This window comes from Mytilus californianus, unplaced genomic scaffold (assembly GCF_021869535.1).
Source record: "Mytilus californianus isolate M0D057914Y unplaced genomic scaffold, xbMytCali1.0.p SCAF_5, whole genome shotgun sequence".
Lineage (NCBI taxonomy): Eukaryota > Metazoa > Mollusca > Bivalvia > Mytilida > Mytilidae > Mytilus > Mytilus californianus.
In genome coordinates this window covers 58,245,511-58,317,599 of record NW_026262701.1, presented here as the reverse complement: position 1 = coordinate 58,317,599, position 72,089 = coordinate 58,245,511, and the positions used below count along the sequence as shown (strand labels likewise).

Genomic DNA, 72,089 nt, shown 5'->3' with positions numbered 1-72,089 from the left:
TATGGGTCGGTACTTAACAAGTGTTCTAAAAACTTCCGAAATTGCAAAAAATTTGTTAATCCGTTCAAAAAATTATCATTTTTATCAAAGAAATTGACTTTATTGTAATCTTTTGTGTTTTGTTTTATGAAGACTAAACCTGCACTGCACTTAGGCCGTGTTCACATTGAGATAACTCGATGTGATGTAAGTGTACTAACACTTAAACTAAACTCTATTACGTTCCTATTGATAAAAATCAATGTTTACATGCAGTTTAAATCAGATTTTGACCACATGCAGTCGATACTCAATGTAGGCCTTGTGTGGGTTAAGTGTACATAAAACTAGATATTAAGAACGTGAATTTTATTATGAATATTTAAGGAAGTTACATATATTGAATAAAATGATTATAATAATATTATGAATTAAGTGTTTTACCTATTTATATGACAAAAACTCAAAAAAATTGATCAGTTAAAAACATGATTGAATTTAAATAGCCTTAGTGGACCATTTGATTTTCAGTGGGAGGGGGAATATTTTGCTGATGGAATATTCATTTTTACACCTGTTGATAGTTCGACTTATTTATTTAGCGCGAAAAGTATTTTCGCTTTTTGTACACAACAATTTTTTTGCAAAGTCCTGCATTTTGTAGGACAAAATATTCATTTTCATCTTGTCTTGGGCAAGGTTATTTTTTACAGTAAGTACCAGTCTAGAATATTCATTTCCAAAATCACCCCAAGAATGACTGGGTAATAGAAATATGGTCAATAAGGTCTTCATCCGATCGGCAGTAAAACCGTTGTCAAAGCGGGGCCTCTGTTTGGCTGTGCGGGATGTACAAGTACGCAGCCACGTATGATCAGATTGGGGACGGTAAATCCGATCCCTCGTGTAGAGAGAGTGCCACGATCTCGTCACGTTAAGAACTCCTGCAACAACTCTTTAAGGGGTCCGTAGGTGGCATGTTGCCAGGCAAAATTGTTGACCCTATTTAACATACTCTTATTTTCCAATGACTGTCCAAATTTTCTAGATTTGTGAATTTGTTCTCGTCCTGAACATGTATGAAATATTTGCCACTGGACGTTAAGCAATCAATAATCAATCGATCAATCATTTTCAAAATCCTTTTTTTCGCTTATTGTTACGCTGCTTTAGCCTGCGTAATCGTGACATAATTTAGAACGCCCAAAGTTCCCCAAATCAATGGAACGATTTTTTAAAGGTACCGACCATTCATCTTCGAAGGACAAACCAATTTTTTCACTATACTTTAATAAAAAAAAAAAAAACTATTTTTCTCAATAACATACTGGAACATTTTTTTTTAACTCCATGTTGAAACCCCCGCCTTTATGAACGTTATCTAGGGGTCATACACCTCGGGGAACTATGTACATGTGTTATATGAACATTGTCTATCGGACTTTCGGAATACTGATATGGTTTTTATGACATATTTTGTCAGTGCATTGGACCTATATTTGAGCCATAAATTTCATTGCTTAAAAAGCAGGGGTCGTTCGAGTCGTCTTACCAAATTCGCTCAACCAATGTATATTTTTTCCGATTGTGACAGATGTCCTCAGTGTGTAAAATGTCCTCAGTTTGAAAAAAAGTCTCCATTTAACCGTATGTGCCTGTTGCCCTCAGTGCCACTGTTAGCTGAACGTAACATGTTTATATCTAGGGATCCTACGTCTCGAACATTTTAATATCATGGTTAATATATGTGAATGGTACACTGAAGGGGTCGAATAACTATGTAGTAATGTTATATTATTGTTATCTAACCGTCGAATGCCTTAAGTAACTCCATATAACTGTTTACAGAACTTTATCTTTCATACTTCTGGTAAAGTCACACGCCTTGAACAACTGTGTAGCAGTTTAATATGAACGTTGCCGAGGGGTCGTACACCCTTTTGAACACAATATAAGTCTTGTATGAACGTTATCTATGGGTCATACACCTCGAGGAACTATGTACCTGTGTTATATGAACATTGTCTATCGGACCTTCGGAATACTGATATGGTTTTTTTTGACATATTTTGTCAGTGCATTGGACCTATATTTGAGCCATAAATTTCATTGCTTATAAAACAGGGGTCGTTCGAGTCGTCTTACCAAATTCGCTCAACCAATGTATATTTTTTTCCGATTGTGACAGATGTCCTCAGTGTGTAAAATGTCCTCAGTTTGAAAAAAAGTCTCCTATTAACCGTATGTGCGTGTTGCCCTCAGTGCCACTGTTAGCTGAACGTAACATGTTTATATCTAGGGATCCTACTTCTCGAACAAGGGGCCTCGGTGGCCGAGTGGTCTAAGTAGTTCAACTACTGTATGGCTAGCCTGTCAACACTGAGGTTGTGAGTTCGAGTCCCGCACGTGGCAGGTGCGTTCGACTCCAATCTTAATTGACAAGGATTGTCAGTTTTCCTACCGAAGGTCGGTGGTTCTCTCCGGGCACTCCGGCTTCCTCTAACAAATACAAACTGGCCGCCACGAAATAGCCAATAGTGCTGAAAGTGGCGTTAAACACCAATCAATCAATCAATCAATACTTCTCGAACATTTTAATATCATGGATTATATATGTGAATGGTACACTGAAGGGGTCGAATAACTATGTAGTAATGTTATATTATTGTTATCTAACCGTCGAATGCCTTAAGTAACTCTATATAACTGTTTACAGAACTTTATCTAGGGGCCGTACACATCGAACAACTCAGTCCTAGTGTTATATGAACGTTATCTAGGGATCAAAAATCATAGTATAAGTGTTATATGAACGTTATAAAATGATCATACACCTCGAGGAACTAAGTATATCTGTTGTAGAAAAGGAGTTGCAACCCGGGCATCATTTTATCAGTGTAATATGAACGTTTTCTGCAGATCATAGACCCAAAGGAACACAGTACCACTGTTGTATGTGCGTTATCAAAGAGTCATACACCTCGAGGAGGTCAGGATAACTTACATGAACGTTATCTAGGGGTCTTTTAACTCGAGTATCTCAGTACGAGTGTCGATCGTATGAACGCTGTCATGAGGTCAATCACCTCGAAGACTTCGTATCACTGTTATATGATCGTCATCTGAGGTAATACGCCTAAAGACATTCTTTATCAGTCTTATATGGACGTTGTCGGGGGATCAATCATCTTCAGGAACACAATATTTCGGTTATATGAACGTTATATAGAGTCTGGCACCACAAAGGTCTCAGTACCAGTTTTATATGAAGGATGTCTGTGGTTCAAACACCTCGAGAAACACCGTATGACAGGTATAAAAACCTTATCTAGGGATCAGGCGAGTCGAACATTATAGTGCCAGTGTTATATGAATGTTATGAAGGGTTATACGTCTATAGGAACTCAGTATCAGTGTCAAAAACGTTTTTATCAGCATTTAATATCAATTTATTTAAAATGGATGCATTGCCCATGTTATAGACCAGAAATTGCATGCCGATATCACCCCGGGTTGATAACCGGTTATCGGTCCGTCGATAATAGCCACGTTATCGATATCAGCCCATCGTCAATTGTAATGTCATCGGTTAAGGAAAGCAACGTTCTTACTAGAAATCTGAAAAAGTGTATATAAATGAATGAATTCGAATCAAAAACGCTTTAACGTAGTCCGTATGACACTGCATTTTCATTGAAAATATGTGATAAAAAAGTAATGACTTTGCATTAATAGATTAATACATGGCCTTTTTCATATTGCCCTTGTTATCAGCCCAAGACATTGAATTCGGACCCGAGGGCTTTAGTCCGAGGGACGATATCAGTTGAGGGCTGATAACAAGGGCAATATGAAAAAGGCCATATCGTCCCTCGCATCACACCTTGACCCATATCAGCCCTCCCGCACAGCTCTCGGGCTATATATGGGAGTCTCGAGTTGATACTCTGGTCGGTATGGAAAATTCAATGTTATAATCCATAAGTCTAGTGGTGATATTGCTCGAGCAACTGTGTACCAGTGTTATATGAACGTGACCCAGGGGTCATAGACCTGTTGGAACTAAATTGTAAATATTTTTGCTGTATGAAAAATATATACATGGCCTTTTTTATATTGCCCTTGTTATCAGCCTAAGACATTGAATTCGGACACGAGGGCTTTAGTCCAAGGGACGATATCAGTTGAGGGCTGATAACAAGGGCAATATGAAAAAGGCCATATCGTCCCTCGCATCACACCTTGACCCATATCAGCCCTCGCGCACAGCTCTCGGGCTATATATGGGAGTCTCGAGTTGATACCCTGGCCGGTATGGAAAATGAAAAAGGCCATACCGTCCCTTGCATCACACCTTGACCCATATCAGCCCTCGCGCACAGCTCTCGGGCTATATATTGGAGTCTCGAGTTGATACTCTGGCCGGTATGGAAAATTCAATGTTATAATCCATAAATCTAGTGGTGATATTGCTCGAGCAACTGTGTACCAGTGTTATATGAACGTGACCCAGGGGTCATAGACCTGTTGGAACTAAATTGTAAATATTTTTGCTCTATGAAAGATATATACATGGCCTTTTTTATATTGCCCTTGTTATCAGCCCAAGACATTGAATTCGGACCCGAGGGCTTTAGTCCGAGGGACGATATCAGTTGAGGGCTGATAACAAGGGCAATATGAAAAAGGCCATATCGTCCCTCGCATCACACCTTGACCCATATCAGTCCTCGCGCACAGCTCTCGGGCTATATATGGGAGTCTCGAGTTGATACCCTGGCCGGTATGGAAAATGAAAAAGGCCATATCGTCCCTCGCATCACACCTTGACCCATATCAGCCCTCGCGCACAGCTCTCGGGCTATATATTGGAGTCTCGAGTTGATACTCTTGCCGGTATGGAAAATTCAATGTTATAATCCATAAATCTAGTGGTGATATTGCTCGAGCAACTGTGTACCAGTGTTATATGAACGTGACCCAGGGGTCATAGACCTGTTGGAACTAAATTGTAAGTATTTTTGCTGTATGAAAGATATCTGGTAAAGTCACACGCCTTGAACAATTGTGGATCAGTTAAATAAGAACGTTACCGACGGGTCATACACCACTTTGAACACAATATAAGTCTTGTATGAACGTTATCTAGGAGTCATACACCTCGAGGAACTATGTACCTGTGTTATATGAACATTGTCTATCGGACCTTCGGAATACTGATATGATTTTTCTGACATATTTTGTCAGTGCATTGGACCTATATTTGAGCCATAAATTTCATTGCTTAAAAAGCAGGGGTCGTTCGAGTCGTCTTACCAAATTCGCTCAACCAATGTATATTTTTTTCCGATTGTGACCGATGTCCTCAGTGTGTAAAATGTCCTCAGTTTGAAAAAAAGTCTCCATTTAACCGTATGTGCCTGTTGCCCTCAGTGCCACTGTTAGCTGAACGTAATATGTTTATATCTAGGGATCCTACTTCTCGAACATTTTAGTATCATGGTTAATATATGTGAATGGTACACTGAAGGGGTCGAATAACTATGTAGTAATGTTATACGGTATTATTGTTATCTAACCGTCGAATGCCTTAAGTAACTCCATATAACTATTTACAGAACTTTATCTAGGGGCCGTACACATCGAACAACTCAGTCCTAGTGTTATATGAACGTTATCTAGGGATCAAACATCTTAGTATAAGTGTTATATGAACGTTATTAAATGATCATACACCTCGAGGAACTAAGTATATCTGTTGTAGAAAAGGGGTCTGGAACCTCGGGCATCATTCTATCAGTGTAATATGAACGTTTTCTGCAGATCATAGACCAAAAGGAACACAGTACCACTGTTGTGTGTGCGTTATCAAAGAGTCATACACCTCGAGGAGGCCAGGATAACTTACATGAACGTTATCTAGGGGTCTTTTAACTCGAATATCTCAGTACGACTGTCGATCGTATGAACGCTGTCATGAGGTCAATCACCTCGAAGACTCCGTATCACTGTTATATGATCGTCATCTTAGGTAATACGCCTCAAGACATTCTTTATCAGTCTTATATGGACGTTATCGTGGGATCAATCATCTTCAGGAACACAATATTTCTGTTATATGAACGTTATCTAGAGTCTGGCACCACAAAGGTCTCAGTACCAGTTTTATATGAAGGATGTCTGTGGTTCAAACACCTCTAGAAACACCGTATAACAGGTATAAAAACCTTAACTAGGGATCAGGCGAGTCGAACATTATAGTGCTAGTGTTATATGAATGTTATGAAGGGTTATACGTCTATAGGAACTCAGTATCAGTGTCAAAATACGTTTTTATCAGCATGTAATATCAGTTTATTTAAAATGGATGCATTGCCCATGTTATAGACCAGAAATTGCATGCCGATATCACCCCGGGTTGATAACCGGTTATCGGTCCGTCGATAATAGCCACGTTATCGATATCAGCCCATCGTCAATTGTAATGTCATCGGTTAAGGAAAGCAACGTTCTTACTAGAAATCTGAAAAAGTGTATATTAATGAATGCATTCGAATCAAAAACGCTTTGACGTAGTCCGTATGAGACTGCATTTTCATTGAAAATATGTGATAAAAAAGTAATGACTGCATTAATAGATTAATACATGGCCTTTTTCAAATTGCCCTTGTTATCAGCCCAAGACATTGAATTCGGACCCGAGGGCTTTAGTCCGAGGGACGATATCAGTTGAGGGCTGATAACAAGGGCAATATGAAAAAGGCAATATCGTCCGTCGCATCACACCTTGACCCATATCAACCCTCGTGCACAGCTCTCGGGCTATACATGGGAGTCTCGAGTTGATATTCTGGCCGGTATGGAAAATTCAATGTTATAATCCTTAAATCTACTGGTGATATTGCTCGAGCAACTGTGTACCAGTGATATATGAACGTGACCCAGGGGTCATAGACCTGTTGGAACTAAATTGTAAGTATTTTTGCTGTATGAAAGATATCTGGTAAAGTCAAACGCCTTGAACAACTGTGTAGCAGTTTAATATATACGTTACCGAGGGGTCATACACCACTTTGAACACAATATAAGTCTTGTATGAACGTTTTCTAGGAGTCATACACCTCGAGGAACTCTGTACTTGTGTTATATGAACATTGTCTATCAGACCTTCGGAATACTGATATGCTTCTTATGACATATTTTGTCAGTGTATTGGACCTATATTTGAGCCATAAATTTCATTGCTTATAAAACAGGGGTCGTTCGAGTCGTCTTACCAAATTTGCTCAACCAATGTATATTTTTTCCGATTGTGACCGATGTCCTCAGTGTGTAAAATGTCCTCAGTTTGAAAAAAAAGTCTCCAATTAACCGTATGTGCGTGTTGCCCTCAGTGCCACTGTTAGCTGAACGTAACATGTTTATATCTAGGGATCCTACTTCTCGAACATTTTAGTATCATGGTTAATATATGTGAATGGTACACTGAAGGGGTCGAATAACTATGTAGTAATGTTATATTATTGTTATATAACCGTCGAATGCCTTAAGTAACTCCATATAACCGTTTACAGAACTTTATCTAGGGGCCGTACACATCGAACAACTCAGTCCTAGTGTTATATGAACGTTATCTAGGGATCAAACATCTTAGTATTAGTGTTATATGAACGTTATTAAATGATCATACACCTCGAGGAACTAAGTATATCTGTTGTAGAAAAGGGGTCTGCAACCTCGGGCATCATTCTATCAGTGTAATATGAACGTTTTCTGCAGATCATAGACCCAAAGGAACACAGTACCACTGTTGTATGTGCGTTATCAAAGAGTCATACACCTCGAGGAGGCCAGGATAACTTACAGGAACGTTATCTAGGGGTCTTTTAACTCGAATATCGCAGTACGATTGTCGATCGTATGAACGCTGTCATGAGGTCAATCACCTCGAAGACTCCGTATCACTGTTATATGATCGTCATCTGAGGTAATACGCCTCAAGACATTCTTTATCAGTCTTATATGGACGTTATTGGGGGATCAATCATCTTCAGGAACACAATATTTCTGTTATATGAACGTTATCTAGTCTGGCACCACAAAGGTCTCAGTACCAGTTTTATATGAAGGATGTCTGTGGTTCAAACACCTCGAGAAACACCGTATAACAGGTATAAAAATCTTATCTAGGGGTCAGGCGAGTCGAACATTATAGTGCTAGTGTTATATGAATGTTATGAAGGGTTATACGTCTATAGGAACTCAGTATCAGTGTCAAAAAACGTTTTTATCAGCATGTAATATCAGTTTATTTAAAATGGATGTATTGCCCATGTTATAGACCAGAAATTGAATGCCGATATCATCCCGGGTTGATAACCGGTTATCGGTCCGTCGATAATAGCCATGTTATCGATATCAGCCCATCGTCAATTGTAATGTCATCGGTTAAGGAAAGCAACGTTCTTACTAGAAATCTGAAAAAGTGTATATAAATGAATGAATTCGAATCAAAAACGCTTTGACGTAGTCCGTATGAGACTGCATTTTCATTGAAAATATGTGATAAAAAAGTAATGACTGCATTAATAGATTAATACATGGCCTTTTTCATATTGCCCTTGTTATCAGCCCAAGACTTTGAATTCGGACACGAGGGCTTTAGTCCGAGAAAAGATATCAGTTGGAGTCTGATAACAAGGGCAATATGAAAAAGGCCATATCGCCCCTCGCATCACACCATGACCCATATCAGCCATTGCGCACAGCTCTCGGGCTATATATGGGAGTCTCGAGTTGATACTCTGGCCTGTATGGAAAATTCAATGTTATATTCCATAAATCTAGTGGTGATATTGCTCGACCAACAACTGTTTACCAGTGTTATATGAACGTGACCCAGGGGTCATAGACCTGTTGGAACTAGATTGTAAGTATTTTTGCTGTATGAAAGATATCTGGTAAAGTCAAACGCCTTGAACAACTGTGTAGCAGTTTAATATATACGTTACCGACGGGTCATACACCACTTTGAACACAATATAAGTCTTGTATGAACGTTATCTAGGAGTCATACACCTCGAGGAACTCTGTACCTGTGTTATATGAACATTGTCTATCGGACCTTCGGAATACTGATATGGTTTTTATGACATATTTTGTCAGTGCATTGGACCTATATTTGAGCCATAAATTTCATTGCTTATAAAACAGGGGTCGTTCGAGTCGTCTTACCAAATTTGCTCAACCAATGTATATTTTTTTCCGATTGTGACCGATGTCCTCAGTGTGTAAAATGTCCTCAGTTTGAAAAAAAAGTCTCCAATTAACCGTATGTGCGTGTTGCCCTCAGTGCCACTGTTAGCTGAACGTAACATGTTTATATCTAGGGATCCTACTTCTCGAACATTTTAGTATCATGGTTAATATATGTGAATGGTACACTGAAGGGGTCGAATAACTATGTAGTAATGTTATACGGTATTATTGTTATCTAACCGTCGAATGCCTTAAGTAACTCCATATAACTGTTTACAGAACTTTATCTAGGGGCCGTACACATCGAACAACTCAGTCCTAGTGTTATATGAACGTTATCTAGGGATCAAACATCTTAGTATAAGTGTTATATGAACGTTATTAAATGATCATACACCTCGAGGAACTAAGTATATCTGTTGTAGAAAAGGGGTCTGCAACCTCGGGCATCATTCTATCAGTGTAATATGAACGTTTTCTGCAGATCATAGACCAAAAGGAACACAGTACCACTGTTGTGTGTGCGTTATCAAAGAGTCATACACCTCGAGGAGGCCAGGATAACTTACATGAACGTTATCTAGGGGTCTTTTAACTCGAATATCTCAGTACGACTGTCGATCGTATGAACGCTGTCATGAGGTCAATCACCTCGAAGACTCCGTATCACTGTTATATGATCGTCATCTGAGGTAATACGCCTCAAGACATTCTTTATCAGTCTTATATGGACGTTATCGGGGGATCAATCATCTTCAGGAACACAATATTTCTGTTATATGAACGTTATCTAGAGTCTGGCACCACAAAGGTCTCAGTACCAGTTTTATACGAAGGATGTCTGTGGTTCAAACACCTCGAGAAACACCGTATAACATGTATAAAAATCTTATCTAGGGGTCAGGCGAGTCGAACATTATAGTGCCAGTGTTATATGAATGTTATGAAGGGTTATACGTCTATAGGAACTCAGTATCAGTGTTAAAAAACGTTTTTATCAGCATGTAATATCAGTTTATTTAAAATGGATGTATTGCCCATGTTATAGACCAAAAATTGCATGCCGATATCACCCCGGGTTGATAACCGGTTATCGGTCCGTCGATAATAGCCATGTTATCGATATCAGCCCATCGTCAATTGTAATGACATCGGTTAAGGAAAGCAACGTTCTTACTAGAAATCTGAAAAAAGTGTATATAAATGAATGAATTCGAATCAAAAACCCTTTGCTGTAGTCCGTACGAGACTGCATTTTCATTTAAAATTTGTGATAAAAAAGTAATGACTGCATTAATAGATTAATACATGGCCTTTTTCATATTGCCCTTGTTATCAGCCAAAGACATTGAATTCGGACCCGAGGGCTTTAGTCCGAGGGACGATATCAGTTGGGGGCTGATAACAAGGGCAGTATGAAAAAGGCCTTATCGTCCCTCGCATCACACCATGACCCATATCAGCCATTGCGCACAGCTCTCGGGCTATATATGGGAGTCTCGAGTTGATACTCTGGCCTGTATGGAAAATTCAATGTTATATTCCATAAATCAAGTGGTGATATTGCTCGACCAACAACTGTGTACCAGTGTTATATGAACGTGACCCAGGGGTCATAGACCTGTTGGAACTAAATTGTAAGTATTTTTGCTGTATGAAAGATATCTGGTAAAGTCACACGCCTTGAACAACTGTGTAGCAGTTTAATATATACGTTACCGAGGGGTCATACACCACTTTGAACACAATATAAGTCTTGTATGAACGTTACCTAGGAGTCATACACCTCGAGGAACTCTGTACCTGTGATATATGAACATTGTCTATCGGACCTTCGGAATACTGATATGGTTTTTATGACATATTTTGTCAGTGCATTGGACCTATATTTGAGCCATAAATTTCATTGCTTATAAAACAGGGGTCGTTCGAGTCGTCTTACCAAATTTGCTCAACCAATGTATATTTTTTTCCGATTGTGACCGATGGCCTCAGTGTGTAAAATGTCCTCAGTTTGAAAAAAAAGTCTCCAATTAACCGTATGTGTGTGTTGCCCTCAGTGCCACTGTTACCTGAACGTAACATGTTTATATCTAGGGATCCTACTTCTCGAACATTTTAGTATCATGGTTAATATATGTGAATGGTACACTGAAGGGGTCGAATAACTATGTAGTAATGTTATACGGTATTATTGTTATCTAACCGTCGAATGCCTTAAGTAACTCCATATAACTGTTTACAGAACTTTATCTAGGGGCCGTACACATCGAACAACTCAGTCCTAGTGTTATATGAACGTTATCTAGGGATCAAACATCTTAGTATAAGTGTTATATGAACGTTATTAAATGATCATACACCTCGAGGAACTAAGTATATCTGTTGTAGAAAAGGGGTCTGCAACCTCGGGCATCATTCTATCAGTGTAATATGAACGTTTTCTGCAGATCATAGACCAAAAGGAACACAGTACCACTGTTGTGTGTGCGTTATCAAAGAGTCATACACCTCGAGGAGGCCAGGATAACTTACATGAACGTTATCTAGGGGTCTTTTAACTCGAATATCTCAGTACGACTGTCGATCGTATGAACGCTGTCATGAGGTCAATCACCTCGAAGACTCCGTATCACTGTTATATGATCGTCATCTGAGGTAATACGCCTCAAGACATTCTTTATCAGTCTTATATGGACGTTATCGGGGGATCAATCATCTTCAGGAACACAATATTTCTGTTATATGAACGTTATCTAGAGTCTGGCACCACAAAGGTCTCAGTACCAGTTTTATATGAAGGATGTCTGTGGTTCAAACACCTCGAGAAACACCCTATAACAGGTATAAAAATTTTATCTAGGGGTCAGGCGAGTCGAACATTATAGTGCCAGTGTTATATGAATGTTATGAAGGGTTATACGTCTATAGGAACTCAGTATCAGTGTTAAAAAACGTTTTTATCAGCATGTAATATCAGTTTATTTAAAATGGATGTATTGCCCATGTTATAGACCAGAAATTGCATACCGATATCACCCCGGGTTGATAACCGGTTATCGGTTCGTCGATAATAGCCATGTTATCGATATCAGCCCATCGTCAATTGTAATGTCATCGGTTAAGGAAAGCAACGTTCTTACTAGAAATCTGAAAAAAGTGTATATAAATGAATGAATTCGAATCAAAAACGCTTTGACGTAGTCCGTATGAGACTGCATTTTCATTGAAAATATGTGATAAAAAAGTAATGACTGCATTAATAGATTAATACATGGCCTTTTTCATATTGCCCTTGTTATCAGCCCAAGACATTGAATTCGGACCCGAGGGCTTTAGTCCGAGGGACGATATCAGTTGGGGGCTGATAACAAGGGCAATATGAAAAAGGCCATATCGTCCCTCGCATCACACCATGACCCATATCAGCCATTGCGCACAGCTCTCGGGCTATATATGGGAGTCTCGAGTTGATACTCTGGCCTGTATGGAAAATTCAATGTTATATTCCATAAATCTAGTGGTGATATTGCTCGACCAACAACTGTGTACCAGTGTTATATGAACGTGACCCAGGGGTCATAGACCTGTTGGAACTAAATTGTAATTATTTTTTGCTGTATGAAAGATATCTGGTAAAGTCACACGCCTTGAACAACTGTGTAGCAGTTTAATATATACGTTACCGAGGGGTCATATACCACTTTGAACACAATATAAGTCTTGTATGAACGTTACCTAGGAGTCATACACCTCGAGGAACTCTGTACCTGTGTTATATGAACATTGTCTATCGGACCTTCGGAATACTGATATGGTTTTTATGACATATTTTGTCAGTGCATTGGACCTATATTTGAGCCATAAATTTCATTGCTTATAAAACAGGGGTCGTTCGAGTCGTCTTACCAAATTTGCTCAACCAATGTATATTTTTTTCCGATTGTGACCGATGTCCTCAGTGTGTAAAATGTCCTCAGTTTGAAAAAAAGTCTCCAATTAACCGTATGTGCGTGTTGCCCTCAGTGCCACTGTTAGCTGAACGTAACATGTTTATATCTAGGGATCCTACTTCTCGAACATTTTAGTATCATGGTTAATATATGTGAATGGTACACTGAAGGGGTCGAATAACTATGTAGTAATGTTATACGGTATTATTGTTATCTAACCGTCGAATACCTTAAGTAACTCCATATAACTGTTTACAGAACTTTATCTAGGGGCCGTACACATCGAACAACTCAGTCCTAGTGTTATATGAACGTTATCTAGGGATCAAACATCTTAGTATAAGTGTTATATGAACGTTATTAAATGATCATACACCTCGAGGAACTAAGTATATCTGTTGTAGAAAAGGGGTCTGCAACCTCGGGCATCATTCTATCAGTGTAATATGAACGTTTTCTGCAGATCATAGACCAAAAGGAACACAGTACCACTGTTGTGTGTGCGTTATCAAAGAGTCATACACCTCGAGGAGGCCAGGATAACTTACATGAACGTTATCTAGGGGTCTTTTAACTCGAATATCTCAGTACGACTGTCGATCGTATGAACGCTGTCATGAGGTCAATCACCTCGAAGACTCCGTATCACTGTTATATGATCGTCATCTGAGGTAATACGCCTCAAGACATTCTTTATCAGTCTTATATGGACGTTATCGGGGGATCAATCATCTTCAGGAACACAATATTTCTGTTATATGAACGTTATCTAGAGTCTGGCACCACAAAGGTCTCAGTACCAGTTTTATATGAAGGATGTCTGTGGTTCAAACACCTCGAGAAACACCGTATAACATGTATAAAAATCTTATCTAGGGGTCAGGCGAGTCGAACATTATAGTGCCAGTGTTATATGAATGTTATGAAGGGTTATACGTCTATAGGAACTCAGTATCAGTGTTAAAAAACGTTTTTATCAGCATGTAATATCAGTTTATTTAAAATGGATGTATTGCCCATGTTATAGACCAGAAATTGCATACCGATATCACCCCGGGTTGATAACCGGTTATCGGTTCGTCGATAATAGCCATGTTATCGATATCAGCCCATCGTCAATTGTAATGTCATCGGTTAAGGAAAGCAACGTTCTTACTAGAAATCTGAAAAAAGTGTATATAAATGAATGAATTCGAATCAAAAACGCTTTGACGTAGTCCGTATGAGACTGCATTTTCATTGAAAATATGTGATAAAAAAGTAATGACTGCATTAATAGATTAATACATGGCCTTTTTCATATTGCCCTTGTTATCAGCCCAAGACATTGAATTCGGACCCGAGGGCTTTAGTCCGAGGGACGATATCAGTTGGGGGCTGATAACAAGGGCAATATGAAAAAGGCCATATCGTCCCTCGCATCACACCATGACCCATATCAGCCATTGCGCACAGCTCTCGGGCTATATATGGGAGTCTCGAGTTGATACTCTGGCCTGTATGGAAAATTCAATGTTATATTCCATAAATCTAGTGGTGATATTGCTCGACCAACAACTGTGTACCAGTGTTATATGAACGTGACCCAGGGGTCATAGACCTGTTGGAACTAAATTGTAATTATTTTTTGCTGTATGAAAGATATCTGGTAAAGTCACACGCCTTGAACAACTGTGTAGCAGTTTAATATATACGTTACCGAGGGGTCATATACCACTTTGAACACAATATAAGTCTTGTATGAACGTTACCTAGGAGTCATACACCTCGAGGAACTCTGTACCTGTGTTATATGAACATTGTCTATCGGACCTTCGGAATACTGATATGGTTTTTATGACATATTTTGTCAGTGCATTGGACCTATATTTGAGCCATAAATTTCATTGCTTATAAAACAGGGGTCGTTCGAGTCGTCTTACCAAATTTGCTCAACCAATGTATATTTTTTTCCGATTGTGACCGATGTCCTCAGTGTGTAAAATGTCCTCAGTTTGAAAAAAAGTCTCCAATTAACCGTATGTGCGTGTTGCCCTCAGTGCCACTGTTAGCTGAACGTAACATGTTTATATCTAGGGATCCTACTTCTCGAACATTTTAGTATCATGGTTAATATATGTGAATGGTACACTGAAGGGGTCGAATAACTATGTAGTAATGTTATACGGTATTATTGTTATCTAACCGTCGAATACCTTAAGTAACTCCATATGACTGTTTACAGAACTTTATCTAGGGGCCGTACACATCGAACAACTCAGTCCTAGTGTTATATGAACGTTATCTAGGGATCAAACATCTTAGTATAAGTGTTATATGAACGTTATTAAATGATCATACACCTCGAGGAACTAAGTATATCTGTTGTAGAAAAGGGGTCTGCAACCTCGGGCATCATTCTATCAGTGTAATATGAACGTTTTCTGCAGATCATAGACCAAAAGGAACACAGTACCACTGTTGTGTCGAACATTATAGTGCCAGTGTTATATGAATGTTATGAAGGGTTATACGTCTATAGGAACTCAGTATCAGTGTTAAAAAACGTTTTTATCAGCATGTAATATCAGTTTATTTAAAATGGATGTATTGCCCATGTTATAGACCAAAAATTGCATGCCGATATCACCCCGGGTTGATAACCGGTTATCGGTCCGTCGATAATAGCCATGTTATCGATATCAGCCCATCGTCAATTGTAATGACATCGGTTAAGGAAAGCAACGTTCTTACTAGAAATCTGAAAAAAGTGTATATAAATGAATGAATTCGAATCAAAAACCCTTTGCTGTAGTCCGTACGAGACTGCATTTTCATTTAAAATTTGTGATAAAAAAGTAATGACTGCATTAATAGATTAATACATGGCCTTTTTCATATTGCCCTTGTTATCAGCCAAAGACATTGAATTCGGACCCGAGGGCTTTAGTCCGAGGGACGATATCAGTTGGGGGCTGATAACAAGGGTAGTATGAAAAAGGCCATATCGTCCCTCGCATCACACCATGACCCATATCAGCCATTGCGCACAGCTCTCGGGCTATATATGGGAGTCTCGAGTTGATACTCTGGCCTGTATGGAAAATTCAATGTTATATTCCATAAATCAAGTGGTGATATTGCTCGACCAACAACTGTGTACCAGTGTTATATGAACGTGACCCAGGGGTCATAGACCTGTTGGAACTAAATTGTAAGTATTTTTGCTGTATGAAAGATATCTGGTAAAGTCACACGCCTTGAACAACTGTGTAGCAGTTTAATATATACGTTACCGAGGGGTCATACACCACTTTGAACACAATATAAGTCTTGTATGAACGTTACCTAGGAGTCATACACCTCGAGGAACTCTGTACCTGTGTTATATGAACATTGTCTATCGGACCTTCGGAATACTGATATGGTTTTTATGACATATTTTGTCAGTGCATTGGACCTATATTTGAGCCATAAATTTCATTGCTTATAAAACAGGGGTCGTTCGAGTCGTCTTACCAAATTTGCTCAACCAATGTATATTTTTTTCCGATTGTGACCGATGGCCTCAGTGTGTAAAATGTCCTCAGTTTGAAAAAAAAGTCTCCAATTAACCGTATGTGTGTGTTGCCCTCAGTGCCACTGTTACCTGAACGTAACATGTTTATATCTAGGGATCCTACTTCTCGAACATTTTAGTATCATGGTTAATATATGTGAATGGTACACTGAAGGGGTCGAATAACTATGTAGTAATGTTATACGGTATTATTGTTATCTAACCGTCGAATGCCTTAAGTAACTCCATATAACTGTTTACAGAACTTTATCTAGGGGCCGTACACATCGAACAACTCAGTCCTAGTGTTATATGAACGTTATCTAGGGATCAAACATCTTAGTATAAGTGTTATATGAACGTTATTAAATGATCATACACCTCGAGGAACTAAGTATATCTGTTGTAGAAAAGGGGTCTGCAACCTCGGGCATCATTCTATCAGTGTAATATGAACGTTTTCTGCAGATCATAGACCAAAAGGAACACAGTACCACTGTTGTGTGTGCGTTATCAAAGAGTCATACACCTCGAGGAGGCCAGGATAACTTACATGAACGTTATCTAGGGGTCTTTTAACTCGAATATCTCAGTACGACTGTCGATCGTATGAACGCTGTCATGAGGTCAATCACCTCGAAGACTCCGTATCACTGTTATATGATCGTCATCTGAGGTAATACGCCTCAAGACATTCTTTATCAGTCTTATATGGACGTTATCGGGGGATCAATCATCTTCAGGAACACAATATTTCTGTTATATGAACGTTATCTAGAGTCTGGCACCACAAAGGTCTCAGTACCAGTTTTATATGAAGGATGTCTGTGGTTCAAGCACCTCGAGAAACACCGTATAACAGGTATAAAAATTTTATCTAGGGGTCAGGCGAGTCGAACATTATAGTGCCAGTGTTATATGAATGTTATGAAGGGTTATACGTCTATAGGAACTCAGTATCAGTGTTAAAAAACGTTTTTATCAGCATGTAATATCAGTTTATTTAAAATGGATGTATTGCCCATGTTATAGACCAGAAATTGCATACCGATATCACCCCGGGTTGATAACCGGTTATCGGTTCGTCGATAATAGCCATGTTATCGATATCAGCCCATCGTCAATTGTAATGTCATCGGTTAAGGAAAGCAACGTTCTTACTAGAAATCTGAAAAAAGTGTATATAAATGAATGAATTCGAATCAAAAACGCTTTGACGTAGTCCGTATGAGACTGCATTTTCATTGAAAATATGTGATAAAAAAGTAATGACTGCATTAATAGATTAATACATGGCCTTTTTCATATTGCCCTTGTTATCAGCCCAAGACATTGAATTCGGACCCGAGGGCTTTAGTCCGAGGGACGATATCAGTTGGGGGCTGATAACAAGGGCAATATGAAAAAGGCCATATCGTCCCTCGCATCACACCATGACCCATATCAGCCATTGCGCACAGCTCTCGGGCTATATATGGGAGTCTCGAGTTGATACTCTGGCCTGTATGGAAAATTCAATGTTATATTCCATAAATCTAGTGGTGATATTGCTCGACCAACAACTGTGTACCAGTGTTATATGAACGTGACCCAGGGGTCATAGACCTGTTGGAACTAAATTGTAAGTATTTTTGCTGTATGAAAGATATCTGGTAAAGTCACACGCCTTGAACAACTGTGTAGCAGTTTAATATATACGTTACCGAGGGGTCATATACCACTTTGAACACAATATAAGTCTTGTATGAACGTTACCTGTGTTATATGAACATTGTCTATCGGACCTTCGGAATACTGATATGGTTTTTATGACATATTTTGTCAGTGCATTGGACCTATATTTGAGCCATAAATTTCATTGCTTATAAAACAGGGGTCGTTCGAGTCGTCTTACCAAATTTGCTCAACCAATGAATATTTTTTCCGATTGTGACCGATGTCCTCAGTGTGTAAAATGTCCTCAGTTTGAAAAAAAAGTCTCCAATTAACCGTATGTGCGTGTTGCCCTCAGTGCCACTGTTAGCTGAACGTAACACACACACACACACACACACACACACACACACACACACACACACACACACACACACACACACACACACACACACACACACACACACACACACACACACACACACACACACACACACACACACACACACACACACACACACACACACACACACACACACACACACACACACACACACACACACACACACACACACACACACACACACACACACACACACACACACACACACACACACACACACACACACACACACACACACACACACACACACACACACACACACACACACACACACACACACACACACACACACACACACACACACACACACACGAAACTTGTACAATGACAAAAGATTTATCTATTTTAAAATATCAACTTTTTATTTACCTTTCTTTTGACTAGCAAACAAAAATTAAGGCTATTCAAAAGAGATGTTTTATGTCCCGAATAAAACGCAAAATCCATGACCGATCATGGTAACAGTCACAAAAGCAGAAGGAATGTAGGATGAAAAACTTCAATCAAATAGTTTGGGGTTGGAGAGGGGGAGGGGTGTAAAATTGCTGCGAGTTTTGTTTATCCAAAATCGATTTTACATATATCCATATTTTACAATCATTTTTCCTCAAATTAAGTCAAGAAAGGGGGGGTGTCAGTGAGAAAACTATGTGAATTAAGTTTTTTATCCTACATTGAGCTTTTGATGTCGTCCCTTACTTCTTGGCTTTGTGAAAGCGTCGGCGATGTGCATAATACGCTGTCATCATTGCAGAAGTTGAAACACTATGTATTTCCGTTGGTGACCTACATGTAGATGAATGTCCTAATAAAACTATAAAAGGTAGCATTCATATTTCAATTTAAAAGGAATAAGTGAGGAAGTAAAATAAAACAAATCAATAAATCTGAAATCAGGGTCTTCGAGTAGAGGATAGATTATGTAAATTATGCAGCACTGAAGTTGAAATTCATTTTCTTCTTCAGTGTCCAGTTTTAGGAAATAAAAGATCTGAATATATAAATAACTTTTAAAGCCCCCAAATAAATCATTATTAATATGGTTAATGTCATCTGAGGATAATGTTATAATTAAAAAAGTAAGTTTATTATTGTGTACTTATTCAAAGAGAGAAATTTAATTCTAGATACAGTTTAGTCACCGGTAGTTTGTACATCTACTAGTATATTATATTGTAAAACAATATATATCATGTATATTATTCCTGTAGAAATTATTCTGGTGAAAAAGACTTGATTTTGTTTAATTTTTAAATAATCAATGTAATCAATATGTAATCACTTGTATGAAATTGAACTTAATTGTACTGCTCAAATTATTGGGCGTCATAATTAGCAATAAAAAAACTTTGTATTGTATTGTATTGTATTGTATTGGTTTACATGTTACATCTTAAAAATATTGTGTGATTTGGAGAGTGTTATGAACGCCGGGGTTTCATCACTTACATGTAACCATCAGAGAAGAAGGAACAAGAGGTTTGAATCATCACAAACTTAAGTCAAACCCAGCATATAATTGTGAAATGAATTATTTCCAATACCTGTTTATATGCGGATCCAGGGGGGGGGGGGGGGGGGGGGGGGGGGCTGGGGGGAGGGGGCCGCCCCCCCCTTTTGTGGGGAAAATTTGGTTGATTATATAGGGAATCACTGAAGCATGACTGGAGCGGCCTCCCTTAGGTCAGTCAGTGCCCCCTCCCCCCTTATGAAAAGTTCTGGATCCGATGCTTTACCAACTCTAGCCTCAGACACGTTGATTCCTTTGCTTGATAAATGGCCTGTCATCATTTTCAGACCGTATGTGGGTCCAACCTGAAAATAACACACACTATGCGCACATCATATTTTAAATGTAACTACTAGTATATGTTCCATGTACATGATGTATATGGTTCGGAATACGTTTGTGTCGATCTGTTTTTTTTTGTTTTTTTTAATTTTTTTTTATTTCAAAAGAAGATTGTCACTGACTGAGACCCATTTTTTGTGTCGATATATTTGTCCTATAATACTCGTTTTGCTTTCACATATTAAAGATGTAAAATCATATTGAATAAAAGGTAATAGAATGTACATAAAACAGAACTTCATGGGAACTGTTTTATGTTTGTTAAAATACTATTCACATAATTATGATATATTCTTTGCTACATTTTTTTTTCTCGGTAAAAACAAAAATAAGAAGTCATTCATCCTTCGAAATATACATTTACCACACATACATGCATGCAAGTTACTTTCATAATTTCTTTTATAAGATGATGCTTATTTGATATTCTGCGACAGAGAATTGTGAATATTATAAGCTTGGGAAAAACAAGTTTGCATTAAAAAGATTCAAAATTAGGAAATGCTGTACAATGCAGAAAAATACAAATTTGAAAACAAATACTAGCGCAGTGATCAGAATAATATAACATCTACACCCATCCCTCCCAACCCCACTCCACACGCGAACCCTCCTTCTTGAACATGTACAGAAACTGACATGGACAATACTCTTATATTCTAATATTTTCCCTTCTTTTCTAACATGTTTTACACATTCAGCCACGATAGGGTTTAATGCTCCTTCGTCTACTCCGCATCGCCTAATAATTCCATTTTCAGAACAAAAACGGCCTATTGTTCGCGCTGATACATGCTTGATTCCTAAAGAAGTCAAGTATTGAGAAATGTCTTGGTGTGTTCCTCCGTCAAGTATCATTTGTTGAATCAAACATCGATGGTCTAAAAGTTCTTCCATTCTTACAACATGTACATGTATGTAAACAGGAGACTTCTTCACTTCGAGGGAACTAAATTAAAGATTTCAACCCCGACAATTCAAAGAAAGAAAAGACAAAGATAAACAAAAGTCAGATAGATAGACAGATAGATAGAAACAATGAATGACAGATTGATAGATCGAAAGATAGATATAAACATGTAGCTACAAAGACAGCTAGATATATAGATAAAAAGAAAGAATGATTTTTTGTGGTCATTATCGTACTTGTCAGTGTACCATTCTTGTTCGGAATTTGTTGATACCACACATAGTTCACCCATACACACACCTTAAAAAGATCTTTAAGATATTGCGCTTAAAACAAGAAAAAAGAAAACGGAAATAGTAAAACATTTAATAAAAAGTGTCAACAATTTAAACATTTAAAACGCCTATATTGAAACAAATTACATTTCGTTCTCATTATTAGACATTTAAATAATAAAAATTTTTCAAATTTGAATATTGCACAGCAAAATGAAAAATGAAAAATTGGAGCATTTTTCATTTTTCAATATCAAACGTCAAATTGAAAAATGCTCCATACTAGAGCATTTTTCATTTTTCAATATTGTAAGTTGAATTGAAAAAATGCTCCACTTTAGAGTATTTTTCATTTTTCAATATTGTAAGTGAAATTGAAAAATGCTAAAGGTCAGCATTTTCAATATTTGCTTTTAAGAATGAGATTGAAATATGTTTTGTTTTCTAAAACAAGCAAATACAAATGTTTAAATATATTTCAACTTTTGACAAAATAAAATCATTTTTAACACAAACTTATTGATATTTGTTTCAATATCTTCGTGAAATCAAAAATATAATTTCATGAAAATAACAATTTTCAAATCTCATAGAGAAAATGGTTTTTCGAAAGTGACTTCAATAGATTTTTGTTACATTTTTCAAACCAACTACCTTTAAAAGTTGCAGAGCAATTTGCAAAATCTATTTTTCATCTTAAAATGAAAAATGGTTGGCGTGAATGTACACGGACGAACTTGACACTCCAAAAGTAATTAATTCGACTTTTTTCAAATGGCTTATTTGAACAATTTATTACCAGGCTTTTTTGTACCAAGTGTACTGGTAAGTAAAATAGACAGTTTAGTAGTGGAACAATAGCTTGAAAACGAAATAAATCTATATTTGTAAGGTGTTTTGTGCAGCTTCGAAAGCCAGTACATAGTTGGAACTTTAATATTATTCGGTGGTGCATGTAAAGAGGTAGCTAAAAGTTCATGTTTGTTACAAATGTCATTTTCGGAAAATGGAGTCTGCTGGAATGTAGGTGAATATAGCTGGTTATATATCATTGAATTAATGTTTTCAAGGCATTGTATTGATGACATTTCAGTTTGAAGGAGTTAGCATACTTTTTACTTAGTTAGCCTTTTGACTTTTCATCCTAAATTCACTGGTCAATATTTCCCATGAAGAGTTGAGAACTTTGCAGTATAACAAAAATAACAGTTTTAATAAAAATAAACGAATTAATGCAGATAACACGTGCTTCTGTTATAAAATAAACATGGGAGACAGATTTGAATAAGCAACTCAGTGTTCTTGATTCATATCTTGTTCGTTGATATTTTATTATAATATTTCCTGTATGTGTTGAATTGATTTTGAGAAAAAATATTTTTGTCATTTGAAATCTTATACATGCTGCAACTTGCTGTTCAAGTTATATATAAACATTGCCTCTGGACCCTTTTGCATGGTTTTCTCTGAGATCACCTCTTAAAACAACAGCACACGTTTGTTTGCACCGCTAGTATTTCTAGTTGTCTGTTTGATGTAACATTTTTAGTGTGAAGAAATGTTGTTTGTGTGTTATGATATTCCTTGTCCTTGTCATGTAAAATGGTTTTTAATGGTTTGTGAGTGATACCGACGTCATTTGACACTTAAAATCAGGTTTTTAAATGATAACGACGTCATTTGACACTTTAATCCAGGTGCAAACAAATAAACATGAAAAACAACATCTGTATTGGCTGTACCTATGACGGGTTTACATTCAGGTACATTAACTTGATAGACATATCATGCCGTACATGCATCATCAGTCATATTATTCGAACGTGATATCAAGTAGTTAGTGTCAAAGCCACGAACTTGATAATGAACAAACGTGTTGAAATGTCTATCTTGTGATAAACACAGAATATTGTACCTGTCAACCAAATTGTTATAAGAACAGACGAATTTGTTATGTGATAATTTAATTATTACGTTCTTATTTGAATCCGAAAAAAAGTTTTGAATCAAGAGGTTTTCTTTTCTTTTTATGAATTCCCATACTGACAATATGCCCTATTACACACATTATCTCGGACATTGCTAGTTAAGACTTTTCAAACCGGTTTCCATAAAAAGAAGGAAGGATAAAAACTTTCTAAAAGTTTCCTTTATCAATTAAGTTTTTTGATTCCATCAACTAGGGCAATATCCTTCATCATGAATTAATTCACTTTAAAGATCAGTCTGTAGGTTGCATTTCTGTAAATATTGACAATGCAATTTCCCATAGGAACTCCTTTTACGGCTAAAACTGTACCACTTTTACTATGAAGTTTGGAAAAAATCATATCCTAGAATGGAAAGTTCATATGCACTACTATTTTTTTCAAAGGTCAAAATATAGGGCTGTGCGGCATATTTTCAACGTTTATATGCCCGAACTTCTAAGAGTTTAAACTAACACTAGATTTCTTAACTACCCCTACCTTAACTGTAGGATTACCACAGAATTCAATATAAACAATATGCATATGTATTTTTACCGGTAACATTCCCAAGTTATGTCTCTATGTGATGAAACATAGAGATCATTAATGGGAACCAGTATGTAAACAAAATTAATTATCTATGAATATTCTATATCTCCCCAAAAGAGGCGTGGTTTGAGAAACAGCTGTATTGACAAAATGCAACCTGTAACTATCATCTCTTATATCCATACTAAACAAATTCCGACTAAAATATTCAATTTCAAACATGCGTTGAAGGATCTTAAGATTGATGAATTCAAGTTTAAACCTCCTGATTGCACTTGTAATTGTGCACCATACATCCATAATCTGGCTGTCCACGTTATTACTAGTGACTTGAACATTGTCAATAACACTTCTCCTCAAAATGTGTTATCCAAAGACCCGAAATAACGTAAGCCTTAATCCATCAATCGGAAACACAACTTCATAAGACAGATGGATTCAATCAAAAATTATGCCAGTCATCAAAGAAAAAAAAAGAAGACGTGTATACTCTTTCCGAATGTATTTAGGCTGTAAGGTTCGTTAATACAAATTAGAATGTTCATTAGATGCAGATACTAACCAAATGCATTGATCTGTTAGAGGAAACACAATCTAAGCTTCTTTCCTCTTAAATATAAAAAAGTATTAAATCATTGACTTTTTACCCTTTACGCAAGTATTCCATATTCTAAGCTTAAAGACAAATTGAAAGAATTGATCCTGCTTTGCTTCATAAAATAGAATGGATAACGTAGTTCAAGTGTCAGGTCTTAGGGGGGGAGAAATCGAGCTTTGTGAAAAATATCAACTCTGGTTAAAACAAAATATTTTCCCAAACTTTCGGACATTATCACTATCCTCGTTTTTTTTATTAACAACATTTCTGTTAAGTTTAGGAACATATCTTCCAACAATCAATCCACATTGAGAACCAACTGTGCTCCATTTTTTGTCAAATACAGTTATGTCTGCCTCATATTTTTACTTACATCTAGAAACTGACAATGAGCGTCGTCGGTTGAAAGGAAAACACTTCGACAAACGAGATAATTTTAGCTTCTCTATTGCGCACGTTACGTTTCTATGCATCAACATACCAGCAGCGCCTGCATATGGTGTATATATTTCCTAGTTATACAATATTCCAGAGCTTGTATTTCCTATCATGATGTCCTTGGTAGAGGGTTGTTGCTGATCAAACCATGAGTTCCAAGTTCTGAACCTTTCATACCTTTGACGATTTTATGGACGCTACCTGGAGTTGGTTAACCGTTATTGAATATCTGTTACACAGATGACGACAGATATGTTCCAATTGTCGTAAGCAAAATCCCGTCCTCTATTCCAGTAATGTGATCGATCACCTTTTTGTGCTAACATGAGCAACGCATCGGGTGTCTCATCTGAAGTATTATCAACTTACCCTTTCGAAGCACATGCGATCACCCCCGATTGTTGATGGGATTCGTATAGTTTTCTATGTTGTGTTTTGTATACTGCTGTTAGTCATTTGGTCGTTTTTCTTTTTTACCAAGGCAGGCTCAGTTCGTTTTCGACTTGTAAATTTGAATATCCTTTTTTTGGATTTTGCTATACATAATTGATTTTTGGTTTGATCAGATCTTCAACGTAAGTATTATATTTTTGATTTTAAAATATTTTGGCCTCGAGCATCACTGAAAAGACATTAATTGTAGAAATGCACATCTGGTGTAGAAAAATCGATACCGTTTATGTTATTGGTATTTTTATTTCTCTTTTTTGCATATACTTCTGTAAACATAATCTGAGCTGAGTAGTTTCGTTTAGCATGTTTAATGAGGATAATATATTTGATGTAAAATCTTCTAAATTTAATAATTCTTTTGACGCGAATGGACAAGAAATTGCAACATCTTGTATCATATGACCTTAGTTTATGAACTGTTTTGACCATATCATTATCTTCAAAGGGGGGGGGGGGAATAGCTTTTATTGTAACGATCCCAGAAAAAAGATGGAACATTGGTGGGCAGCCAATAATTTTTAGAGTAGTAGTAAAAAAAAGATCATTTTAACATGCAGTCCCCTGACATTTGTGAATGACGCTATACATAACATATTTGATTATGTAAAGGTTTCTTCGACACCTTGCTTACCTCTATAATCTAATCTGTTATTAGGTTTTCGATCCTCCCTACACCTGCCTCATTGTGTTAGGTATGTCTTGTTTCCTTGTTTCCTTATTGCTATTTTTTATTATTATCCTTTGATAATTATAGAGCATCTATTGCCTACAATTTCCAGCCATCATTAACATACGTATATATTGAAGATTAAAAGCGTGTGTTGGTTTTGACAAATAGCCAGTTGATATGCCTTACACTTGTACAATGGGTTATAGAGAACATTAATGTTACGCAACACAAAACATACTGCAAAATAAGAACATGTTACCCCGAAACGGGACCTTAGTGGTACGAATGATATCCGTTGAAGTCTATAAATTAAAAAAGAGGATCATTAATGATTCAGATACAAAAAAAATCAAACATTTATAAGATAAAGAGAAGTGTATCTAAAATGCACGTTTGCCATGTTATCGAGAACATTCAACAAATTCCTTTACTTAAATAAAACGTCTAAATGTTTATGATATAAAAAAGGAGATGTGGTATGATTGCCAATGAGACAACTATCTACCAAAGATCAAATGAAGTGGATGTTAACAATTATAGACAACCATACGGCCTTCAACAATGGGAAAATCCATACCGAGTAGACATGAAAAATATGCAACAATACAATTAAGAAAACTAATGGCTTAATTTATAACAAAACAATTTAAGAAAAACAAATATGACAGACATGAACCAACGACAACCACTGAACTACAGGCTCCTGACTTAGGACAGGCACACACAGAATGTGGCGGATTAAGCATGTTTGTGGGCGCTCAACCCTCCCCTAATCTGGGACAGTGGTGAAGCAGTACAACATAAGAAGAAGCTATTAAAATCAGTTGAAGGAAGCTTAACTCATCAGATCGATGCAAAGCAGAAAAACAGTAAACAAAAACACTGACCGGACATGGCAGGGTATATATCCATCCCTTATCCATAAAAACAAAAAAGACACTAAGTACAGATATAAGAGTACACGCAGTTACTGGCAGCTAGTTCAACGCCAATAACAACTAATAAAAAAATATCATGTATCTAAGACTAAAATAGCAATCAGTACACATCCAACATCCTATGAATTTAGTGTAAAGACGTCATTAACAGTCAGAGAAAAAGATGACCTTGTGCAAATCCAAAATATAGATATCGACATATTGTAATACCGTGAAACTACATATGTGTATAAACATAATATTTAGTATGGTTTTAATTTACTGATATCAAAATAAATATTTATACCAATAAAAACAATATTCAGATACTTGATTACAGTGTTGAATAGGTAAACTTTTAGAATAAGTTTATTTAAAGCATTGATCAGTTTACCCGGATCGTATATAAATTTCCGGGATCGGTTAACAACAGCTCAGTAAAATCTAGGATATGCTAATCCGTTTGAAATACAGCCAAACTTGCAAACCAAATCTTTGTATCTCTGATGTTTGTTTCATTGAAATGTGTATTGCATACAGTATTGTTTTGGAAAAATCAACAGGAAAAGCTAATATGCAATGTACTTTGGCCATTTTTTAAAACTCCATTTGACGTATAGTTAGTTTTAAATCAGAAACATTAAGTAAATAGCAGAGAAGTCAAAGTTATTGATGCATTACATAAGGGATAGTATGCACTCAAACAGATATGTTGGACCTGATACATGTTATACATAAAGCCCTTATATCTGGTTTTTGTGATAATGGTTCTGAGGCCCGACCTGTTTTGAATGCTTATATATATTGAATGCAAGTAATTTGAAAAGAAAAACTTACAATAAATTGTATTTTTAAAAGAGCACAAAACATGGCAATTAGCAACAAGAGTTTGTTTCTTTAATAAGCTATCATCATAGATTAATACAGAGTACAGCCTTTGTCTAATTCAGGAGAGGGGATTTTTTGTCTGTAAAATACTGTAAACAAATGAATTGGTATATCTCAGTAGAATAATATATAAAAATTAGAACATTCAACCATTCACATTTTTGTTAAGATTTATTTTGTGACATCTCAAAGAGTGATTTTCTCAAGTACGATCAACATAAAATAAAAGTAGAGTCCTAATCTTCAGTAAAATAAACACGTGATCATAAATATGATATAAATATATTTATGTACGGTAGGCGTATGAATTGTCGAATATAGAAAGCGGCCTATAGTAATAACAATAGAGTAAGAAGTCCCGATAGTACTAACAGTGGTGCGTGCACGAGAAAAGTTTATTATGCGCTTCTTTTTTGTAGATTGCATGTTATTTGATTGAAAATGAAGTCATTTGTGGTGCATACAATTGAGGACATTTTTTTAATTGCGTTTTGTAGTAAGTGTATAATAAATTTGAAAGATGATCACCGCACCTGATAGTCTGTATAATGGTATTTGTCTTTATTAGATACAGAAATGATTTCATTGTCAGTCAAATATTTAAGACATACGTATTTACTTTTCGTGGTTGTTATTAGGTTGTCATGAGAAAATTGGAATTCAGAATTCAGAGTGCATAAATAATCTATTTTCGGTTGAACAGAGTTAATTAAGAAAATGAAATATATAACCATGCATATTAAAAAATGTGTCATATATAAGTCTTACATGTAGTGTAACTAACTTAGATTTTATGTTGGTTTTTCTCATCTTTTATTTATTTAATGGGACGTCAAATTAACGATATGAACTGTACGAACGAAAAAGATTGAAACAGGTTCATCTTATATTTATTTTCTTTTACGAACAACATCACAGTATAGTCTAAAGTTGTGTTGATTGAACATGTAGAAGGTTATGTTGAGTTTCAGATGTAATATAGTGTCATCAAAATTTGTTTTTGTGTGATGATGCTCCTTTCCTTGTGTAGTTAAGTTATTTATGCCTCTTTTATGATTCGAAATTGATACCGACGTCAGTCGACACTTACGTCAAGGTACAAACATATATAACAAAAACATTACGTTGAATACAGTCTGACGTTGTTATATTCAGGTTCATTAACAAAAGTAAACATATCATGCCGTGTATTCATTATCAGCCATATGATTCGAACGTCATATCTAGTATTTCGTGTTAATTTTTTGTATTGACATCTTACAAACTGACCTATCACGTGTTCAATTAACGCTTTCTGAGAAAAGGTATAAATGAAGCATTCTATTGGAAATCATTTGTATCATAAGTTTGTGTGCCATATCAAAAGGATAGTCGAAAATGAGGAATAAACAATGGAATTCATAGATTTTTTATCCGTTGAGGTATGTAAAATATTATTATTATATCAATGCAATAAATAATTTGAAAAAATAGATGTCTTGCTCCACATATAGTTTTAAATCCATCTGTGACAAATTGAAAACCATGAAAGAAGCGTACTTTTGATCATGAAGACATAGCATTGTCATTTGTGCTTTTTTTCGCATCTCCTTGCATACGTTATTTATATCATATTAATTCACTCTCAACCACAATATTGGATAGTTTTACCCGTGTTATTTAATATGGAATCTGCATAAAAATTGTATACTAATTAATATAGTGAAAACAACAATTTAAATAGCATGTGCTTCTGTATTTTTTTCATAGAGTAAGCATAAAATGATAAAACTTACATTAACAAATTATTTTATTTAATTTAGAATAATGATCTTCCAGCTGATGCTTATGCTGTTGTGTTTTCTGTCCACGATAACAATTCGTTTACAATAGCAGAGGGATTTCTACATTATATGAGCAATTATTTTGATAGTGTTAGACCAATTATATGAGTGGCTAACAAGATTGATATAGTAAGAAAACGACAAGTAACCAAAGAAGGTAAGATTTCCACTTTTGCTTTTTTATCTTTATTTTTATTTATTATTTATTATCTATTATTTTATTTATTTGTTTATATATAATATAAATGTCAAAGGCTCTTATTTGGTTTTTATAATCTCATTAATTTTGTAAATGATATGTTTATGAAGATTTTTTTACGACTGATGTATTTAATCTGCAACTGGCATGAAAAATATTTTGGAAAATTCGAAAAAAGAAACAAAAGATAAGGCTTTACTTATAGTCACAAACATAATTTAGAATATTTATGTCCTGCATTTATTAAGAAGAGGCGCTGGATGTCAAATTATAAATATAATCTGATCTTATTCATGGTTATCGGTAAACAAGTAATAGTCTATTGTAAAAAATTTTCAGACCCATGTCAGCTCGCCAAGGAATTCGACTGGAAATATATCGAAACATCTGCTGTGCTAAATAATACTGTTGACGAACTATTTGTTTGAATATTGAAACAAATAAAACTGAAGTTTTACCCAAAGACTATTGAAAAAGCAGTAATGCTTTCACAGGACACAGGGGAAAATCATTCATCATGTAAAGAACCCCAAAAACTTTTAAAAGAAACTGCAAACCTTTCTTAAGATGTAAACATTTATTTGATCTGTGATTTTTTTTATAAAATGTATGCATTAAACCAATTGTATTAAAAGTCATACACAAAATAGATTTGTATTTCAACATAGGATTGTGTTAGTTCAGTTTACTTTACGTTGAGAGCAAAACAATGATATGACGCAGGTTTCTTCAAAAGTGATGATTTTCTATAAATTGTTTGAAATTTCACAGTGATATCATACTTTAACTTTGTTTAAACCTGTTTATTTACTTTTGACTTTAATTATTTATCACTTGTAATTTTTTATAAACTGTGTATTTGCATTCAGGTGTCACAGGTCAAATTATTCGTTCATTGTGTGCTAATTTACGTTTTTTGATTGAGTTAAGCCTTCCAACTGATATTTTATAGTGTGTTTTTCTATGTTGTGATGTTATACTATTGATTCAGAAAAGGGAGAAGGTTTGGTACCATTAAAACGTTTAATCCCGCTGCAAATGTTTGCACCTGTCCTAAGTAAGGAATCTGATTACAGTAGTTGTCGTCTGTCTATGTAGTTCATACGGGTTTCTCGTTTCTCGTTTTTATATAGATAAGACCGTTGGTTTTTCCGTTTGAATGGTTTTACACTAGTAATTTTTTGGGGCCCTTTATAGCTTGCTGTTCGGTGTGAGCCAGTGCTCCGTGTTGAAGGCCGTACCTTGACCTATAATGGTTTACTTTTATAAATTTGAACTTGGATGGAGAGTTGTCTCATTGGCACTCATACCACATCTTCCTATATCTATATATTTTTTTTCAGATTTTACCCACCACATGCTACATATCTAAAACAATTCTTGTAGTATTTAGAGAGACATTGTATCAGTAAACAAGCTATAGTATACTCACTATTTATTTTCATCTCATCGACCTCAATTAACTCATGCTTAATAAAGCATAGTGGTGCTTGACTACAATTCGTTAAACAGACAAATCCGACTTTAAAACAATCAAATAGTCATAGTCCATTTACCAAATAATCTAATCGGTAATTTTGAAAATTTGAGAAGCATAGGTATAACTTATACTTTAACTAAGAATATTAACTATCGCACAACATATAATGCATTTATAATATTATACATTAAATTTATTTTGTATTTAGATATTTTGGCAAATTACAAAATGACATCACACGTGTGTTTGCACCACAAGTATTTCTAAAAGTTGTCTGTTTAATGTCACATTTTTAGTGTGAAGAAATATTGTTTTTGTGTAATGATGTGCCTTGTCCTTGTCTTGTTTAATTATTTGTAAGGGATCTGTGAATGATACTGACGTCATTTGACACTTCATTACAGTTTTGTAGATGATAGCGACGTCATTTGACACTTTAGTCCAAGTGCAAACATGTACATGAGAATAATAACACTTGCGTTAGATGTATCTCTGACGGGTTTAAATTCATGTACATTAACAAGATAAACATATCATGCTGTGAAAGCATCATCAGTCGTATGATTCGAACGTCATAATTAGTAGTTAGAGTCAAAACCGTGAACCTGATGATGAACAAATGTGTTGAAAGGTCTATATTATGACGGGAAACAGGAACATTGTACCTGTCAACCAATGTGTTGTATAGACAGAAGAATTTGTGAAGTGATAATTCAGGATTACGTCCTTGCAGCATTGCTAGAAAAGTTTTGAATCAAGAGTTTCCTTTTTTTAATGAAATTACCATACTGACAACATGCCCTGTTATAACATATTATCTCGAATATTGATGCCATCAACTTTGGCAATATCTTTCATCATGAAGTAAGTCTCTTTCACATACCATCTACTTTAAAGATGCGTCTTTACCAATCATCTCTTATATCCAAGGTGTAATACCACCATTGATTTTTACCTATTAGTCTTTGTTAAATTTGCACTTTTAAAAAAATTGTGCAGAATTTATCTTTGTTTCAAATAAAGAAATACTTGGCATGAGTAAAGTTTTATCCTGTCCAGTACTATAGACAAAATGTCATATAACATTTCATGCATATAAGAAAATAACTATCACTGGAAGTTAACCAATCAAATTTTAACCTTTTTTCCTTGTGTACAAGGTTTTGTAACCATGTAACCTCAAGTTTCAAAAATATTCTATAGAAACACCAAATAAAAAAATAATATTGCTTTGAAACACCCAAGATATATGTTAATGACTCAGAAATGGTTTACTGCAATGGAATGTAGAATTAATTTCCTACAACTGTCAAATTCAAGGGAATATTTTTTTTCGACCCTTTTTTGTATGCAACCGGATGTGACGTACTATGATTTGGTGGTATTAAACCTCCAAACTAACTGCGACTAAAATTTTCTATTACACACATGCGTTGCAATAATGCAAGTCTTAACCTCCTAATTGGACATGTGTTTGTTCCCAATACATATATAATCCGACTGGCCACGTTATTACTGGTAACATGATCATTTTTAATAACACTTCTCTACAAAATGTGTTATCCAAAAGCCCAAAATGTCGTTAACCATTCCCAGCGGACTGGTTCCTTTATTCATATGAGTCAAATTTCGTACAATGTTACAGTCATAATTTTAAATATGTAGATAAAATGCCTTTAAAAAACTTTCATCAAGTTTGGTTGGATCAATCCAGCATAACAAGAAGTCAAGAGTACATCAAATAATGATAATCAGAGGTTGTAATCAGTATGTTTTAATCACTTTGTATTCTAAATTACATCTGCTCTTTATTGTTTGTTCTAGGTTTTTCTTATGTTCAAACTATTTGATCTCGAGTATGAATAATCGGTAATTGTCGAAATTGTACCATTTAACGTCCAAAGCGACTTATCGACATCATACTGGGACATAATTTTCCATGGTTATTTGTTTTCTAACATGATACAATGAATAAAAAAAAAGCTTGCATTGTCCTTTAAATTTACGTTTCGCTATATAGATAATGTCCTCTCACTAAATGATTTATAGTTTGAGATTATGTTGAACGCATTTATCCCGCAAAACTTGAAGTAAAGAATGCAACAAACACAATTCAGTAAGCTTCATACCTTTATTTACATCTAGAAATTTACAATGAGGGTCGGTTAACATCAACTTTATACGACAAAAGAGATAAGTTCAGATTCTCTATTGTGGCTTATCCATTTCAATGTAGCAGCATTCCGGTAGTGGCTGCATATGAAATATACATCTCCCAGTTGTAAACGAAATTATAGAGCTTGCATTCCTATCATGATTTCCTTGATAGAGGGTTAGCTGCTTACAAGGAAGGTATTACACATCGAGTTCAAGTTATGAAGTTGAAATTATGCCTTTTAAAATTTACCGGACCCATCACGAGTTGGTTGACCATTATTGCAAAGTGTTTTACGAAAGATGACAGATATGTTTCAATTGTCGTAACCACACTCCCGTCCTTTTTTACTCGAAAATGTGATCAACAGATTTAGACTTATCACGGGGGTGGTACTTGAACCAGAAAAGAGACGGGTGCACACGTGAACCAGTATCTGATTATCTTTCCGGCTTCTCGGATCACCCCCGATTTTTATCTTTCATTTCTCTTTCATACTCTGAAATACAGTCAACATGGCCACACTCTTGTTGTTCTCCTATTTGTGTGTTGCTTTTCAGAAGCCATTTGTATAACGGATGTCATTGGTTTTCAGTTTGCCTTGAACATGTGTTAAATGGTTTGATTTTTTTTGCATTAATACATAAAACGTCAGTTGAACAGTTAAATTGTTTAATGTTTTTGTTTATCGTGAACATTTTATCTTTCATACGAAAATAAATGGCTGTACTATGATCTATGGTTCTTTGTTGTAAGATGTATAATTCATACTTTGCATTCATAACTTATTTTCTAATTTCATATAAAACTTTCCATATATTAACGTCTTAAAATACAGTGCCTAACATGACATCAGTATGATCAATAGCGTCAGGCGCGATCCATTACATCAACTTTTTACTTATTACGTGATAGTTTTCATCCATCTAGTTCAGTACGATTAATTATCCTTTTTGTGTCGGCGTTGATAAAGTGATCTATCTTGTATATTAATCATCGTATAGTATTCTATGCATTCATATGTGTAGACGTATTAACTTGAATATAAGTTATGCTACATGTATGAAAACAACGAACAAACAGCCCAAAATCATTACAAACAATAAAAATAAACCGTTCATTTAAATAAGCTCATCAAACTTACCAGGATTATAACTTCGATCGCCGTACACCCGTTTCGTCTACAAAACACTCATCAGTGATGCTCGAATCAAAACATTTAAAAGGGCAAATAGTATGTGTCTCAGAGTCTCTAAATATACTGTCTGGCAATCAGTAATATTATCTCTTTTTGGTAGAATATTGAATTAATTTTTTTCATTTTATGACAAATTTTGTTTTTCATATTTTATGAAAACATTTCAGAGGTTTAACTAGCTTTAAAACAGGTTAAATCCACCATTGATAGATAAGGAAATGCCTGTACCAAGTCAGGAATATGACATTTCCCATTTGGTAAAGGACTTTCCGTTTTGAATTTTCCTTGGAGTTCGGTATTTTTGTTATTTTACTTTTTTCATTATGCATGACGTTGTATTGAAAATCACCAAAATATTATTCAGCTATTTCATTTACTTGATTAACTGTAAAAAAAAAAAAAAAAATTAAAGACATTTCAAGCAATATTAGAATTAATAATAATTCTTATTAATAATTCAGTTTTAAATAATATATGGAGAATAGCTATTTTCCTATCAAAACTACTTTCAAGTTACCATATCGCAAGTATGGGATTCTTCTAATAATCACCGGAGTAATCATCGGATTTGGTTGTTGATAAACTGATTGTATGTATATAAGTGGATATTTGATATTCATCTATTGTTTTCGTCGTTATTTCTGTACAAAATGGTCATACTGATAATAATATTTTAAAATCGTTAATAATTGTATTTTTTAATTGTTGTATCGTATAATGAAGGAATATACTGTTCAAATATAAACAAGTCTAAATTGAAAACAACGTTCAAACCTATGATTGCGTTGGATAAAAACCGCAATTTTTATACGTGTGCATGCAAAACAAATTTCTTGGTAGAGGGGTCTAAATACATCACAAACAACAATTTTCCAAAAGACCAAAAAGTGAAAAAGTATATTTTAACAAAACGCATTTGACTAACAGGTCGAACAACTGATGTTCTCAAACCCTGCTGACTGCCATGGCGATTGCCAAATACACGTATCACAAGATGTAACAAAATGGATCTTATTTATTGATTTAATACAAAACAGAAAACAATAAACTTGCAAAAAAGATGGTATACTGCAAACATAACGTGCAAAAATTTGTACACCATATCCGGATTTCGAGAATTAATGTCTCTTCAGTGATGTTAGGAATCGAAACGGTATTTGGAAGGCCATATAATTTACCTCAATTTAGGATAGACTCTTGAATTTTGAAGGGTCGAAATAGGATGAACGGATCATATAATCCCGAAGGCAAATATAATACAAGCCCAAATGAAAAAATATAAACAAGTCTAAATTGAAAACAACTTTCAAACCTATGATTGCGTTGGATAAAAACCTCAATTTTTATACGTGTGCATGCAAAACAAATTTCTTGGTAGAGGGGTCTAAATACAGCACAAACAACATTTTCCAAAAGTCAAAATGAGTGAAAAAGTATATTTTAACAAAACGCATTTGACTAGCAGGGCGAACACCTGATGTTCTTAAACCCTGCTGATTGCTATTGGCGATTGCCAAATAAACGGATCACAAGATGTATCAGAATAGATATTAATATTTATTTATTACCAAACAGAAAACAATAAACTTACGGAAAAGATGGAATACCGCAAACATGAGGTGCAAAAATGTGTACACCATATACATATCTAGGATCCGAGTTTGAAATAAATTGTTTTATGATTGTACTAGCTTAAAAAAATCAATAACTTCAACCGAGTACGCACACGTTGAATAAACTTGACACGATTGACCAATAATACTTTTAGATCGAACACTTTTTTTTAAGTGAAGATGTCATTGAAGTGTTTTAATCTATCTACATTTTAAAATTGAATAACGTGTTGCCTTCAAAGTATTTTTTTATGTATGGTATTAGTCTTTAATCCTTGAATTTATTATTAAAACTATCTATTTTCATCATCTCTAACCTAGACATATACTAAACCCCTAACGGGAGGGATTGCCGTTGATTTTCATATGATGACAACATAAACGTTCGATCTATTTCATTGAGGTCTGAAGCTTGCATGCCAGTAACTGCTAGAAATCCTTTGTTAATTTATGTTGATCATTGTTATTTTGCTTAAGTTATTCTGGTACCTATTCATACATCGGACTCGAACTTCATTTAAACTAAATTTTACTGTGTATCCACATTAGCTAGAGTTATAGGGAGGGGCAGATCTCACAAAAAATGTTTAACCCTGTCGCATTTTTGAGCCTGTCCAAAGCCTGGAAGCTCTAGTCTTTGTTATACTTGTCTGTTTCTTAAAAGTTTGATTAATTTGTATGTTTCGGAGTTCAGTGTTGCGTCTATTTTGGTAAAACTGTAAACATCATTGTTCAGAAGCAAGATGAGGCCCGCCTCCGGATGCGGAATTTTCTCGCTGCGTTGAAGACCCATTAGTGCCCTTATGCTGTTTTCGGCTCTTTGCTCTGTTCTTAATTATCATAATATTATTTAAAGAAGTCATAGTAATTTGGAATTTAAATGAAGAAATGTCATGCATTCCATACTGCCTGAACCATTAATCACCATCTTTCATATACTTGAAATTGCGTTTCTCTCTTTTTTATATTGTTGTCGATATTGTTTATACTTTTGGCATCGGATTAAAGGGACAAGACAGGAATAGTTTTTGTCTGTAATGTGTCCGAAATTATATCTATATTGTTGAATATTTAAATTCTACTACAATTACATAAAATGTTGTTTTTTTTTTTCATCTAATTTCCTTTTCGTATATATTAATTATATACCTTTAATTCTTCACTAGCAGAGATAAAAAGGACTTTGTTGGGTAACGACAAATTATTCTAACCTTGCGAGATTATAGTAGACAACCTCGCGATATGTTAGCTACTGTATCTTAATGCCATTGTCCATTTCAAATCGACTATGACAGCAACTAAACATAATAACTTTATTACTTAATGCGTAGCTCATAATCGTCTTTTTATGAGAAATTTTAATCCATTCTTTATTCTTCAATATACATTATAACAAACTCTTATCCATTTTTGTCAGCGCAACCGAAGATCTGTTACCAATGTCGTCCTAAATGTAGTCATAATAATAATAATAATAATATCCAGTCTGATAAATGTCCCATCTATATATAAACATTTTCTTTTACATTTTGATTATTTGAAGTTGAACATAAATTCAGAAAAGGTTCCATTTATTTTGTTTGTTTACACAAGTTTTCATCGTATTTACCTATTTGATTTCATTCATCTGCTTTTAGCTTTTCCACAATGATTTAAGCAGATAAGCCTTTAAAATGAGTTTCACGAAGAATCAAATAATGTTGACTGTTAAAATCCTTCTGATTCCGTCTTCCTACAGCTTTTATCAAGATCAACAGACGATTTGCCTCAGGGAATCATTCTCCTTTAAAAGAATTACTATCCAATAGATCATTGGCTTTGAAATCTTACAGAACTGACCTATCACGTGTTTAATTAACTTTCTATAAGAAAAGGTATAAATAAAGCATTGTATTAGAATTCGTTTGCACTATAAGTCTGTGTGACATATCAAGAGGATGTTTAAAATATATTTAGTAAATGAATCCTGATTTGGTATAAAAAAACAATATTTGTTCTAGTTTAATAATATTGCAATACTTGAAATTGCATTGAGATATAACAAAACAGAGTGATTTAGACATGTTAAATAACAACGAAATGCAGAATAACCAAAAAACAAAATATGGCTTTCCGGAACTTTTATCATTAGGAATAAGCAAAGGAACACGATCAGAACCGAATTCTCGCAATTGTTCCTTTAAGAAAAAGAGGCGGAACACAAACGATTTTGTAAGAAAGAATTTACACAGAAACAGTTTACCTTTGTCTCCGGTCACGTTATCAAGGTCGTCTAGTGACTTGTTTGGAAATGAAATAAAGCACCAATTTAAACGAGTACGGTCTTTTACACTAACATCGGATGGACTTTTAAATGATAGTCTTCGATATCATCGTAGAAAAAGCAGTAGCTCATCAGCGTCATCTAACTATAGATCTAGATTTCCGAGTGACGCATCAAATAGTTCTACTTCTTGGAGTTGCTCATCTTCTTGTTCAACTGGATACTACAGGGTATCCATAATGGGTGCTAATGGTGTTGGTAAAACAGCATTGAAAAATTGCTTTATGAGCTCAGAGTATATTTCGTCTTCAGAATTGGTTATCCGTAAGTTTTCCTCTTTTCTTTTGATCTCAGAAAGTATATTTTGTTCAATATTATTTGATGGAATAATGCAATTAGAAAATGATAGGACTCTGCTGCATATATTAAGCACTATTTTTAAGGTTTTTAATTGCTTGACGAAAAATGAGAATGTAGAAAATTGCTTAACATTGTATTTGAATATGAAAATACTTAAGACAAAGAGTAAAGTTTAACATACATTTCTTACATTTTTAGATGAATTCGATGAAAACACACTCACTGTTGTAGTCGACAATGAGGAATCTACAATGGAATTCATAGATTTTTCATCCGTTCAGGTATGTAATTTATTAGCATTATATTGGTGCAAATGTTCATCCGTTCAGGTATGTAATTTATTAGCATTATATTGGTCCAAATGTTCATCCGTTCAGGTATGTAATTTATTAGCATTATATTGGTCCAAATGTTCATCCGTTCAGGTATGTAATTTATTAGCATTATATTGGTCCAAATGTTCATCCGTTCAGGTACATGTATGTAATTTGTTAGCATTTATATTGGTGCAAATGAATAATTTGAGAAAATAAAAAGACATCTGGCTTTTCATATTATTTGCTATCCACATTTTACAAATTTGAAACTTAGAAAGATATGTACTTCTGTTCTTGAAGACATTGCTATGTCATTGGTATTTAATCCGTACGCCCTTGCATATGTTAACTATATCATATTAAATCCCCCAAATCCACAATATTGGAATGTTTTACCCGTGTTATTTGATAAGAGTTCTACATTAATTCAGCAAGGGCTTCTGTATATTTTGTTTTATAGAAAATGCATACAATGATAAAAAAAATCTTTACAATTTATTTTGTTTAATTTAGAAAGATGATTTACCAGTTGATGCATGTGTTGTTGTGTTATCTGTCCACGATAGCGGTTCGTTTACAATAGCAGAAGGATATTTACATTATCTGCGCAATGAACTTGATAGTGATAGACCAATCATATTAGTCGCAAACAAAATTGATCTAGTCAGAAAACGACAAGTAACCACAGAAGGTAAGATTTCCATCATCACGTTTTTATAATTTATAATTTTTATTTGTTATTGAGTATTATTATTTCTTTAATTATTTTATATAATATTAATGTCACGGGCACTTATTTGGTTTTTAAAATCTCACTTTTGAATGATTTGTTTATTTCAAATATCTTCACGACTGCTGTATTTAATCTACAACTTCTGAGAAAAATATATTAGAAAAAGACACAAAAATGAGGCTACAGTTATAGTCACAAACATAATTTAGTATATTCATGTCTTGCATTGATCAAGAAGAAAAAAGGGGCATAATGTCAAATTATTAATATAGATTGATCTTATATATGGTTATCAATAAACAGGTAACATTCTATTATTATTTTTCAGAAGCACGTAAACTCGCCATGGAATTCGACTGCAAATACATCGAAACATCTGCTGTGTTAAATCATAAAGTTGACGAACTATTAGTAGGAATATTAAAACAAATAAAACTGAAGCTTAACCCAGAGGCCATTGAAAAAGCAGGGATGCTGTCTCAGGACAAAGGAAAAAAACATTCATCACGTAAAGGACCTAAAAAGCTTCTAGATAAACTCTTTAGAAGAAACTGTAAATCTTTATCGAGATTAGAAAATTTGTTTGATCTGTGATTTTAAAACATAATGTATGCAGTTGTGGAAGGATGATTGCAAAATTATTTTAGATCAATTGTATCAAAATTTATCTACAAAATGATTTTTATATCAACATAAGATTGTGTTGGTTATAGTTACTTTACGTTTTGAGCAATAACAGAAATCGTTGTATACATCATTTAGATTTTTCTTGAAAGCGATATGACAAATCACAAATAAAATCTATTTGTATTTATTTAATTAGTCCTGGTAACCTGAGATGCAATTTGTTACTGATTTGTTTTTATATTGAATGTTTACACAAAATAAAATGTTACGTTATTTTTTCTGATGTCTTTGTTTATGATTGTCTGTGTCAATATCAGTTTTTTTTTCCAAATATGATAAACGTTATTAGTATTTATTTGTTAACGATGATTGTTATTTATGGAAATATTATTAAAGAAAATTGCAAAGAAGTGATATCCTCATGTGTCTTCGTTTTTGCAAGAGCAGACTATAAGATATTTTTCCAATGCTCGATGATTTTAATGATCCTCATAAAACTTGATAAGAATTGATTGGACTTGATGATTAGATTAACGGAAAGTCATCATGAACGTATCAAGCGTTACGGATATAAAGTATTACCTGTATATTTGTACATGGACTTTAGAAAGGAGGCGTGTATTTAAACCAGACTTCATGATGTAAAAAAGTATCAATACACTAATGAGGGGATACAAATTATAAGGTTACTGAAAATCGACGATACCATGGACACAAACAAAAACACAGAAAAGTAAAAATATTCTATCGCAAACCCCAAAAGTTACCAATTATTGAAGTTGTTCTGCTCAGATGAATCTAAGTATTATGCAGAACTATGGTTAACTATATATATGTAATCGTTAAATCATATCGGAATATTGATGGCAGAAACCCAACATGAACATAGTTTGAAGGGATATTTACCGATTGCTGCGATAGATTTATCTCTTTAAATGATAACTTTAACAGGCACTGCACAAATAAGTTTTCTTTTTAAATGAAATACTATCTGTATACCTTCTTATATATTTAGTTTAATCTATACATGTTTTTCAATTAACTGACGAAAATGAAGTACATAAATACCATATAGATAAAAGGAGTTCTTAAGTACACGATGGACAATGAAACAGTGATCCAATGACAAAATTAATTAATCCCATATAGAAGGCAACATATAGTCTTCAACACTTGTGTATGTCTATATGATAGGGCAAGCTGTAAATTGTCAAGATTTATAAACAAAATGTGAATAAATTTAACAGAAACCTTAAGATCAGTCATTAAAATCCCATTTTTTTAAAGAAGGAAAAATATTAATAAAGGACATACACCAACTTCTGATAAAGATCATTAAAGGTACTTGAATATGAATGGGTTTAACTAGGTCAGACCTTATTTTCCCGTTTATAAAATATAAAAACAACCTTGATATACACCTTAAACAATACTTGGAGATATTTCGAGAGACAAAGTATATATTCACAAACTATAGCTTTTCTAATATATTCGAACTTTGTGAAATGTAACAGTGTCTGATTTTATTCCATTAACGAAGGAGACAGTAGTTTATCGATGTTCAAATATCGTACATCGATAAGGAAGAGACGAAATGTAGGTGAAAAACAAACAGAGGATTCAAATGGTCGTTTTACATTTACATAAATCAGATCGGATATACCAGAAACGTCAGGAAAAGCATTTAATGCTAATACTTTATGTAAGTACGTCACCTATCTCACAACATACATTGCATTTTTATTATTCTAAGTGTTTTTTTATTATTTTTCTAAACTGGAAATTGTGCCATTCAAATACAACACAACATTAAAATGAACATAAACCTATAATTTGCAATTGATTTTAGTTGGTTTTTACACTGCAGCCATGCAATTCGAGCTGATAAATTATTCTAAATATACAGTCAATAGTATAAACAGTCACATACCGTGTTAATTATGTTGACATAAGTTCATTGTATTTCAGTTGATTAAGTTAGACTTCCTAATTTTTTTTATCGCAGTTGCCTTGTGAATATTATTTGTAATGAAATGAAAGCGTTGAAGTTTAAAAATTCAAAGTTCAATAGAACTAGACCAATTCTTAGTTTGACGAGATAACTGAAAATTAAGGTAAAAGACAGGTTAGTGTAAGTACTTTGTGTGTTTCTGAATCATATCTATTTCATGTATAATATATTGAATAACGTTTTGATGATTTAAATCAAATAGTTATTGTTCAACATTTTAAATAGAAATAAACATGTGATACTGAAGTCAGTTCGGTAAACAAGTCTTTATAAATTGTCTGTTTTGTTAACTTCCAGGAATAAATAACCTTACCCAAATTTGGCAAAACATTTTTATGTATCATTGTCATTTTGCTTTGTTTCTTTTGTTACCTAATCTGACATCGGACTCGGACTTCTTTTAAAATTAGTTTTACTGTGCGTATTGCTATGTGTTTCTTTATTCTACATTGGCTAGAGGTATAGGGGGAGGGTTGAGATCTCACAAAACATGTTTAACCCCGCCGCATTTTTGCGCCTGTCCCAAGTCAGGAGCCTCCGGCCTATGTTAGTCTTGTATGTTTTTTTTTAATTTAAGTTCCTTTGTATGTTTTGGAGTTTAGTGTGACGTCCATTTTCACTGAACCAGTACATAATTTTATTTAGGGGCCAGCTGAGGACCAACTCCGGTTGCGGGATTTTCTCGATGCGTTGAAGACCCATTGGTTGCCTTCGGCTGTTGTCTGCTCTTTGGTCCGGTTCTTGTCTCTTTGACATATTTCCCATTTTCATTCTCAATTTTATTAGATATAAGAATTGCAATTCTCTTCAACTTCGTTATTTATTTTGTCATCTTTTTTTTTATCCGAGCGCCATTATGCATAGTATGGGTGTCATATTGACGAAACAGCCTCTATCATTTTTGAGTTTATACAACATTTATACTGTTATGAAATGTTGTTTTCGTGCTTTGATTTGTCTTTTCCTTGTCTTTTTGTTTAGATCTGTGAAAAATTTGAATATGATGACGTCAGTTGAGACTTGAGTACATGTACGAACACATAAACACGGAAATAATAAAATATCATATTACATCAAAAGACGTAGAAAAACGGGTTCATCGACAATTTTAACATCTCCTGCTGTGCGCGCATTATCGTCCATATGATACGAATGTCATATCAAGAAGTTAGTTTCAAAGCCAAGATTTTGATGTAACATGTGAACTTTTTCAGTTAACACAATAATGGTCATGTGATCTATGTCGGTTCAAATATCAAATATCAAATTTGTGAAGTGATAATTTGAGATTTTTTCCTCATAGTATTCCTTGAAAAGATTTAAATCAAGAGTATTTCTGTTGATAACATTGCCATACTGACAAAATATCATGTTATAAGATACCAATGAAATTGCTTTGCACCTTAAATTTCAATTCAACCTACTTCCTTGAAATGTAAGGAATCAGTGGAATGAAACTTTGAGGGTATCATCAACTAAGAATTCAGTACTTCTGCACTGAATTGATTTAAAACAAACCTTTCTTTAATTGTCCGTTTCTAAATTTATAAATCATTAAGAAACCAACGTGTTCAGGCAAATTTTTCCTTAAAAGGATTTGGTTATCATCTATGTCATTTTCGGTCTTATGGGACTTTAACTGTTTTGGTTCTTTCTTATGCATCCTTGGCTTTCAAATGTTCGAATGTGAGCGTTCCTGATGAAGGTAGATTCAGAAATGCACTTCGGACACATTAAATTTATAAAGTATCGTTTTCATTTTTTAAGTTGAGACTAGTATATCATGTATATATTAAAGTCAGATCAAATATATTGTTGAATGTCAAACATCACGACTCCCTATATTTCCCTAACAACTTCTTTATTGAGATCATGATGTTGATTGTCATTCTTCTACTATGTATGTTGACCCTTCCCCTGATAATATTTTAATTTGCATATGGTATATCTGCCATATACTTCTGTTTAAACTAGTGTTATATTTACTTATGATTTTCATGTGTTTTGCATTGTTATATCGATTAAAATATGCGAAAAGAAAGTTTAAGATTAAGCTGTTTAAAGACTCAATAAATATAAAATAGAAATGGTCCTGTAAATTTTAGAATTAAGTTAACTAAATTATTAGTTTTACTTGTATAAATATAAAAAAAGAATAATATTCTTGATTTCTGGAAGTTAACAACCTCATCGTATATTAACTGCTTGAAACTATCATCGAGGTTAGCCTTCTATAATTATATACAAATGTAGTCAAGCTGAAACTGCTTAATCAGCTTGTTCACCACAACAATATGGCATTTGTTATCTTTGTGTCATTACTCTAGCTGACGTTCAAAAGTTCAAAACTTAAAAATGCATGTATTTTCAACATCTGTACAAATCATTTTCCAATCGTACAGATATGGTAATTCTATAATGTCCATAAGTCATTGACAAACGTTAACTTATCGTTTCGTGCTTATAACTTATAGATCAAGTTCAAAGAAGATTGTAATACTATTTTCTTCTCTTTGGTTTTTATAATCGATTTTTTGTTTTTATGAATATTTTCTAATCACATATTTCATGTATTTGTTTCGAACAAAATAGGTTTTGCATATGCGATAACCGCAGATTCGTCAAAGTCATATTTCTGCCTAGGGCAAATAACCGGTTAGATGAGACACGGGCACGTACCATTTTCTAAATGTTATATTATAAGAGGATTAAGATGCGAAGCTGCAAGTGATGAAAAAGTGTCAGATTATACATACTTTGATAATGTTCGCATGACCGTTTGAAACACTCCAATGTACACTGCTCTATCATTTTATTGGATAGTGAAATTTAACTTGCATCATTAGATTTACACTTGTTTTTGAATGCCATTTGAATCCAAGAAGGAGCGTACAATTTGAGATAGTTTATTTTACCTGTTACCTATCCTGGTACTACATGTTCTATATTTATTTTGTAATGCCTTTCCCATTAAAGATTGTGTGTATGAACATGAAATATGAAATGGGTTTGTCTCAGGTTTGCCGTGTCAATTTAATATATCAAAGTCAAGCAGTTGACAATGTACGAAATTCAATTAAGATACTTACCTAACCTTTTAAGTTATAATAGGATTTCGTGTGGTTATTTTACCAAAAGTGTGTCAACATACATCATAAATATACAACACAACTGACTAAATAAAAGCAAACAAACATTCAATAAAATCTAATAAAGACACCAACAACAAAACATTTGTAGTTAATAGTACAGTTTAGTTAAACATTATGATTTATATACACTTTCCCGATAACATCAAATAAAAATAAGTAAAGCATGAATATGAACGGTGTACCTGCATCAGGAATGCCAAAAGCCAAACACAAGAAAACTTGAAGTACAAAATAGTACAAAGACAACTTAACTTAAAACATAGATACAGAACCTAGAGTCTATAATTCAAGTTCATCCTGTTTTATTTGAAAAGTTTATACTCAAGATCTATCTATTAGGTCTTTGTACATTCCGATGAGTTTCGAAATACTACTTGTCCGCAACGTTAAATCAATATTCAATCAGTTAATTAATACAAAAATATATTTATTGGAATTTTCAATTGTGTTTTTTTTCTGGAAAAGGAAAGATAAAATTGTGATTGTAGATTTAAATTTCGTCAATTTTACGTAAAAAAATGTTCTTTCTCTCTGTAAATAGCGTAAGATTAGCATTTCATTTAGTATAACAATACCCTTTACCAAAAAACTAGCATATCTATAATAATATTCACATTGCAAACAAGTATGAAAGTATGTGTTATCTCCCTTTTTACGAGTTCGTTATGTTTCAATAAGAAAAAAAAAAAAAAAACAGACAAAATTGGAAGGTTCATTCTTAGCAGAAGTATAATGTTTGAGATCTGAAAGGAATAATATTTTCTGTCAGAACGTCGGTGAGTCCTTGTCTTATTAGTTTACTTTTATTTGTGGGGGGAAACAACAAGACACTTTTAGATAAACACACTCATCTCAAAAATTTGGTTCATGTCTGTCATATTTGTTTTCGTAAATTGTTTTGTTAAAAATGAGGCGTCCGTTTTCACATTTTTCAAGTCGCAGCCCTTTGTATCTGCGACTATATGATATGGATTTTCCTCATTGTTGAAGGCAGTACGATGACCTATAGTTGCTTATATCCACTTTATTGAAACTCTAGTGGATACTTGTATCATTGACCATCATACCACACATCGCTTTTTTTATACGTATTTCCAAAATGCTCAACAAGGATTTCCTTTTTATCTATTTTGACTTTTTAACGTTGCAAAAGTTTAATAGCTTTTTTAATCGTACGGTTTGAAATGTCAAAAAAATATTTATCCTACAACCTCAAAGAGATCGATAGTATTAAAGTTTTAAAGGTCGTCATAACGAATCGTTTAATCGTTATGATGCCACAACTCATGAAGGAATGTTAAATGTTTCTCGGTTATAGATCTTAAGATTTCAAAAACAGTCGATCTGTTAATCGATTGTGTTCTAATTTCCTAAATTGACGAGATAACTGAAAATAAAGGTAAAAGACAGGTTAGTGTAAGTACTTTGTGTGTTTCTGAATCATATCTATTTCATGTATAATATATTGAATAACGTTTTGATGATTTAAATCAAATAATTATTGTTCAACATTTTAAATAGAAATAAACATGTGATACTGAAGTCAGTTCGGTAAACAAGTCTTTATAAATTGTCTGTTTTGTTAACTTCCAGGAATAAATAACCTTACCCAAATTTGGCAAAACATTTTTATGTATCATTGTCATTTTGCTTTGTTTCTTTTGTTACCTAATCTGACATCGGACTCGGACTTCTTTTAAAATTAGTTTTACTGTGCGTATTGCTATGTGTTTCTTTATTCTACATTGGCTAGAGGTATAGGGGGAGGGTTGAGATCTCACAAAACATGTTTAACCCCGCCGCATGTTTGCGCCTGTCCCAAGTCAGGAGCCTCCGGCCTATGTTAGTCTTGTATGTTTTTTTTTAATTTAAGTTCCTTTGTATGTTTTGGAGTTTAGTGTGACGTCCATTTTCACTGAACCAGTACATAATTTTATTTAGGGGCCAGCTGAGGACCAACTCCGGTTGCGGGATTTTCTCGATGCGTTGAAGACCTATTGGTTGCCTTCGGCTGTTGTCTGCTCTTTGGTCCGGTTCTTGTCTCTTTGACATATTTCCCATTTTCATTCTCAATTTTATTAGATATAAGAATTGCAATTCTCTTCAACTTCGTTATTTATTTTGTCATCCTTTTTTTTTTTTCCGAGCGCCATTATGCATAGTATGGGTGTCATATTGACGAAACAGCCTCTATCATTTTTGAGTTTATACAACATTTATACTGTTATGAAATGTTGTTTTCGTGCTTTGATTTGTCTTGTCCTTGTCTTTTTGTTTAGATCTGTGAAAAATTTGAATATGATGACGTCAGTTGAGACTTGAGTACATGTACGAACACATAAACAAGGAAATAATAAAATATCATATTACATCAAAAGAAGTAGAAAAACGGGTTCATCGACAATTTTAACATCTCCTGCTGTGCACGCATTATCGTCCATATGATACGAATGTCATATCAAGAAGTTAGTTTCAAAGCCAAGATTTTGATGTAACATGTGAACTTTTTCAGTTAACACAATAATGGTCATGTGATCTATGTCGGTTCAAATATCAAATATCAAATTTGTGAAGTGATAATTTGAGATTTTTTCCTCATAGTATTCCTTGAAAAGATTTAAATCAAGAGTATTTCTGTTGATAACATTGCCATACTGACAAAATATCATGTTATAAGATACCACTGAAATTGCTTTGCACCTTAAATTTCAATTCAACCTACTTCCTTGAAATGTAAGGAATCAGTGGAATGAAACTTTGAGGGTATCATCAACTAAGAATTCAGTACTTCTGCACTGAATTGATTTAAAACAAACCTTTCTTTAATTGTCCGTTTCTAAATTTATAAATCATTAAGAAACCAACGTGTTCAGGCAAATTTGTCCTTAAAAGGATTTGGTTATCATCTATGTCATTTTCGGTCTTATGGGACTTTAACTGTTTTGGTTCTTTCTTATGCATCCTTGGCTTTCAAATGTTCGAATGTGAGCGTTCCTGATGAAGGTAGATTCAGAAATGCACTTCGGACACATTAAATTTATAAAGTATCGTTTTCATTTTTTAAGTTGAGACTAGTATATCATGTATATATTAAAGTCAGATCAAATATATCGTTGAATGTCAAACATCACGACTCCCTATATTTCCCTAACAACTTCTTTGTTGAGATCATGATGTTGATTGTCATTCTTCTACTATGTATGTTGACCCTTCCCCTGATAATATTTTAATTTGCATATGGTATATCTGCCATATACTTCTGTTTAAACTAGTGTTATATTTACTTATGATTTTCATGTGTTTTGCATTGTTATATCGATTAAAATATGCGAAAAGAAAGTTTAAGATTAAGCTGTTTAAAGACTCAATAAATATAAAATAGAAATGGTCCTGTAAATTTTAGAATTAAGTTAACTAAATTATTAGTTTTACTTGTATAAATATAAAAAAAGAATAATATTCTTGATTTCTGGAAGTTAACAACCTCATCGAATATTAACTGCTTAAAACTATCATCGAGGTTAGCCTTCTATAATTATATACAAATGTAGTCAAGCTGAAACTGCTTAATCAGCTTGCTCACCACAACAATATGGCATTTGTTATCTTTGTGTCATTACTCTAGCTGACGTTCAAAAGTTCAAAACTTAAAAATGCATGTTTTTTCAACATCTGTACAAATCATTTTCCAATCGTACAGATATTGTAATTCTATAATATCCATAAGTCATTGACAAACGTTAACTTATCGTTTCGTGCTTATAACTTATAGATCAAGTTCAAAGAAGATTGTAATACTATTTTCTTCTCTTTGGTTTTTATAATCGATTTTTTGTTTTTATGAAGATTTTCTAATCACATATTTCATGTATTTGTTTCGAACAAAATAGGTTTTGCATATGCGATTACCGCAGATTTGTCAAAGTCATATTTCTGCCTAGGGCAAATAACCGGTTAGATGAGACACGGGCACGTACCATTTTCTAAATGTTATATTATAAGAGGATTAAGATGCGAAGCTGCAAGTGATGAAAAAGTGTCAGATTATACATACTTTGATAATGTTCGCATGACCGTTTGAAACACTCCAATGTACACTGCTCTATCATTTTATTGGATAGTGAAATTTAACTTGCATCATTAGATTTACACTTGTTTTTGAATGCCATTTGAATCCAAGAAGGAGCGTACAATTTGAGATAGTTTATTTTACCTGTTACCTATCCTGGTACTACATGTTCTATATTTATTTTGTAATGCCTTTCCCATTAAAGATTGTGTGTATGAACATGAAATATGAAATGGGTTTGTCTCAGGTTTGCCGTGTCAATTTAATATATCAAAGTCAAGCAGTTGACAATGTACGAAATTCAATTAAGATACTTACCTAACCTTTTAAGTTATAATAGGATTTCGTGTGGTTATTTTACCAAAAGTGTGTCAACATACATCATAAATATACAACACAACTGACTAAATAAAAGCAAACAAACATTCAATAAAATCTAGTAAAGACACCAACAACAAAACATTTGTAGTTAATAGTACAGTTTAGTTAAACATGATGATTTATACACACTTTCCCGATAACATCAAATAAAAATAAGTAAAGCATGAATATGAAGGGTGTACCTGCATCAGGAATGCCAAAAGCCAAACACAAGAAAACTTGAAGTACAAAATAGTACAAAGACAACTTAACTTAAAACATAGATACAGAACCTAGAGTCTATATTTCAAGTTCATCCTGTATTATTTGAAAAGTTTATACTCAAGATCTATCTATTAGGTCTTTGTACATTCCGATGAGTTTCGAAATACTACTTGTCCGCAACGTTAAATCAATATTCAATCAGTTAATTAATACAAAAATATATTTATTGGAATTTTCAATTGTGTTTTTTTTCTGGAAAAGGAAAGATAAAATTGTGATTGTAGATTTAAATTTCGTCAATTTTACGTAAAAAATGTTCTTTCTCTTTGTAAATAGCGTAAGATTAGCATTTCATTTAGTATTACAATACCCTTTACCAAAAAGCTAGCATATCTATAATATTATTCACATTGCAAACAAGTATGAAAGTATGTGTTATCTCCCTTTTTACGAGTTCGTTATGTTTCAATAAGAAAAAAAAAAACAGACAAAATTGGAAGGTTCATTCTTAGCAGAAGTATAATGTTTGAGATCTGAAAGGAATAATATTTTCTGTCAGAACGTCGGTGAGTCCTTGTCTTATTAGTTTACTTTTAGTTGTGGGGGGAAACAAATAGACACTTTTAGATAAACACACTCATCTCAAAAATTTGGTTCATGTCTGTCATATTTGTTTTCGTAAATTGTTTTGTTAAAAATGAGGCGTCCGTTTTCACATTTTTCAAGTCGCAGCCCTTTGTATCTGCAACTATATGATATGGATTTTCCTCATTGTTGAAGGCAGTACGATGACCTATAGTTGCTTATATCCACTTTATTGAAACTCTAGTGGATACTTGTATCATTGACCATCATACCACAAATCGCTTTTTTTATACGTATTTCAAAAATGCTCAACAAGGATTTCCTTTTTATATATTTTGACTTTTTAACGTTGCAAAAGTTTAATAACTTTTTTAATCGTACGGTTTGAAATGTCACAAAAATATTTATCCTACAACCTCAAAGAGTTCGATAGTATTAAAGTTTTAAAGGTCGTCATAACGAATCGTTTAATCGTTATGATGCCACAACTCATGAAGGAATGTTAAATGTTTCTCGGTTATAGATCTTAAGATTTCAAAAACAGTCGATCTGTTAATCGATTGTGTTCTAATTTCCTAAATTGGAATAACGTTATACCTAAAAACGAACTATTGCGTCAGGAATTCCAATTTCATTGTAGAATTGAAATTGACGTAACTAATTCCACAGTATCAGTCTGATAGTTGACCTCTAATAGTAATCTTAATCTGATTTATCTAACGTGACAACAGTTTTACTAATGATACAGCATACATTATAACTGTATGATGCATTGTATTTTATTAATTGGTGGGATCAAATCAATCTTTAACATGTTAATATACAGATACACAATATGTGTCTTGTTGATGTAAATACATATTTTGGCCCGGTCCAATTCAGTAAAAAAAAAACGTATTTGACCATACTTGACATCATATTCAGCTGTATTCTGTCCTCCTCACTACATTTTTACTGGCAGGATGTATTTTGAGGCAGAATATATATTTGTATCATATTCTTAAACTTAAAATAAAATAAAGAAAGTTTAAATTCTGTTCCGTGTTTTGTTGCAGTGTGAAACAAAAAGATACCACCGCCTTTTCGATGAGAAATTTCTATTAATATCAGTTTCAATGCCATCTATCAATCCAAAAAACGCAAATAGTTTTTGAAGTATGAGATTAGTAAAAGTCCGATTTATTCTTCCAAGCGTGTTTGTATTTACTTGATAAAAGGTATTGCATCAGCATAGATAAAGTACTCGGACGACAAATCCAAAATCTAATCAATAATGACATACATGCATCATGACTGGAAAAAGCTGAGTTCAGATAAGACTTCGTGTGCCTACGTTAAGTTTCTTAGTTTTATCGAAGAATTGCAATAATTAACCTGTATGTATTGGCACTGGTAAGGATTCTCGATCAGCTATTTTGGCCCTCGAGTCTTCGAGTCTCGAGGTCAATGCAGTTTACCTCGAATCAATAAAGAAACAGCCAGCTGATAACACTTTAATGATAATAGGTTTCCATTTTTAGATGGTGATGTTCCCTTGTCACCATCTTACGGTGTTTATATATCTCAACTTGTACGATTCGCTCGTGTATGTAACAATGTTTTAGATTTTAACGAGAGAAATTTATGTATTACTGAAAAATTATTACACCAGGGTTTTCGATATCACAAACTAGTCAAAACATTTACTAAATTTTATCATCGGTATAAGGACATCATTCGTAAATATAGCTCAACATGCAGACTTCTTATACGTTCAGGTATTTCACATCCAATTTTTTATGGAAATATTCTTTGTAAAGCACAAAAATGTCAGTATTCACCTCTGAAGCTAACAAAACCTTTAAATAGACTTATTAAGAAGGGATATAGTTACAATACTGTTGTCAGGTCATTATTTTGGCGTTAATATTGATTCACTTATAGGGTCTTTGCATCGGCACTAAACACATTTATTTAAAAACCAGTTGTTGGCATGACACGGGTTATGTTCTTCTCATATATGTTATGATGGTATGATACTAAACCCCTAACGGGAAGGATTGTGCTTGATATTCATATGATGAAGACATAATCTTTCAATCAGTTTAATTGAAGTCTGGAGCTGGCATGTCAGTTAACTGCTAGTAGTCTGTTGTTATTTATGTATTATTGTCATTTTGTTTATTTTCTTTGGTTACATCTTTTGACATCAGACTCGGACTTCTCTTGAACTGAATTTTAATGTGCGTATTGTTATGCGTTTACTTTTCTACATTGGCTAGAGGTATAGGGGGAGGGTTGAGATCTTATAAACATGTTTAACCCCGCCGCATTTTTGCGCCTTTCCCAAGTCAGGAGCCTCTAGCCTTTGTTAGTCTTGTATTTTTTTTTATTTTAGTTTCTTGTGTACAATTTGGAGTTTAGTATGGCGTTCATTATCACTGAACTAGTATATATATTTGTTTAGGGGCCAGCTGAAGGACGCCTCCGGGTGCGGGAATTTCTCGCTGCATTGAAGACCTGTTGGTGACCTTCTGCTGTTGTCTGTTCTATGGTCGGGTGGTTGTCTCTTTGACACATTCCCCATTTCCATTCTCAATTTTATTCATTTGCTACTATAATCTACTATGAATATGAGAAATCAGGCATCGTCAGTGAAGTGAAAGTACAAAAAGCAGGTTTATATAAAATGTCTAACCAATTAGCGAATAAATATACTAGAAAATTGACGTCAAAAGGGTTTAACTTGCTATGTGACTTGTGAATTAATATTTAATTAAATCTTATGTAAATGAAAGTAAAATGATGAATGGCGACATTTTGATTGTATAACTGCTTTTGAACCAGCGTATATATATATTTATAATAATATAACACCTATTCCTCTCGATCTTTTGATCTCAAAGGTTAGTCTTATCCATTCACATAAATTTTAAATGTTCCATAAAGGTTGTTCTTTAATATTCATTCATGAGAATCTAAATAGCCATTTAAAATAAAAGATACCATTACCTCGAAAACTATAAGTTGTGTCACTAGTAGATCAGGAACGGTATATCGGAATAAACAACTGATACCCCATTATTGGTTAGGTAGAATGTTTATGTTGCTCAATCTTAAGGATGTTCGCTACTCTTGTTTTTTTACTCTTTGTCAGATATTCGGAATCTTGTAGTTTTATCCATGTAGTTACAATAAAAAGAAATGTCACGCTAACCACTACTATCAATTTCACAAACTTATTACATATAGTTTAAAAAGCCATGTTTGAAAATATTATCAGTCCTTTTTCATAGTTTTTGAAAAAAAAGGTGTCAATGTTAAATATATAAAAAAATATTGAGAGAATCAATTCCCGCTAAATTTTCAATGGCTTATATCTCGAAAACACGGACACGGACACTTCTTTTTTTGCTTTCTTGATTCCGTTATTTATATATCAGCAACTTAAACAGTCTTTTGAAAAGCATGTTTTTTTAAACAGAGTAGGGGACATCCTTAAGAACACTATATACTGGTTCATGAAGATCATTTTGTATACTAGGTCTTTTTGATTTTAGTCTGCACAGCATTTTTAGTTATAAGATTAATGTAATTGTGGTCTCATGCATAACTTAATTGATAAAGCTGATTTAAAAAAAAAAAAACGCTTTTATGCGTTTTTATTTATGAAATACATTGAGGTTGGTGTCTTATGCATCTTATATGAATGTTGATATGTAAAGAATTCAACTTTAGAGCTGACTGGAATTGGAAAAAAATGATAAATTGTGTAAATTATTCTCTCGTTTCTTTTTTGAAATATCAATCAACGGAGTTGTTGATTAAAGGTCTATTATCGACCGTAGGTTGCTCTCAGCTTGTCTAATTGTTTTTAATTTGTATAAAAGTTGATTCAAAATTGACGTAAACCAACACATCTTTTTATTAACGAATAAAATAAAACAATCATTCAGAAAAATATAATGATCGTACAACTAGATTTGAGTGTTAAGACCTTTCCTTTAATTGACACAAAGACTGATAATTCCATATATGTGTTCTTACATACTACATTTTTGTTATGTTTAATCCCAAGTACACTTTGTAAATATTCACGAAGATCATATTTTATGGGTCTTTTTGTTTTTAGTGCACAGCTTTTTTTATTATTAGACTTCTGAACTTTTGGTCTCATACATAATCTTCATGGTAAAGGTTATTTCTAGCATCCGTTTCTAATACATTTTTAATCAGGAAATACTTTTAAGTTGGTTTAATATGCATCTTATGTAAACGTTAATTCTGTGAAGTATTCATTTATTCACTTACTAAAATTGCAAAAAGATAATAAATTGTGTGACTTATTCCCTCCTTTGTTTAAATATCAATTAGATGAGGTGCTGAGTTAAAGACAATTATCAGCCGTATTTTGCTCTCAGTTTGTCGTATTGACGTAAACCAACATTACTTTTTATTAACGAATATTATTGAACATTCATTCAGAAAAAAATAACGTTGTCAAACTTTAAACTTAAAGAGTAATGGCTTCCACTTACCTCATACATTAAAATCGTCATTTAATGGAATGCTTAACATTGACCTTCAATTGACACAGATAATACCATATGTTTTTGCTATGATACTACATTTTTTCTGATGGTGAATCTCAACAACTTGAAGGATATTGAATTGCAATTCATACAATTTATTACATGGACACAAACCTATCGCATACTGTCGACGTCTTGAGGCGTATTTTGAAGTGAATGTCAATTTTTGGATATGTTTTTACTTTCACAGAATCAATACGACTGATTTTTAACTAACATGTAATATTAAGACTGCAAGGAGAAGCACTTACCGAAGCTTCAACTTCTAAAGCAAATAGCTTGTAGCGTAAATATTGTTTAGAAATATATTTAGATTTGGATGTTACAGACAAGGCTATGTAGTATTTCATGGAGATCTTGTTGTAATGGTCCTTTTTGTTTATTCTGCACCACTGCTTTTTTATTAATAGATTTCTGAACGTTTGGTCTGATGTGGAAGGTACCATTCATAAAATCTCTGGCATATACATTTAGGTTGGTTTCACATGCATCTTTTTCAAATGTGAACTCTGATATTATTCATTACTTAACCTTACTGGAATTGGGACAAAATGATAAATTATGTGAATTATTTACTCTTTTTTTAAATATCAATTAAAGGAGGTGGGTGTAGAGTAAACGTAAACTATTAATCGTATTTTGGCCTCAGCTTGTCTAATGGATTTTGATGTGAATAAAGGTTTATGACGATTTAATGTAAACCAACATTTCTTTTAAATAACGAATACTATAGAACATTCATTCAGAAAAAAAGATAGTAGAACTTTAAATATAAATGGTAATGTCTTTCAGTTACCTCATACATGTATATTGTATTCGTCATTATTATGTGAATAGAATATTTAACTTTGACCTTCAATTGACACAGATAATACAATTATGTATTTGCTAAAATACTACAATGTTATCATGATGAATCTCAAAAACTGAAAAAAAAATTGAATCGCAATTCATATTATTTATTAAATGCGCACAAACGTCCCGCATGCTGCCGACGTAATGAGGCGTATTTTTTGGTCAATGCCAATTTTTGAATATGCTTTTTACTTTCACAAAATCAATGTTACTGATTTTAACTAATGTGTTACATAAGGACTGTCAGGAGCAGCAGTTATAGAAACTTCAACTTCTATAACGACTAGTCGGTATCGAATACTTATTTAGACGCATTATGACATAAGATCAGAATGTTACTGATAAGCCGGTCTGTATTGAGGACAACAGATCAGAATGTTACTCACAAGTTGGACCGTATGGAGAACAACAGATCAGAATGTTACTGATGAGCTGGACCATGTGGAGTACTTGCTGTTAACAAGATAGAACATACTTATTTTTCTGAACCACACACTTTGATTTGGGTCGAATCAGAGTAAATATTGTATAAGTGCTGAACCAACAGTAATAATTATTGATTCAAGAAAATTCTAATCGATAGCAAAATCATACCATGCACGGGGACATTCTAGAGAATGGTTGTAGACAAAAGAAATGATATGTGTGTCTGGGTTACTGTTAGTTTCTTAGTTTCATCGAAGAATTTTAATCATGTATGTATTGGCACCGGTAAGTAATCTCGATAAACTATATTCGCCCTTGACTTTTCGAGTCTTGAGGACATTAAAGCTTACTTCGAATCTGTACCAAGTTAGATAAAGAAACAGCCAGTTAATAGCACTTTTATGATAATAGTTTCCATTTGCTTAGAATATTCTTCTATGAATTAGGTATCGTGAATGTAGTGAAAGTACAAAAAGAAAGTTTATATAAAATGTCTACCTAATTATCGAAAAATAATATACTAGAAAGTTATTATTAAATTATTAAACGTCAAAAGGGTTTAACTTGCTATGTGACTTGTGAATTAATATTTAATTAAACCTTCTGTAAATGAAAGTAAAATTATGAATGGCGTACACTGTGATTGTATAACTGCTTTTTCAAACAGCGTATACATATATTATTATATACACCTATCCCTCTCGACCTTTTGATCTAAAAGGTTAGTCTCATCCATTCACAGAAATTTTAAAAATTGTTCCAAAAAGGTTGTACTTTAATAATCATTCAAAAAAATCTAAATAGACTTTTAAAATAAAAGATATCATTTCCTCGAAAATTATGAGTGTCAATTGTGGATCAGGTAACGGTATATCGCAATAAATAACTGATATTCCGGTATTGGATAGGTAGAATGCTTATGTTCTCTTGTTTTTGAGTCTTTGTCAGATATTCGGAACCTGCAGTTTTATCCATGTAGCTACAATAAACAATTAAGCCACCTAACCCATACTTTTCATTTCACAAACTTATTAAGATGATTAATGTCAAGTTCATAAAGCCATGTGTGAAAATATTATAAATTCCTTTTTATTTTTTTATTGTTTTTGAAAAAAAAGGTGTCAACATGGTCAATGTTAAATATATAAAACATGTAGAGAGAATCAATTCCCGCCAAATTTTCAATGGCTTATATCTCGAAAAAAAAAGACAATGACCCTTCTTTTTTCTGTTTTCTTGGTTCCGTTATTTATAAACTATCAATTTGTACAGTCTTTTTTAAAAGCTTATTTTTTGAAACAGAGTAGCAAACATCCTTAAGTACACTATACAGTGGTTCATGAAGATCATTTTGTAAAGGTCCTTCCGTCTTTAGTCTGCAATGCATTTTGTATTATTAGATTTATGTAATTGTGGTCTCATGCATAACTTCCTTGATAATAGATATAAGAAGATGTGGTATGAGTGCCAATTAGACAACTGTTCATCCAAGTCAAAATTTATAAAAGTAAACCATTATAGGTCAAAGTACGGTCTTCAACACGGAGCCTTGGCTCACACCAAACAGCAAGCTACAGTCCTTGGATGGTGTAAACTTCCCACTCACACCATACACCATTACACCATTCACCATACACCATTACACCATACACCTTGTGCCATTACACCATACACGTTACACCTTTGCACCATACACCTTACACATTACACCATACACCATTCCCCATTCTATCTACACGATCCGAAATTACCCATAATGCAATTAAATTTCAAAGAAAGCGTGCGACTACAAAATTATTTATTTGATTTAAAAAACGAATTTTGATCACAATATTGTAAATTAATGTATAAAATTAAAATCTCCGTGGTCATGCCTATGATGGTTATATAAACAATACAGATTAAATATATATACATGTATTTGTAAATAAAGTACGCATAAAACTTTGCTTGTAATGCAAATTTATCCGCGATCTACCTTTCTATAAATTAAAAACGATATTGGTTACAATGCTATGATTATCGGTTTTAACATGTATCGTAAATCTTATAAACTTGGTTTTCAGATAAAATCGACAAACAATGCCAAAAATGAATACTTCAGGATGACTGGTACATGTACAACATGTACAACAAAATTATTTTAAGAATCAACCAAACCTGACCATATTTGCACTTATAATTATAAAATTGAGAATGGAAATGGAGAGTGTGTCAATCTGTTAATTTAAATAGGGTTAAAAAATTTGGAAATATTTTTGCCCTCCTTTTATTAAAAATATTGTCTCGCTACAAAATTTCAGTAATTTTGATACCTCAGGCTGACTCATATAACAAAATTATTTAACTCATCAACCAAAACTGACCATAATATTTTCACTTTATTATATAGATCGATCTATATAGCCGCATAGTAAATCAGCAATATTTTGATGTCAGGTTGGATTGTATAATACAAATGACAGCAACATTGCAAAACAACATGTACAATGACAAAAATTTGTCCCCATCAATCTAGATTGCCAGCATGTCCTCTTTTTATTCAATATATTGTCTCGCAACAAAATTTCAGTAGTTTTGATACCTCAGGTTGACTGGTATAACAAAATTATTTTAACGCATCAACAAAAACTGACCATATTTGCACTTTATTATGTATATCTATAAAGCCACATAGTAAATCAGCAATATCTTGTTGTCAGGATGGATTGTATAACACAAATGACAGCAACAGTGCAATACAATGACAAAAAAAATTTGTCCTGATCAATCTAGATAGCCAGCATGACCTCTTTTATTCAAAATATTGTCTCGCAAGAAAATTTCAGTAGTTTTGATACCTCAGGCTGACTCGTATAACAAAATTATTTTAAAGCATCAACCAAAACTGACCATATTTGCACTTTATCATGTAAATCTATATAGCCGCATAGTAAATCAGCAATATTTTGATGTCAGAATGGATTGTATAATACAAATGACAGCAACATTGCAACACAATGACGACAAAAAATATACCCATCAATTTAGATAGTCAGCATGTCCTCTTTTTAAGTAAAATATGGTCTCGCAACAATTTTTCAGTAATTTTGATACCTAAGGCTGACTAGTATAACAAAATTATTTAAACGCATCAACAAAAACTGACCATATTTGCACTTTATTATGTATATCTATATAGCCGCATAGTAAATCAGCAATATTTTGATGTCAGGATGGATTGTATAATACAAATGACAGCAACATTGCAATACAATGGCAACAAAAATTTGTCCCCATCAATCTAGATAGCCAGCATGTCCTCTTTTTATTCAAAATATTGTCTCGTAAGAAAATTTCAGTAGTTTTGATACTTCAGGCTGACTTGTATAACAAAATTATTTTAAAGCATCAACCAAAACTGACCATATTTGCACTTTTAATATTATGTATATCTATATAGCCACATAGTAAAGCAGCTATATTTTATTGTCAGAATGGGTTGCATTATACAAATGACAGCAACATTGCAACACAATGACAACAAAAATTATCCCCATCAATTAAGATTGCCAGCATGTCCTCTTTTTATTCAAAATATTGTCTTACAACAAAATTTCAGTAATTTTGATACCTAAGGCTGACTAGTATAACAAAATTATTTAAACGCATCAACAAAAACTGACCATAATATTTTCACATTATTATGTATATCTATATAGCCACATAGTAAATCAGCAATATTTTGATGTCAGGATGGATTGTATAATACAAATGACAGCAACATTGCAATACAATGACAACAAAAATGTATTCCCATCAATCTAGATAGCCAGCATGTCCTCTTTTTATTCAAAATATTGTCTCGTAAGAAAATTTCAGTAGTTTTGATACTTCAGGCTGACTTGTATAACAAAATTATTTTAAAGCATCAACCAAAACTGACCATATTTGCACTTTTAATATTATGTATATCTATATAGCCACATAGTAAAGCAGCTATATTTTATTGTCAGAAAGGGTTGCATTATACAAATGACAGCAACATTGCAACACAATGACAACAAAAATTATCCCCATCAATTAAGATTGCCAGCATGTCCTCTTTTTATTCAAAATATTGTCTCGCAAGAAAATTTCAGTAGTTTTGATACCTCAGGCTGACTCGTATAACAAGATTAAATTAAAGCATCAACCAAAACTGACCATATTTGCACTTTATCATGTAAATCTATATAGCCGCATAGTAAATCAGCAATATTCTGATGTCAGAATGGATTGTATAATACAAATGACAGCAACATTGCAACACAATGACGACAAAAAATATACCTATCAATTTAGATAGCCAGCATGTCCTCTTTTTAATTAAAATATGGTCTCGCAACAATTTTTCAGTAATTTTGATACCTAAGGCTGACTAGTATAACAAAATTATTTAAACGCATCAACAAAAATTGACCATATTTGCACTTTATTATGTATATCTATATAGCCGCATAGTAAATCAGCAATATTTTGATGTCAGGATGGATTGTATAATACAAATGACAGCAACATTGCAATACAATGGCAAAAAAAATTTGTCCCCATGAATCTAGATAGCCAGCATGTCCTCTTTTTATTCAAAATATTGTCTCGTAAGAAAATTTCAGTAGTTTTGATACTTCAGGCTGACTTGTATAACAAAATTATTTTAAAGCATCAACCAAAACTGACCATATGTGCACTTTTAATATTATGTATATCTATATAGCCACATAGTAAAGCAGCTATATTTTATTGTCAGAAGCGGTTGCATTATACAAATGACAGCAACATTGCAACACAATGACAACAAAAATTATCCCCATCAATTAAGATTGCCAGCATGTCCTCTTTTTATTCAAAAAATTGTCTCACAACCAAATTTCAGTAATTTTGATACCTAAGGCTGACTAGTATAACAAAATTATTTAAACGCATCAACAAAAACTGACCATAATATTTTCACATTATTATGTATATCTATATAGCCACATAGTAAATCAGCAATATTTTGATGTCAGGATGGATTATATAATACAAATGACAGCAACATTGCAAAACAATGACAACAAAAATTTATTCCCATCAATCTAGATAGCCAGCATGTCCTCCTTTTATTCAAAATATTGTCACGCAACAAAATTTCAGTAGTTTTGATACCTCAGGCTGACTCGTATAACAAAATTATTTAAACGAATCAACCAAAACTGACCATATTTGCATTTTATTATTATGTAAATCTATATAGCCGCATAGTAAATCAGCAATATTTTGTTGTCAGAATGGATTGCATTATACAAATGACAGCAACATTGCAACACAATGACAACAAAAATTTGTCCCCATCAATCTAGATTGCCAGCATGTCCTCTTTTTATTCAAATATTGTGTCACAACAAAATTTCAGTAGTTTTGATACCTCAGGCTGACTCATATAACAAAACTATTTTAAAGTATCAACCAAAACTGACCATATTTGCACTTTATTATGTAAATCTATATAGCCGCATAGTAAATCAGCAATATTTTGATGTCAGGATGGATTGTATAATACAAATGACAGCAACATTGCAATACAATGACAACAAAAATTTGTCCCCATCAATCTAGATAGCCAGCATGTCCTCTTTTTATTCAAAATATTGTCTCGTAAGAAAATTTCATTAGTTTTGATACCTAAGGCTGACTTGTATAACAAAATTATTTTACAGCATCAACCAAAACTGACCATATTTGCACTTTTAATATTATGTATATCTATATAGCCACATCGTAAAGCAGCTATATTTTATTGTAAGAATGGATTGTATAATACAAATGACAGCAACATTGCAACACAATGACATCAAAAATGATCCCCATCAATTTAGATTGCCAGCATGTCCTCTTTTTATTCAAAATATTGTCTCACAACAAAATTTCAGTAATTTTGATACCTAAGGCTGACTAGTATAACAAAATTATTGAAACGCATCAACAAAAACTGACCATATTTGCACATTATTATGTATATCTATATAGCCACATAGTAAATCAGCAATATTTTGATGTCAGGATGGATTGTATAATACAAATGACAGCAACATTGCAATACAATGACAACAAAAATTTATTCCCATCAATCTAGATAGCCAGCATGTCCTCTTTTTATTCAAAATATTGTCACGCAACAAAATTTCAGTAGTTTTGATACCTCAGGCTGACTCGTATAACAAAATTATTTAAACAAATCAACCAAAACTGACCATATTTGCATTTTATTATGTAAATCTATATAGCCGCATAGTAAATCAGCAATATTTTGTTGTCAGAATGGATTGCATAATACAAATGACAGCAACATTGCAACACAATGACAACAAAAATTTGTCCCCATCAATCTAGATTGCCAGCATGTCCTCTTTTTATTCAAAATATTGTGTTGCAAGAAAATTTCAGTAGTTTTGATACCTCAGGCTGACTCATATAACAAAACTATTTTAAAGTATCAACCAAAACTGACCATATTTGCACTTTAATATGTAAATCTATATAGCCGCATAGTAAATCAGCAATATTTTGATGTCAGGATGGATTGTATAATACAAATGACAGCAACATTGCAATACAATGACAACACAAATTTGTCCCCATCAATCTAGATTGCCAGCATGTCCTCTTTTTATTCAAATATTGTGTCACAACAAAATTTCAGTAGTTTTGATACCTCAGGCTGACTCATATAACAAAACTATTTTAAAGTATCAACCAAAACTGACCATATTTGCACTTTATTATGTAAATCTATATAACCGCATAGTAAATCAGCAATATTTTGATGTCAGGATGGATTGTATAATACAAATGACAGCAACATTGCAATACAATGACAACAAAAATTTTTCCCCATCAATCTAGATAGCCAGCATGTCCTCTTTTTATTCAAAATATTGTCTCGTAAGAAAATTTCATTAGTTTTGATAGCTAAGGCTGACTTGTATAACAAAATTATTTTACAGCATCAACCAAAACTGACCATATTTGCACTTTTAATATTATGTATATCTATATAGCCACATAGTAAAGCAGCTATATTTTATTGTCAGAATGGATTGTATAATACAAATGACAGCAACATTGCAACACAATGACATCAAAAATGATCCCCATCAATTTACATTGCCAGCATGTCCTCTTTTTATTCAAAATATTGTCTCGCAACAAAATTTCAGTAATTTTGATACCTAAGGCTGACTAGTATAACAAAATTATTGAAACGCATCAACAAAACTGACCATATTTGCACATTATTATGTATATCTATATAGCCACATAGTAAATCAGCAATATTTTGATGTCAGGATGGATTGTATAATACAAATGACAGCAACATTGCAATACAATGACAACAAAAATTTATTCCCATCAATCTAGATAGCCAGCATGTCCTCTTTTTATTCAAAATATTGTCACGCAACAAAATTTCAGTAGTTTTGATACCTCAGGCTGACTCGTATAACAAAATTATTTAAACAAATCAACCAAAACTGACCATATTTGCATTTTATTATGTAAATCTGTATAGCCGCATAGTAAATCAGCAATATTTTGTTGTCAGAATGGATTGCATAATACAAATGACAGCAACATTGCAACACAATGACAACAAAAATTTGTCCCCATCAATCTAGATTGCCAGCATGTCCTCTTTTTATTCAAAATATTGTGTTGCAAGAAAATTTCAGTAGTTTTGATACCTCAGGCTGACTCATATAACAAAACTATTTTAAAGTATCAACCAAAACTGACCATATTTGCACTTTAATATGTAAATCTATATAGCCGCATAGTAAATCAGCAATATTTTGATGTCAGGATGGATTGTATAATACAAATGACAGCAACATTGCAATACAATGACAACAAAAATTTGTCCCCATCAATCTAGATAGCCAGCATGTCCTCTTTTTATTCAAAATATTGTCTCTTAAGAAAATTTCAGTAGTTTTGATACCTCAGGCTGACTTGTATAACAAAATTATTTTACAGCATCAACCAAAACTGACCATATTTGCACTTTTAATATTATGTATATCTATATAGCCACATAGTAAAGCAGCTATATTTTATTGTCAGAATGGATTGTATAATACAAATGACAGCAACATTGCAACACAATGACAAGAAAAATTATCCCCATCAATTTAGATTGCCAGCATGTCCTCTTTTTATTCAAAATAATGTCTCGCAACAAAATTTCAGTAATTTTAATACCTAAGGCTGACTAGTATAACAAAATTATTTAAACGCATCAACAAAAACTGACCATATTTGCACATTATTATGTATATCTATATAGCCACATAGTAAATCAGCAATATTTTGATGTCAGGATGGATTGTATAATACAAATGACAGCAACATTGCAATACAATTAAACAACAATTTGTTCCCATCAATCTAGATAGCCAGCTTGTCCTCTTTTTATTCAAAATATTGTCTCGCAACAAAATTTCAGTAGTTTTGATACCTCAGGCTGACTCGTATAACAAAATTATTTAAACCAATCAACCAAAACTGACCATATTTGCACTTTATTATGTAAATCTATATAGCCACATAGTAAACAACAATACTTTGATGTCAGAATGAATTACATTATACAAATTAAATGACAGCAACATTGCAACATAATGACAACAAAAATTTGTCCCCATCAATCTACATGTAGATAGCCAGCATGTCCTCTTTTTATTCAAAATATTGTCTCGCATGAAAATTTTAGTAGTTTTGATACCTCAGGCTGACTAGTATAACAAAATTATTTTAAAGCATCAGCCAAAACTGATCATATAAGCACTTTATTATGTCATGTATGTAAATCTATATAGCCGTATAGTAAATCAGCATATAGCCGCAAAGTAAATCAGCAATATTTTGATGTGAGGATGGATTGTATAATACAAATGACAGCAACATTGCAATACAATGACAACAAAAATTTGTCCCCATCAATCTAGATAGCCAGCATGTCCTCTTTTTATTAAAAATATTGTCTCGCAAGATACCTCAGGCTGACTCGTATAACAAAACTATTTTAAAGTATCAAACAAAACTGACCATATTTGCACTTTATTATGTAAATCTATATAGCGGCAGCCGCATAGTAAATCAGCAATATTTTGATGTCAGGATGGATTGTACAATACAAATGACAGCAACATTGCAATACAATGATAACAAAATCTTGTCCGCTTTAATTTAGAGTGCCAGCATTTCATCTCTGTATTCGTTATATAAAACTGTCACTAAAGTCAGTATCAGTATCTGTATTTCCCACTTCCATGACTTCTGAATATGGACGGGTACATCACAAATTCCTTTTGGGCTATTGTGTGATGGGTTGGTCTGCGCATAAATTAGTCGTGCTTGCTGAGGTGTGATGATTTAAACTCAGTAGTTCAGGATGGTTTGTATAATGAAACTATTCCACCTCATCATCCAACAGTGTGACTGACATGACAGATTTCATTTGTACTTTATAATGAAAAGTATGAGAAGTTCTCTTCTAGGAAAAGTATACTGTTAGTATATTATGTCGGTTGGTTGATTTTGTTGGTGGCTAAATATCAAGTGGGAAATATTTCATTCCGTTTCACATAAGTATATTTTTTCGGACGTTCAAGATATCATTTATAATCCTAAAAGACAAATCTAACGAAATTTACGAGATTGTTCATAATTATACAACACCTTATGTGCAATAACACTGTACAATTTTCCTTTGAACATTTTTTGGAAAACAGAATCGTAAATCCAAGGCAAACATAGGTCATGTGTAGGTGAATGACGATAAGATATTTATAAAGAGACTGTCAAAAGTGGGGAAGGAAGCAACTTTAAAAATGATGTTGATAACCCGTGATATACAAATACTGTTCCGATGCGTGGATAACCTTTCTATCCGCCTTCTAGTTTAAATAAAATCCTTTCTTTTATGATAACTGCATGTGATCACAAGTGTGTAATTTTAAAGCCATTGTTTAATGTAAATAAGAATATGAAAAAAAAGATTTTTTAATATGTGTATATTAAATATATATGACATAGAGTCTAACGAGTAAAGTAATTTGCTTTACTGGGAAAAAAGAACAATAGGATTATTATTATTGTTTATGTTTACAATCCGAAAAATTAAAATAAAATGAACTTCGGTTTCAACCAATGCAATGTCGTACACCATTCATTCACACCATTCCCGATCGCACGTTACACAATCACACCATTCCTCATACACCATTACACCATTCCCCTTACACCATACTCCATAGCTCCATACACCTTCTACCATTGCACCATATGCCATACACCATTACACCATACACGTTATTTTGGGAAGTTTACACCATCCAAGGGCTGTATAAAAGGCCCCAAAAATTACTAGTGTAAAACCATACAAACTGGTAAACCAACGGTCTAATCTATATAAAAAACGAGAAACGAGAAACAGTTATGAACCACACCAACAAACAACAACCACTGAACATCAGATTAGGTTGGTTTCACATGCATCTTATGCAAATGTTAACTCTTATAGTATTCATTACTTAACCTTTCTGGAATTGGGAAAAAAATGATAAATTATGGGAATTATATACTCGTTTTATTATTAATATCAATTACAGGAGGTGTTTAGTAATCGTGAAAAAAGGCAACAGTAGTATACCGCTGTTAAATAGTTATAAGTCGATTTAACTGAAACAAATCCGGGTCACAAACCAAAATCTGTCGTATTTATGCCTCAGCTTGTCTAATGGACTTTGATGTGAATAAAGGTTGATGACGGTTTAACGTAAACCAACTTTTCTTTTAATTAACGAATAATGTAGAACATTAATTCAGAAAAAAAAAATTGAAGCACTTTAAATATAAATGGTAATATCTTCTACTTACCTCATACATTATATTCGGTATGATTATTTTAATAGAATGTTTAACATTGACCATTGAATTGACACAGATAATACTATTATGTTTTTGCTGAATTACTACAATGTTGTGATGATGAATCTTAAAAACTGAAAAGATTTTGAATCGCTATTCATATTATTTATTACATGCACACAAACTTCCCGCATGCTGCCGACGTAATGAGGCGTATTTTGAGGTCAATGTCCATATTTGGTAAGCTTTTTACTTTCACACAATCAATGTTACTGATTTTAACTAACATTTTACATGAGGACTGCCAGGAGCAGCAGCTATAGAAGCTTCAACTTCTATAGCGACTAGTCGGTATCAAATAATTATTTAGACGCATTATAACAACAGATCAGAATGTAACTGACAAGCCGGACCGTATGTAGGACAACAGAACAGAATGTTACTGACAAGCCGGACCGTATGTAGGACAACAGATCAGAATGTTACTGAGAAGTCGGACCGTATGGAGGACAACATATCAAAATGTTACTGACAAGCCGGACCGTATGGAGTACTTGCCGTTAACAAGATATTACATACTTTTTTTACTAAACAACACACTTTGATTTGGGTCGAATCAGAGTAAATATTGTGTAAGTGCTTCAACAGTAATTATTATTGATTCAAGAAAATTCAAATCGAAAGCAAAATCATACCATGCACGCACGGGGACATTCTAGAGAATGATCGTAGACATAAGAAATGATATGTGTGCCTGGGCTACGGTTAATTTCTTAGTTTCATCGAAGAATGCTAATCATGTATGTATTGGCACTGGTAAGGAATCTCGATCAGCTATATTCGTCCTTGACTCGTCGAGTCTAGAGGTCGATAAAGCTTACCTCAAATCTGTACCAGGTTCAATAAAGAAACAGCCAGTTAATAACACTTTTATGATAATAGTTTCCATTCGCTTAGAATATCCTACTATGAATTATGCATCGTGAGTATAGTGAAAGTACAAAAAGCAGGTTTAAATAAAATGTCTACCCAATTATCGAATAAATACGCTAGCAAATTGACGTCAAAAGGGTATAACTTTGTATGTGACTTGTGAATTAATATTTGATTAAACCTTCTGTAAATGAAAGTAAAATGATGAATGGCGTACCCTGTCATTGTACAGCCCTTGGATGGTGTAAACTTCCCAAAAAAACGTGTATGGTGTAATGGTGTATGGCATATGGTGCAATGGTAGAAGGTGTATGGTGCTATGGTGTATGGTGTAAGGGGAATGGTGTAATGGTGTATGAGGAATGGTGTGATTGTGTAACGTGCGATCGGGAATGGTGTGAATGAATGGTGTACGACATTTCATTGGTTGAAACCGAAGTTCATTTTATTTTAATTTTTCGGATTGTAAACATAAACAATAATAATAATCCTATTGTTCTTTTTTCCCAGTAAAGCAAATTACTTTACTCGTTAGACTCTATGTCATATATATTTAATATACACATTTTAAAAAATCTTTTTTTTTCATATTCTTATTTACATTAAATAATGGCTTTAAAATTACACACTTGTGATCACATGCAGTTACCATAAAAGAAAGGATTTTATTTAAACTAGAAGGCGGATAGAAAGGTTATCCACGCATCGGAACAGTATTTTTATATCACGGGTTATCAACATCATTTTTAAAGTTGCTTCGTTCCCCACTTTTGACAGTCTCTTTATAAATATCTTATCGTCATTCACCTATGTTTGCCTTGGATTTACGATTCTGTTTTCCAAAAAATTTTCAAAGGACAATTGTACAGTGTTATTGCACATAAGGTGTTGTATAATTATGAACAATCTCGTCAATTTCGTTAGATTTGTCTTTACGGATTATAAATGATATCTTGAACGTCCGAAAAAATATACTTATGTGAAACGGAATGAAATATTTGCCACTTGATATTTAGCAACCAACAAAATCAACCAACCGACATAATATACTAACAGTATACTTTTCCTAGAAGAGAACTTCTCATACTTTTCATTATAAAGTACAAATGAAATCTGTCATGTCAGTCACACTGTTGGATGATGAGGTGGAATAGTTTTATTATACAAACCATCCTGAACTACTGAGTTTAAATTATCACACCTCAGCAAGCACGACTAATTTATGCGCAGACCAACCCATCACACAATAGCCCAAAAGGAATCTGTGATGTACCCGTCCATATTCAGAAGTCATGGAAGTGGGAAATACAGATACTGATACTGACTTTAGTGACAGTTTTATATAACGAATACAGAGATGAAATGCTGGCACTCTAAATTAAAGCGGACAATATTTGGTTATCATTGTATTGCAATGTTGCTGTCATTTGTATTATACAATCCATCCTGACATCAAAATATTGCTGATTTACTATGCGGCTGCCGCTATATAGATTTACATAATAAAGTGCAAATATGGTCAGTTTTGTTTGATACTTTAAAATAGTTTTGTTATACGAGTCAGCCTGAGGTATCAAAACTACTGAAATTTTCTTGCGAGACAATATTTTTAATAAAAAGAGGACATGCTGGCTATCTAGATTGATGGGGACAAATTTTTGTTGTCATTGTATTGCAATGTTGCTGTCATTTGTATTATACAATCCATTCTGACAATAAAATATAGCTGCTTTACTATGTGGCTATATAGATATACATAATATTAAAAGTGCAAATATGGTCAGTTTTGGTTGATGCTGTAAAATAATTTTGTTATACAAGTCAGCCTGAGGTATCAAAACTACTGAAATTTTCTTAAGAGACAATATTTTGAATACAAAGAGGACATGCTGGCTATCTAGATCGATGGGGACAAATTTTTGTTGTCATTGTATTGCAATGTTGCTGTCATTTGTATTATACAATCCATCCTGACATCAAAATATTGCTGATTTACTATGCGGCTATATAGATTTACATAATAAAATGCAAATATGGTCAGTTTTGGTTGATTTGTTTAAATAATTTTGTTATACCAGTCAGCCTTAGATATCAAAACTACTGAAATTTTGTTGCGTGACAATATTTTGAATAAAAAGAGGACATGCTGGCTATCTAGATTGATGGGAATAAATTTCTGTTGTCATTGTATTGCAATGTTGCTGTCATTTGTATAATACAATCCATCTTGACATTAAAATATTGCTGATTTACTATGTGGCTATATAGATATACATAATAATGTGCAAATATGGTCAGTTTTTGTTGATGAGTTTCAATAATTTTGTTATACTAGTCAGCCTTAGGTATCAAAATTACTGAAAAATTGTTGCGAGACCATATTTTAATTAAAAAGAGGACATGCTGGCTATCTAAATTGATGGGTATATTTTTTGTCGTCATTGTGTTGCAATGTTGCTGTCATTTGTATTATACAATCCATTCTGACATCAAAATATTGCTGATTTACTATGCGGCTATATAGATTTACATGATAAAGTGCAAATATGGTCAGTTTTGGTTGATGTTTTAAAATAATTTTGTTATACGAGTCAGCCTGAGGTATCAAAACTACTGAAATTTTCTTGCGAGACAATATTTTGAATAAAAGAGGTCATGCTGGCTATCTAGATTGATCAGGACAAATTTTTGTTGTCATTGTATTGCACTGTTGCTGTCATTTGTGTTATACAATCCATCCTGACAACAAGATATTGCTGATTTACTATGTGGCTTTATAGATATACATAATAAAGTGCAAATATGGTCAGTTTTTGTTGATGCGTTAAAATAATTTTGCTATACGAGTCAACCTGAGGTATCAAAACTACTGAAATTTTGTTGCGTGACAATATTTTGAAT

The 72,089-nt window shown here is 33.4% G+C and overlaps 1 protein-coding gene and 1 long non-coding RNA gene across 2 annotated transcripts; both read left to right on the top strand.

Annotated features, from left to right (window-relative positions):
* The first annotated feature begins 29,659 nt into the window (after positions 1-29,659).
* Positions 29,660-30,920, top strand: LOC127702983 (uncharacterized). The gene is made up of 3 exons (XR_007982614.1): positions 29,660-29,725; positions 30,107-30,284; positions 30,666-30,920. It is a non-coding gene; the product is annotated as an uncharacterized LOC127702983 (long non-coding RNA).
* Positions 30,921-32,665: 1,745 nt separating this feature from the next.
* Positions 32,666-41,039, top strand: LOC127702065 (GTP-binding protein RAD-like). The gene is made up of 5 exons (XM_052206066.1): positions 32,666-32,670; positions 39,187-39,359; positions 39,594-39,676; positions 40,226-40,403; positions 40,774-41,039. The coding sequence occupies exons 1-5, from the start codon at positions 32,666-32,668 to the stop codon at positions 41,037-41,039; spliced, it is 705 nt and encodes a 234-aa protein (XP_052062026.1).
* Positions 41,040-72,089: the final 31,050 nt, after the last annotated feature.

Excerpts from the sequence above, each read along its gene's own strand:
- LOC127702065 (XM_052206066.1), top strand. Across the intron at positions 39,360-39,593 it reads GTCTTCAGAATTGGTTATCC|ATGAATTCGATGAAAACACA; the intron begins GTAAGTTTTCCT and ends TTACATTTTTAG. Across the intron at positions 40,404-40,773 it reads ACGACAAGTAACCACAGAAG|AAGCACGTAAACTCGCCATG; the intron begins GTAAGATTTCCA and ends ATTATTTTTCAG.